General features: G+C 42.9%; 1 long non-coding RNA gene across 1 annotated transcript; it reads left to right on the forward strand.

Moving 5' to 3' along the window:
• Window positions 1–23,687: 23,687 nt before the first annotated feature.
• Window positions 23,688–30,862, forward strand: LOC141584976 (uncharacterized). Its single transcript, XR_012518259.1, has 4 exons — window positions 23,688–23,725; window positions 28,119–28,214; window positions 30,443–30,531; window positions 30,643–30,862. It is a non-coding gene; the product is annotated as an uncharacterized LOC141584976 (long non-coding RNA).
• Window positions 30,863–72,089: the final 41,227 nt, after the last annotated feature.

Consider the following 72,089-nt stretch of genomic DNA (forward strand, 5'->3'; position numbering starts at 1 on the left):
TATGACTCCACTGAATCCTCTGGGGATCAGCAGGAAAGGAGAGGGTCTCCTGTGTTGGCAGGAGCATCTGCGGATCAGTGACATTGGCCAGGAAGTGACACAGGGCTGCATTTACGCAGGGGCAGGGAGGCATGAACGTGGAGCTGGGGCGACCTGCCTGGGTACCTCCTGATGCTGCCCCACCCCGCTGTTCCTAAAGCTCTGTTCGGACTGCAGTGATACACCAAGATCTGCCCAAGACACAGCTGAGGGTGACAGAATTCAGAGTGGATTGTGCAGCAGGGAGAGGACACAGTGGCAGCTCTGAGATCAACTGCCGCTATTGGGGCTGTAACTCCTGCCACAAACGCCCCCTCTTCTTAGCTTCCTCCCACGAAGGAAGACCCTGTGGGGACCACGGAGGAGATGCTCCCAAGATGTATGGGAAGCAAAGACCTGTGTGGTGGGGGGTGGATTGTGGTAGGCGTGAGAGGAGCTTCGGCTGTCCGAGTGTGGACAGTGATGAACCAGTGACCCGTGCGTTTGCCCTCTGGACTTCACCACCAGGTGCGCGCTGAGACCACACCACCTGAGGTAGCCCTCGGCCACGACGCCCCCCGGGCTCACTGAGGCAGATTACCCCAGGAGACTGGGCCTTCTTCGATGGAGACTTTGGTTTGGAGCTTCCATGCTGACCTTTCTAAATATTCCAAACGCCACAGCCATCTGAGACCCTCTCACCCACCATGCCTCCCTCCTCCTTTCGCAGGCACCTGGACCTGCTTTGTGGTTGGATGGCTCCGCATCTCCCCTGGCTCCCTGCCTATTTTCTCTCAAGACTGTTTCTCTTGATCCATCTCCTGCATGGCCTAATCCCAGCTTGGTTTCTGTTCTCTAAAGACCGACACTAACACATTAATGATGATTTTAAGAAGAAAATATGAATACCATTGAAGCCACCTGCATACTCTTCCCAAACTCTCCAAACTATCCCTCTCCACTTAGAGGTGACCACTCTTCTTAGCCTAGTTTATTACAATTAGTAGCTCTTTTAGTTGGGAATTTGAGGTGGTTTGCAGCATGAAAATTTAAACCGCCATCTAAAATTCAGGGCGAGAATGTCCATAACAAGGATAATTTGCATTAAGATTAGAGTCACCAGACCTAATGGGTACCATTATTTCATTAAAAAAACTTAATCTATTTCATTATATTTCACATTACTTAGCCTAATAAATTCTCTGCCACCAGCAGGGCTAAAACATTTAACAGACTTCATATACAATTGGTCAATATTAATTCATTTATACATTTATTCTAACTTTGGAAGGAGGCCTAGTAGCCATTTTTTTATGCCTTCTTGCAAATAATCCATCATTTATAATTATCATTGATTTCACATGTGACAAGATACTTAGTTCCATCAAATGGCAAGGTTTGCCAAGCACATAAAAATGAATTTGCCTCTAATTACTGGTTTTGATAATCCTGACTTCATTTACTGTTCTCCTGTGACAGTGCATTGCCAGCAGTGCTTGCAATATGATCAAAGAATTAAAGCTGTTACAGAGAAATGAGCAGGGTTCACAGAAACAGATAGGAAGCGTCCTGGAGTCACAGAAAGTTGCAAGTGGAATTTACCGTGCTTAATTCAGCAAAAAGAGATTCACTGTAGGTCTTTAACTTCTGGAGGTGTAAGTCTCATGCAATAAGTAATATTGCAATAAGTCTCATGCAATAAGTGTAAGTCTCATGCAATAAGTGCACAACTTGACTTCAGTTCCTGTGCGGGAAAGTGAATAGGAAAACTGTGGATATTTGACTTTTCGTACTCTAAGAGGTGTGTGTGCCTGTGTGTGTGTGTGTTCCTGTGTGTGTGCGTGCACCTGCGTGTGTGTGTGCACACGTGCATGAGGGCATCTTTGGAGTATTCTAAGGGGTGTGTGTGTGCATGGGTGCGTGTGTGTGTGTGCCTGTGTGTGTGCCTATGTGTGTGTGCATGCGGGCATCTTTGGAGTATTCTAAGGGGTGTGTGTGCATGTGTGTGTGTGTGCATGTGTGCGTGTGTGCATGTGTGTGTGTATGGCTTTGTGTGTGTGTGCACGCGTGCATGCGGGCATCTTTGGAGTATTCTAAGAGGTGTGTGTGTGTGCATGTGTGCATGTTTGCGTGTGTGCATGTGCGTGTGTGTGTGTGTGTATGCGTGTGTGTGTGTATGTGTGTGCATCTTTGGGGTTAAAGGGCTATGACAGCCTCTGACCCTTCCTGGCATCTGCAGGAGGTCTTCTCCCAGCTGCTGGGCCTGCAGTAACACCACGGACGCCTTCCGTGCTGGAGGAGATTGCCGCGGTGTCCACGAGAGGGCACTGCACTTCTTTGGATTCAGGCGTAAATATCTAAACTATTTGGCTGTCATATCTGCTCAGAGGGAAACATTCATTTAATCCTCAGAGAATGTTAGAAACATTTCCTTTGAAAAAACATTTGAAAATAAAGCTAATATCCCTCTTTAGAAAACAATGTGGACTGCTAGGATATTTCTTTTGGAGAAACAACTGTTTTTCAGTAATTGAGAGATGGAAAAGGCTTTATCTTGGCATTATCTGAATCAAAGAACACTAAAGTCTGAAAATATGTTTTCATCCTTTGTCAGATACTTTACCACATTCAGACCTAGGGAAGGCTATCCTTTTAAAGCACACAAAAGCAAAACCACCACTTAATAGCTAATTGTTCAAGCATCTCTCCTCGGAGCCTGCTAGACGCTCACCGAAAGTGCAGGCTGCTGTGCTCAGTAATTTATGTGGAAATGGTGGAGGGCATCGTCAAGGCAAAGAGTCAGGCCTCTCTTTCACTAAAATGGAGCTTGCAATGGACAGATAGCACAGGAGGCAGTGCAAATACGGGTTGGGGTCTTTGTCAAGGGTGAGGGTGATGTGTCTGTGGCAGATGCCCAGCAACTGTTTCTGACCTTGACAGCCCTCAGCATACGGTAGGTCTAATTTCACCTACCCTGGAAAGGCAGGCTCTTTAGTTCAATCATGCCGCAGGCTCAGTGAGTGGACACCTGCTAGCTGCTTCCTGGGCCTCGTCCTGTGCTGCTGCCTTCTTGGCTGTAGACAGCCACCTGCTCCCTGGATCCTCACATGCAGGAGAAAGCACTCTCCAGTTTATTTTCCCTTCTTACTGTTAGGACACAAATTCAATCATGGGGGCTCTACTCTTTGGACATCTAGATCTGTCACCTCCCAAAGGCTCCACTGCCTACTACCATCCCATCGGGTGGTGTTGTAAGTCTCATGCAATTACATTTTGGTGACCAATTGACAGGAACGTTAAGGTTTCAATAGACGAACGTGAAGGAAAGGTAAGCAGGCAGTCTATAACCATACAGAGTCTATATATGGCTCCATGTGTGTCACCTTCATATCGATATTTACATCTATCTAGACTTATACCTAAATCTTATGTCTGTATCTATGGCTATATCTATGAGAAATGCCAGCATAAGCTAAAGAAACCATTTTAAAGGACTCAGACATTTTGAATATTTATATTTTTGATTCTACACAATCAAAATAATAGTGTAATCAACAATAATAGGATTAAATCCAATACTATTCAGTATTTGCCAAAATTATACTGTGTAGAATGTACGTACTGCCTTGTTATCCAAAGGTAGTTGCATTATTTATAAAAATATGAATTCACAGCAGATCACTTTTTTGCTCCGGTAAAGGAAAACGGGTTTGACAGTTCCTTCGTAGGCACTGCTCACCTTCCTCCGGTCGCGGGCTGTGGTTCTGTGACGGTGTTCACAGCTGCTTTGGCAGAGTTGAGTGACGGTGACGCAGACCATCTGGCCTGCAAGTCTAAAATACTGCTACCCAGTCCTTTGCAGAGAAGCGTGCCAAGCCCTGTCCCAGACCATCTCTCCCAGATGGAGAGAGGGAAGCCTCAGTGTTCTTCACCACCTGCCTAGATCCTATGAAAGGGTTTGAGATTGGAGAGGCCAAGGCAGAGGACTTCCTTATGTCAGCTTGTCACGCATGTTTCTATTTCCCTGTTCCTCGTAGGCAGGCCTGGTGAGGAGCTCATCCTCACCCCAGGACAACAGAGGAATTTGAAGACAACCACTCAGAGACTTGGATAGGTGCTAAGCAGAGCTTGTGAAAAGCAAGGATGGGCCTCTAACCCTTACTTGGAAAAACTGAACAGTGAGAGACAGTGTTTGAGGCTCCTCACTGGGAGGTCGGAGGGAGAGATGGCTGCCTTGGGAGTCATCTGCGTACCTGCCATGGTGGAAGCCACGGCACCGTGTTCTGAGAACCAAATACTCCCCCACCCCGCTGTTACTGCGAGTGGTTAAGCAGCAACCCCAGGCTAAAGGCTCTGCTCAGACTGCAGTGAGACACCCAGGCCTGCCCAAACCTAGCGGAGGGTGATAGAATTCAGAATGGATTGTGCGGGAGTGGGGGATGCAGGTGCAGCTCTGAGATCAGCTACGGAGACTGGGGCTGTAATTCCTGCCACAAACGTCCCTTTCAGTGTAGAGCAGGCCAGCCTGGGACGACTTCACAGAGGAGTCTACCACCAACACATTCCTGGGGAACGAGGAGAACCCAGCAGATGGAGTCTGTGTGGGGTTGGCCATGAGGAGCCTGGGCATTTAGGGAAGGGGTGAGTGGGCAGAGAAACGGGGTCCACACCATGGGAGCTGGGTTGGGGGACTCTGGTTGGGAGGATCTGAGGAGACCACCACCCACCATGAAAGAAAGGACCCATAACTGAGCATCTATGCCCCAGGGCAGATTCTGTGACTGCCCAGCCACATGGAACTCTGCCCTTTTCCCTTATGCCCGCCTCCTCCCAACGCTGACCCTGTAAAGGTGGAAACAGAAAGTAACACATGAGAAAGGCTGGAAGGAACCCAGCGAGGCGAAGGCGTTTTCGGGAGGCGGCCTGTCTCCCTCTCTTGTCTAGACTTCCACAGGCCGCCAAGCAGAGGTGCCAGATGCCTAAAGATCGATCAGCCAGATTTGTTTTCCTATTCTGCACTGGGTATTGGAAATGAGATTTTAAAAATATGAATACAAAGGAACAGAACGCCATGGGACCCAAGACTTTATCCTGAAGGAGTAAAACCCACTCCCAGCTGGAGCCTGTTTGAAGGGCAGGGGGGAGACACCTGGCGGCCACGAACACCACGTGGGCTGCAGCGGGAGGCTCACCTCCTTGCCTGCGTCTCCCATGCAGGGCTGTGTCCTTCTGAAGCAGGGGGTGCCTTTCCTTCAGAGGTGGATTCCCTGGGAGCAGGAATCTGTTCAAATACCAACAAGCCACAGTCAGCACTCACGGGGCCTCCAATGAGAGAGAAGACCATTTCTTTTGGATTTCACCCTATTCAGATCACTCACAAAAATTTAATATTTTGTCCACAATTTCAGGCATACCTTGGATCCATCCATGGCACCAGATGATGAAATCCCGGCAGTAGCGTCCCTTACCCTCATCTGTACATTAAGGGAACAGATCCCACGATTCTCTGGGCACTTTTTGGTCCTAAATTCTCTAGAAGCAAGGGCATGTTATCAGTCTGCTTCACAGGAAGCTGCAGAGAATTCAGCACAAAATTACAAAAGCTGGAGACTTGCCCAGGGAGTGGGTATGGCCAGGTCCCTCCAGTGTCACAGCACCCACGGAGCACTTGGAAATGTGCGTGGCCTTCTCTGCTCGGGAGACACAAAAATCCAAAGATGAGGGACACTCGGAACTCAACTCCAGGTAAAAGCCCATTCCCCAGTGGGAAGGTGAAGAAAGGAAGGAGGGAATCGAGATGCCTTTCGCTTGGTTTTCAGCGAAATGCCGCGTCTCATTCTTTTCACACTCACTCTTTCTATTTGCCTAACGTGTAATTATTTATGCAATGAAATAACAAAGAAGAATCCAAAAGATGTCTACCACATGGAGGGGAATTAATTTGGTGGCCAGTATAAGATGAGCTGCAGCAAATAAATAAATGTGAAAAGTGCAGTGAGTAGCTATGATAGCTTGGACCCTATTCCAGATCCTGATAACACATCATCAAAAGATGGGAAGGAGCAGGACGCAGTTAGATTCTGGAACGAGATCAGGCGAGGAGGCAAGTGGCTGTACACTGAAGTGCAGGAGAGGTGGGAGGAGACCTCTGGGGAAGGATGGAGAGCTTCTAAAAACCTGCCAGTTCAATTTGCAAGAGAAGCAAACTCTGTGTGTGTGTGTGTGTGTGTGTGTGTGCATGTGTCTGTCTGTACACACATGTATGCATGTGAATATACACACACACATACCTATATATGTTGGGTGTCTGTACATTTATACATATATATTGCATACATATATAACTATATGTGTGTGTATTATATATTATGTAATATATAATATATATCTAATACAATATATATTATATTGTATATAATATAATCAATGTAGTACATTACAATATTTACTATACATAGCATAATATTACATATACTACTATAGTATATTATATATACTACTAGATATGATAGCATATGGACTATATAGAATATATATAGAATATAATATACTACTATATTGATTGTATTATATACATATATAATATTGTATATGTTAAAATTATATTAAACATATAAATCACATATTATAGATTATATAAATATAAATTATAGATTATATAAATATAAATTTTATATATTAAACATATACAATATAGTATATATTATATAATAATAATGTATAATATATAATATAAAAATAATTTATGTATAAGATATATGTATAATATATAGGATCTATTCTACATAGCACAATATTATATACACTACAATACATGCTATTATAAGATACATATATAATACAATACAGGTGTTGATCGACTTACGACCTGTGCAACTTACGACCATTCGACTTTACGACCACAATCGCTAGCCACGACTGCTCCACGCCTGGCAGCACAAACTTTGCCCAGCTGGGCGTAGACAGTGTAGACCAGCTTCCGGCAGCACTACCATCTCCGCGTGCACCATTTCAACTGTACATACAGCCGACTCAACTTACGACCAAATCGTGTTACGACCGTTCCGCGGTCCCGACCATGGTCGTAAGTAGAGCACTACCTGTATATAAATACAATACATATTACATAATATACATATATCATATAATAATACATTATATAATTGTATTATACAATATAATACATAAATACAAGATGTTATCTAATACAATATATAAAAATATCTTTATACATCAATATGGAATACACATATTACTTCTTTTAAAAATATATTTTAATCAAATTTCTCAAGAACTTCAATTCCCAAATATTATTTAAAATGACTATACACTCTTATTTTTTAGAAAATTATTTTCATGCTAAATACTAAAAATGTTACAAATCATAACAAAACCAACTGCTTGTTGTGAGTATTCTGTATACTCAGAAACGAAATTGTATATATAATACACACATGCACACACATAAATACATATTTTTTTCAAGTGGACAGTTGGGAATTTAGCTTATTACCTGGGCAGGAAAGTGGATACAGTTAAATTAATACTAACACAGAAAAGCAAAGTGCAAAAACTTCCCAGGCTTTTGCCCTTTATTACATAGAACCCGTTGAATAAAATCACATACATTTTCCATCTCATATTCTCAGCTAAACGAGCCCAAAAACACTGGCAGATTTAAGTCTGAAACTTCTGTGTCTCTAGGGTCTGGTGTGCAGCAGAAGATATTTATATTAAAACTTTAATTTCTCAAGGAATGAAAAACAAAAGCTTAACCTAGATTTGGATTTTAAAATTAAGTTTAACTTTATTATATTTTATAATACATGAAACTGATACCTTTAGCTCTTACCAGTAATTGCCTTTCTAATTGCTTTCTGCTTTAATTCATGAAGAATTAAACAATTGGGCTCCCAATCAATAGTGCTGGCAAATGACTGCTGTTTTCCTTGTTTGAACTAACATTATGATGTTGGGAGTTTTGTTTCCGTAATGAGGAGCAATGCCAATCTTCAATCACACATTAGCAAAGAGAGGCAGGGTTCCTTTGGCTTGAACCAGGTGTGGTTGACAGGAGTCTTTTTCTGTAGATAGGGATCATCTCTGAAGGGCCTCTGCTTTGAGTTGAGAATAGAAAAATATAAAACCATAAGGAGTTTCCTGCTTTGTTTTCCTTGTGACTTATTTATCATTACTCTTTTCTAGATGCTCCTTAATTTCTTACACCGGAACTAACAATGGGTATTAAGAGTGCAACTTTGAAATGCTAACACTCTTCCGTGCTTGGTGGGAGGGCCCGGGACCCAGTAAGATGTCCTTTAGGGGCCCAAAGACAAAGAAACTGAACTTCACTCCACTCCATTCGGTGCACAGGGATGTGTTTTCCTAGATGGCTTCCAGAATGGGATCTCTGTGGAGGTTCCAGCTTCTAGGGAAGGCAGGATCTGCATACAGCTCAGACAGCAGCCCTGACCTCCTCTCCACTCAGTAAATCCCTGTGTCGGTGCACCACCACCAAAAATCCTAACCAATATTATGCATTTCACAGTGTGTCTGTTGCAGTTTAATAAACTTAGCTCTTGAGTACCAGTTAGTGGCCTGACTTTTTTTTTTTTTTTTTTTTTTTTAATTTTTTTGAGGCAGGACCTCACTCCTCAAGACTGGAGTGTAGTGGTGTGATCACGGCTCACTATAGCCTTGACCTCTTGGGCTCAAGCAATCCTCCCACCTCAGCCTCCTAGTACCTAGGACCTCCAGTACCTAGGACCACAGGCATGTATGGCTACAACCAGCTAATTAAAACACATTTTTAAAGATGGGGTCTTGCTGTGTTGCCCAGGCTAGTCTTGAGTACCTGGACCCAAGCAGTCTGCCTGCTTTGGCCCCCCAAAATGCTAGGATAATAGGCTTGGGCCATCATGCCCAGTCTTGGCTTGGGACCTGTCTGAATATTCTTAAAAATATATTTTTATTAATATCAAAATCCTCAAGCACATCAATCCCTCAATATTATTTGAAATGACTATGAGGTAGGATTCTTTTAGTGCTGCTTTGCCAGGTGGAGATCTCTGCAGCTGGAGGTGCCTCTCCTGGGCTTTGCTTCACTCTGGGATTGCTCTGCCCACTCAGCTTCTGTTACCAGCCTGGATTTCACACCCACCACGGCCCTGTGCTCAGCCTGTGGTTGGGCCAGGCGTGCTGAGACCTGCCTCCACCTGGGGTGCTGGTGTCTGGAGGAGGGGAACATGGTGGCACCCCAAAACTCAGAGATGCCAGCAACCATGGCGCTCCAAGTCTGAGTTGGGGGGTCCTAAAGTCTGAGCCCCCAAGGATTGTTACTGCTGCCTCCCTTTCCCACCACCCACAGCAACAAACTGGTGGGCATGTTACGGCTCATTTGTGTTAAGGCTCGGTCGTGTTATAACTCGTTGCCGCCACCCACAGCATGGGTGAATGTCGGGGGAGTGTGTGTGGCAGGAGGGAGGGTCACTGTCTTACTGCTCCTTTCACACCCGCCTTTCAGTGGGTTCCAGGTTCTCATCCCACGTCCAAGAGGAAAGAGGTACGCAGACACCGGAGAGTGAGCAGAGTGGAGAAAAAATTGACTGAGCGGCAGGAGAAAAGCTCTCAGCATAAAGGGGACCTGGGAGCAGGTAGGCCTCTGTGTGAGAGGGGTCCTAAAAGCAAGTAGCCCAATGTGCGGCTGAGTTAGAGGCTTTTGTGGGCTCAGAATTTGGATGTGCAAGCTGATTGGTCCACGGGTGGCCCAGAAAATGTACCATTCTAAAAGGCATAGAGAAAGTTCTGACTATGGTAGTGGGCACTACCTGGACCTAGAAGTTCAGTTTTTCAGGCTTTAAACTGCCTTTGGCTTGAAGGTTGGGTTTCACCGGGGACCTGCCCCTGTCGACCCAGGAAATTGTCTGTCTCCTGCCACTATCAACTATATACTCTAAGTTTTGAAAAGATCGTTTTTATGATAAATACTAAAATGTTACAAATCATAACACAACCAGCTGCTTAATGGGAGAGTCTGTATATTCAGAAATGGCTGAGATGGAAGTAGACTGTGAAAGTTTGAGGGAAGAAAAAGAAATAAAGAATTTACACTGTACTTTAGAAAGGAAACGGCTCATTGTATTCCATTGTGCTTGCAACACCAGGGATTTGATTGTAGTATACACACACACATACACAATGGACATTTCTGTATTCTGTAGGACTAGGAATGTCTGATGATCTATTTCTCTCTCTCTCTCTCTCTTTACACATATTTCCTTTTGTTCATATTAGTCAATTCAATATTTATTTAATATTTTTTAGAAGTTATAGGATCCAAAGATGAGCTTTGGGAAAAGTCAGATCTAATCTCAGTCATAGTACTCCCTTCCATTGATATAACACTTTAATATGTTAATTCATTTTTATTAACTATTAGTATTACTATTATGAACTATTACTATTGGTGTCATCTACTAACTCATTGGATTTCCACAACTTTTCTGTAAGGTTCTTGAGGTTGCAGTTATTGTGATCCCATTTCTAGGTGTGCAACCTGACCTCCAACAACTTGTCATTAGTCACACAGCCAGAAATGGCTAAATCAGGACCAAAACCAACAACAGCATTAAGAGCAGAAATCCCATGTCCTCTCTCTGCTGCCCTGCCTGCTGGATTCTGTATTTTTCTAACCCCCAATAGATACTATATGCCCACACATGACTACATGTCCTTATACCAGACTACAGTTATATCAGAGACGATGTAGCAGCAAGAGTAATTCCATAATAAAACCACAGGCAATAAACAATCACATTATTTCTCTTCTTTTTCCCATACTCTAAATAAAAACCATGATTTCCCTTCCTAATCTTTTACAGGGCTGGCCCGCAGCCTTGCAGTATCTGAGGATTCCCTGAAGTTGACCACTATTTCTAGCCTTGTCTCTTTCTTCCCCTGAGCCCCCCGCCCCCAGCACCTCCTCCTAGCTGCAGGTGCACCCCTGCCTCCGATCCCGTGAAGTGATGAACAGCATCTGCATATTCATTCGTTTTTTACTGTATGCTTTTCTTAGTTCTTAGAGATGTCAATCTACATCGAAGAGCCGCAAGGAGAAGATATTTTGAACAACAGCCTCTCCTGAGTGCCGTCCACCACCTTTAATCTTAAAGAAAAATGAATCAAACATGAATCTTATGCATAATCCACACTGCAATGTAAAATCACACTTGAGATATTTAATAAATGTCAGTTTTGGAAATCAGAATTTATCAGGAGGTTTTTTTTTTTTTTTTTTTTTTTTTTTTTTTTTTACATTTTTTTTTTAACAAAAGAAAAACCCCAAGTCCTAGGAAGGGTTTTATATTAGGTTGGTGCAAAAATAACTGTGGCTTTTGCCATCACCTTCAATGGCAAAACAAGCAATTACTTTTGCACCAACTTAATATATTTTATTTTATCTTATTTGACAGAGTCTCATTCTGTTGCCCAGGCTGGAGTGCAGTGGTGCAATTCCAGCTTATTGCAACCTCCGCCTCCCGAGTTCCAGTGACCCTCAGCCTCCCGAGTAGCCAGGACTATAGGCATGTGTCACCACTCCCGGCTAATTTTTGTATTTTTAGTAGAGACGGGGTTTTCCCATGTTGGCCAGACTGGTCTTGAATTCCTGGCCTCAAGTGATGCTCCCACCTCAGCCTCCCAAAGTGCTGGGATTACAGGTGTGAGCCACCATGCCCGGCCCCAACTTAATATTTTCAAATGTTTCAAGTGAATGTCTGATAGGATATAAAGGAAGTAGCATCCTTTTGAGGAACTAAGGTGATCAGAAACACACGAAATTGACTCCTTTTCCAGTGAAAGCTATTAAGATGATAACTACATTCTATAGACAAATAACATGGCCGTGTTTTGGGTATCCTCAGTATAACTTTAAGAATTTTGAAAGTGAGAAAAATTAAATAGAAAATAACCATTTGAATTTTATTAGACAAAAATATTTTAAAATGAGCTTTCTTTGAGCAAGGCACATTGTTATTGGGCTTTGTCGCTGTATTCTGTGTAGATTCCTGGGTTGAGTTTTCTACAGGACAATTAGTCCCATGCAAGTGTGATTTTCTAATAAATTGAAAGTAGAGAAAACAACCTGTCGACTGTTTTCTCATGATAAGAAACTTTTATTTCTGGAAGAAATGATGCCTGGGGCATAGAAGATGAGGTGGCATCTGTTGATTTAGAGGGAAACAAATGAACACATAGGCTGCAGATGAGGCCCACGCATGAAGTCTCAGGAAGAGGAAAGAAACCGAAAGTATGCTACAGAACAAAATCTGTGAGAAATGAGGGTGGTCAGAAGACTTGCGGGGTTGCTCAGCTTCGTGACCACACAGCAAACCCTGAGTGACTCTCTGGACTAGAGATTTTCCAAAGGTTGAACAGCAAAGTTCTGTCTAGAAGCAGAAAAAGGCTGGAGAGTCTCCCAGAAGAAATGGATGAAGATTCTTCAGCAAACAAAGTAGATATCTATAGTATGCAGGAACGCATTTGCAAATCACACTGCCAACAATTAGGAGGGTTCCTTTAAGAGCTTCTTAGAAGGCCTGGTAGACACACTGAGTCTCTGCATTTATATTCATGAATCTAGGCAAGGGGAAGGTTGTTGGATTCCAGGAATAATTTTCTCCTGCTTTGCACTAGCTTCAGTTATTCATGAAACAAATATTGAATGGGTATGTACTACAGCACAGCCCTGTGCTGGATATAGGGTGACCGCGACAAACCAGTTCTCATCCTTCCTTAAATAACTTCTTAAATAATGTGCCATGTGTTCCCAGGCAAGAACAAATTCGATGGCATGGTATCTACCAAAGGATCGTGCGGAGAGCAGTGGAAAGAGACAGCACGTTGTGGAAAGGATGGTCAGGGAAAGATGTAGAAACTAAAAGGTTGTGAAAAGCATCTCAGCAAGAAGTATATGGAAGAGAACTGACAGGTCGGAGAAGCTCCACAGACCAACACTTGCTTAAAAAGCATTAAAATAAATATAACCCACGCTCTCCATGACATTCTCTCTCTCTGTTGCTCTTTCTAACTGACACACACACACACACACACACACACACACGTGCTCGTGTATCCACTGTACTCTGCTTCAGACATCAAAATTGCAAATACAGAACTCTTTTTGGAAGGATACCATACAAAATAGCTAAAATAAAATTGTGATGTTTCAAGATAACACACCTTTGAATGTATAAAACAATCACTCATTTTTCAGCAGTGAAGAAAGCAGACACTTTTTTTTTTTTTTTTTTTTTTTTTTTTTTTTTTTGAGACAGGGTCTTGCTCTGTTACCCAGGCTAGAGTGCAATGGCATAATCATGGTTTATTGCAGCCTCTGACTCTTGGGCTCAAGTGATCTTTCACCTCTGTCTCCTGAGTAGCCAAGACTACAGGCACACACAACTGGGTCCAGCTAATTTTTTCTTAATTTTTATTTGTAGAGATGTACTTGCACCATGTTGCCCAGGCTGGTCTTGAACTTCTGACCTCAAGTGATCTTCCTATCAACGTGCTAGCCCCACAACGTGCTAGGATCACACATCAGCCACTGCACCTAGTGGCATATGTTTTTAAAACATCATCTGACAACTATTCAGCTTGTTTTTCTTTCATTCACTCACTCAACAAATGTTTACTGGGCTCCTACCTTGTGTCACATGCTAAGCCAGGAGCTTGAGATATGGCAGATAAAAAGCAGACATGCTCCCAGCTCCCCAAGGAGAAACAGCTGCTGCCTGGAGAATGCCAGGCAAGGGCTGGTGAGGAGGGATGTTCCAGGCAGAAGAAGAAGTGCAAATGAAATGTCAGAGGCATCGGGAGAATGGCGGGACCATTGGAGGCAGGTGGGAGAGCACAGGGAAAGACGTCACGTCATTCTACAGACTGCTGTTCTGTTTTTATTTTGCTTTGCTGTGCTGTTAGGCCAAAAGTGACTTTCTTCCCCATCCATCCTGGCCAGTGGCCCTGGCGTGTAACAATACCCAGCTGGATTCTCTGGTGCATTCAAACTCTGGCTGGAAAATCAGAAATCAGGTGCGTTGTGGAAGGTAACAGAGAAACTGTCAAGGAAACACTGCTTAGTTCCTGAGTGGAGGGTTAATGAGATAAAGCAAAAATCCAAGACCCATCCACATTCTGAGAAACGAAAACTGGTGGTTGTGTGATCAAGTGGACCCATCTAGCCTCAATGCTAATCACCCCTCACTTCAGTACCCATCTCCTTACACCCCAGAAACCAGAGGAAGAGGTGTTCAGACAGATTTTCTCTCTTAGATACCCATGACTCAGTATCGGATGACAATTCAGAGCATTTTTAAATGGAAAACACTTTCCGGAAACAGACGGGACTGTTTTCAGGAATAGATTTCTAATGGACAAGAAATTAAGAGTCCAGAGCATAGTGACCCCGTCCAGAACTTAATCCTGGAATTCTCCAGGCAGGAGTCTCAAAAGAAAAAAAAAAAAATGTGGCTTGGCATGGTGGCGCATGCCTGTAATTCCAGCTTCTCAGGAGGATGAGGCAGGAGAATCGCTTGAACCCGGGAGGTGGAGGTTGCAGTGAGCCAAGATTGCGCCACTGCATTCCAGCCGGAGTGACAGAGTAAGACTCCAAAAAAGGAATTCAGAACTGGGCTTTTACTTAGCAGAATACCCTGGCTAAGAAAGGCACTCCCTAGAGTTGGCTCTCTTTCAGCTATCTGATTCAACAGTGAGGACCTGCTTCTTATTCTCACTTTCTATGCAGAACTTTGCAATTAAAAGTAAAACAATTGTTTCTTGGATGGCTCCTGAAGGCACTCTGGCATTTCTCCCAGTGTTAATTAACATTTTGCCCATACCAAGGTCAATGTACACCAAATTATTTCCTTTTAGTGTTGGGAAAATAGACAATCTAAAGAAATAAAAAATTGTTCCATTGTACGAGAGAAAAAAAAGGCATGCAAGAATTAAGAATAAGAATTGGAATCTTGCATACAAAAACCCATTCCGGGAGCTCTGTGGGGGAAGGGAAGGGAGGGAAATTCACAATACAATAAATAGAGACTCCAACAGAAAAGCTATTATTTATTATTTCTATAATGATGCCTTGGATTTAGGAGCTGTGATTAATTACCAGCAATGACAAATGGTCAAGGAAAAGCCAGTGGCAATGGCACTGGTAGCTGACAATCTACTGTGATTTGAGAAAACCTTGTCACATCCAGGCTGGCTAATTTATTAGGCATTCAGTCCTACTCAACAGAAGCTCCAAAGAGCAAGTCCTGTAAATATAGAACAGCTTCAGAGAAATTCATACTAGCAAAATGAAAAGCCAGTGACTGTCCCAGACAGTGTGGTTCTGCAAGCTTGCGGGTCTTCCCTGTCCGCATGGCCATCTCTTCCCTGAACTGTGAGCACACTGTGGGCCGATTTGGGGCTTAAATTAATCCCTGTGTGGTGTCCCGAGAACACAAAGCCAGCCACAGAATACAGGCTGTTTGATTACTTTAAAACATTTTTTGAATTGAAGGGAGCCAAATAGGGTGTAATAAACCACAGGAAACAAGAAGAAAAGCGAAGGTCTCCAGTTCTCAGGTGGAAAGAAACAATCTCAGCTGGTCTGTGTACACTTATTTAACCCAGATGCTTCCATGAGGGGCAGGAATTGGGCAGGTGTGACGCCACCCAAGGGACAGATGGTCTAAGGGACCGTGTCTGCCAAAGCATGACTTCATTCTCGCCCCACATCAGGGAAGCGTGAGTAGGAAAGGATTCTTCTTCATTAAGTTTTGAAGCAGAAAATAAAAATCCATCTGACAGGATGCGACTTCTCTCTGAAAGTTGAAGGAAGCTTCCCAAGAAATTTTCTTAGTTACTTGGAACATTTAAAGACGGAATTATTATGAGGTGAATTGGGGAAGGTGGCATGTGTACTCACTCTCTCAGACCACCCCAAAGCCCAGGAAATAGTCTCTGTTCCTTGAACTGGGTCTGTTTACTCAGTGCAAATAGGCTTGTCCTAAAGTCAAATGCAGAGATGGTGTCTCGGTGCTGCAAGAATCCACCTGGTGAAACTCTGTGAAAGGCCACTCCCAAGGGCTAGAGCCCAACTGCACCTTTTTGGCATTAGGAGGGGGAATCACATTTAAAGTCTGAATATTCAATACAAGTCTTCACTACAGCTTGGCTTAGCTGCAGACTTCAGCAGGAGGAGACTGATAAGTGAGTGATTAATCCAGGAGGACTCCAGAGGGAAGCTGGCTGGCTGGGAGGGGCTGCCTCGCACAGAGCAAGAACCCTCCAGACCCGCCCCTTCTCCTCTGTTCTGGAATAAAGAACAGAAGCAAGGAAGGAATACAGAGCCTGCCACACCAGCTTCCCCAAAAGTGACAGAGTTGGAAATGGTAGTGGATAAGGGGGAATTTTAAGCCACTGGTAAAAATGCCACTTTGGTTTCTGATATTACGTAGCACGGAGACAGTGGTGCAAACTGAAGCATCCTGTGTGTACTATGAAAAACAAGCTCAAAAATAGCACACATGGTTATAACTGTGTGGTAAAAAATACCCAGCAAGAGTAAAACATGATTTCTCCTCAACCATTATTGGTGGTTTCCTCTATGTTAGGTGCTGAAATTGTTGAGGGAGAAGGGAGGGGTTAAGGTTAGGGTTAGGATCTTAAGGAGATTCAGTCACACATTAAAAGTTAATTTTACATTAAATTATTTAAGTAGCTCTGATGCAATTAAATATTAATTTAAACAGCTTTTGTGATAATGATTATAAGAATAGTAAAAGGGCAATTTTTACTCAGGTGCAGTGAAATATATTTAAATTGTTTACAAAGTCATTTGCAGGTGGTTCAAAAAATCCGTTTCCATGTCAAACTCTAAACCAACAATGGTCATTAATTATTTTGCAAATTCTGTAAAGCTACATTAATTTAGAGTCCATTACTTATGCAGAATACATGAACAATTCATCTAATTTGGAATAATCAGGACCTCTGTCATGTCTAAGATGAAAGGGTTTGCTGGGCCAAGAAATAAAGAAGATTGAGGATACTTAAAGGAAATTAAGATAAAAGCATTTTTAAAATAGCATATTATGGTCAGGGGCGAAGTTGTTCACGCCTGTAATCCCAGCACTTCAGGAGGCTGAGGTGGTCAAATCATCTGAGGTCAGGAGTTCAAGACCAGCCTGGCCAACATGGCGAAAACCCATCTCTGCCAAAAAATACAAAAATTAGCTAGGCATAGTGGCATGCACCTGTAACCCAAGCCACTCGGGAGCCTGGGGCATGAGAATTGCTTGAACCCGGGAGGCAGAGTTTGCAGGGAGCTGAGATTATACCACCGCCCTCCAGCCTGGATGACAGAGTAAGACTCCGCCTCAAAAACAAAACAAATAAATTAAAAATAGCATAGTGTATATATATACACATGTAATAATAATAACTACAAAAGCAAACAGTTCTGCTAATACTTCTCTCAAAGGCCATTTTAAATTCCTTGTAAATCAGAGTACAAAAATCTTGTAAATTCAGAGTACATATTTGCAAGTCCTCAATGTGGATTTTTTTTAATGTAATTCCTCTAATTAAGAAATTATAAGCTGGGAGAATCACTTGGTGAAATTCTGTAAAAGGGCACTTTTGACTCTATGAGTCCAAATCTTGTATTCAAAATGTAGTCTTCCAGAAGAGGCAGTTCAGGGCAGTGATTAGGGTCCTGGCATCTGGGGCCAGACAACCTGAGTCAGACCCCATTTCTCTCTCCTGCCAGCTGGGTGACCTGGAGCCACATGCACCACATCTCTGGGCCTCCGTTTCTCCATTTTCCATTAGGAATGCTCCAAACACCTGCCTCACAGGTTTGTTGTGAAACTAAATGAGCCAGTATTATCAATGTCTTCCCTACTAAGAAGCCCCATGTGAAGGTTAGCTTCACTGTTACTGTGTCAACCGTGACTGTGAGTATAAAGTGTCTAAAAAGAAAGCCCAGATTTGCCAACAGCAGGTGCGATATCTGGGGTTCACCATCCAGCAAGGAGAGTGCAGCCTAGGAGCAGAGAGGAAACAAGTCATTTGCAACCTGCCAGAACCCGGGGCTGGAAGGCAGGGGAGGGAGTTCCTAGGAGCCCTGGGTTTCTGCAGATTGTGGATCCCAAACTTCGTGTTACTGGCCAAACCCCTTTATGAAGTTACTGAGGGAGGAGACAGAGAACCTGTGAATGGGGGAGGGGGTCTCAGCAGTGGCCGGCCTTTCAGGAACCTAAAGAGGAATTTATGTCAGCCCTGGGTTTGGGGTTACCTGATTTAACAAAGCCCTTCACGTTGTATGTGTCAGAACAAGAACAAATTGCAGCTGAAGTTCTAACACAGTGGCCCAGACCTGTAGCTTATCCCTCCAAGCAGCTGGACAGTTTCCAAGGGACGGCCGCCATGTTTAAGGTGGAGCCGATCAACCAGGCTATTAAGAATAGCTTAGGGAAAATGTGTCAGGAAACAGAATTAAAGCGGGTACAGGCACTTCCCTTGGTGTTATTCAAAATTAGATGTACTCCCTCTCAGAAAACAGGATATTACTCCTTTGAAATCTTATATCATAGCCCCCCCTCCCATATTGTGGGCACTCCCAGGAACTTCTTGGGAGTGGGGAGAGATTGATCTAGGATGTCAGTTGCAAGCTCTAGGAACAATCACTCGGGACATTTCAACCTGGGTGAATGAAAGAGGCCCTGTAAGCTTATTCTCCCCATTTCACCCCTTCCCACCTGGTCATCTAAGGGACTGGAATGTAGTCCCTCTGAAGTCATGAGGGAGAGGACCCCAGACCGTGATCCTGGCCACTCCCACAGCTGTAAAGGTAGAGGAAATCCCAGCCTGGATCTACCACAGCTGTGTGAAACCTGCAGCTGCTGAAACCTGGGAAGCTAGACCAGACCCAGACAACGACAGCAGAATCACCTTGAGAAGGACAAGCCCTGCTCCAGCCACCTCCCGGAAGCTGGCTGGTCCACACAAGGCTGAAGCCTGAGGAAACTCATCGTGGGATTTATTCTTCTTAAAATGTGGACTTATCACTAGGAATGCTAACTGATCTTGGAGAATGCTCTCGGTGTGCGCACCAGGTTACTGAGGTCGGACAGAAAGTTACTGCCATTCTTTTGTTCAACAGTTAGTAGGAATGTAGAGGGACACAGAAGGGAACCCGTTTAGATAATGGTACTCAGCATATGGTGTGTAACCCAGGGGATGGACAATCTGATGTCTGCTACGATCCATCAGAAACCCTATGCATACAACTTTTTTAATTAAATTCATAACAGGGCGATGGAACAGCCCTCCTAAGTTAATAGCTAAAACAGAAGAAAAGGGAAGCCCAAAGCAGGTCACCCTAAGGTTTGATGCCTGTGCAGCCATCAGTACCTGTCATTCCAGTTGGGGGGGAGCTGTGGTTCCCTTGGATGGAAACGAAGTTATACAAAAGAGCATAAGTGTATCTGGCAGAAAACCTACCGTGGAATAACTGCCTTTATCGGTCATGGGTCACCTGGGCCACTTGGAAAAATGATAAAATTGATCCCATTTGCCTTGTAAAAGGGAGGGACACCATTCCGTAAGGTAATGTCCCCTGTGTCTCAGGACATTGTAACCCAGAATTAATAATCACAAACCCCAAAGACCCCAAATGGGAAAAAGGGGCGAGTGTAATGCTAGGAATTGACGGAAAAGGACGTGACCCTGGAGTCAACATCCCGATTCAGGGAAAAATCCAAAAACGCTCAGTCCAGCCGGTGAAACAGCCCTTCCATGGTACATTAAATGAGCCAATGCCGGAACTTCTGAAAAAGACGAAGAACTTCTTCCTCCAACTTGCTGAAAACGTGGCCCAGTTCCTTAATACACCTTCTTGCTATGTATGTGCAGGAACTATTGTGGGTGATTGGTGGCCGTGGGAAGCCCGTGAGTTAGTAACCTCTGACCCTGTCCCTGACCTAACCTCAGTTCAAAGAATTCAAACCAACAGTTTCTGGGTTTTAAAGGTTTCAATGACTGGACAATACTGTTTGGCCAGAGAAGGAGAAAGACTTCACTGTTCCAGTGGGAAAGCTGACCTGCCTAGGGCAACAACTGTATAATGGAACAGTGGACGCCGTAAGCTGGTGGGGCTCAAATCACACAGAAAAGAACCCCCTCCTAAAATTTCCAGAATTACAGGATGCTTGGAATCATCCTGGGTATCGGAGAGGCTGGACGGCCCTGGCTGGGTTGTGCTGGATATGTGGACATACAGCATATGTACGGTACAATGGCCTGAAAGACGGACAGGTAGCTGTGTCATAGACAGCTTCAAACCTTCTTTTTTTCTCTTATCTGTTAAGACAGATGAGCTGTTAGGATATCTGATCTACTCCACCCAGGAAAAAAGAAGTCTAAAGATAGGCAAATGAAAAGATGATGAGTGGCCACCAAAGAGAATTATTAAGTATTATGGGCCGGCCACATGGGTGGAGGATGGCTCACGGGGATACTGGACTCCTTTTTACAGGCCCAATCGGACCATCCCGTTGCAGGCTGTTTTAGAAATGCTCATTTGTGAAACGGGAAAAGCGCTGTCCACTTTGGCCTGACAAAAAACTCAGAGGAGAAATGTGATTTATCAGAACCATTTGGCCTTAGATTATTTGCTGGCAGCTGAAGGAGGAGTCTGTGGAATATTTAATCTAACCAATTGCTGCCTACACATAGGCGACCTCAAACAATGGAGGATATTGTAAAGCATGACCAAACTGTCACACGTGCTGTGCGGGCATGGCACGGATTTAATCCTGAGCCCTGGTTTGGGGCTTGGTTCTCATCCTTGGGAGGATCTGAGACTTTCATCATCTGTGTTGTGATAATAATCGGTGTTTGCTTGTTACTCCCTTGTGCGTTCCCCCTGTTCCTTCAGATGATTAGAAGATTCATCACTGCTGTGGTCAACCAGAGAACCACATCACAAGTATATCATATGCATCATTATCAATCTGTTTCTTCAGAGGATCAGGAGAGTGAGAATGAGAGTAAGAACTCTCACTAATGTTATAAGTGAGATTCTCAAAGGGCAGAGTAAGGAAGGAGATCCTCAATCCTCTTCAGCTCCTAAGGCCATTTCCCCTTCAGCCTTCTACACTGCATCTCAAAAGGAGAAGTTAGAAGTCAACCAAAGGAGGGACTGGTTGGTGCTGCTGGCCGGGTTAAGGATAAGAACCCTACTGCTAACCACAATCCCATCTCTAGATCACAGATAGAGTATACAGGAATCTTTCTGGAAGGCATTGTTTTTACTTAAACATGATCAGACTCCCACCTAAGTCATGTAGCCCATGCCTACTTCATGGATCGTGACCCTTTCACATGTGATTTCTAGAACTGTAAGCCTTTAAAAGGACAAGGATTTTCTTTGCTGGGGAGCTCAGTTGTTAGGCATCTATGCCACCACAGTTCCCAGCTGAATAAAACACCACTTCCTTCCCAGTTTGGTGCTCGAGAGTTTTGTTTGCGAATGCTCCTGCTTCACCACGATCCAATCACCTCACACAAGGCCTCACCTCCAACACTGGGAATTACACCCAATCCCACCAGGTCCCACCCCCAACACTGGGAATGACACCCAATCCCACCAGGTCCCACCCCTGACACTGGGAATTACACCCAATCCCACCAGGTCCCACCCCAGACACTGGGAATTACACCCAATCCCACCAGGTCCCACCTCCAACACTGGGAATTACACCCAATCCCACCAGGTCCCACCCCCAATACTGGGAATTACACCCAATCCCACAAGGTCCCACCCCCAACACTGGGAATTACACCCAATCCCACCTGAGAATTACAATTTGATGTGAGATTTGGGTGGGAACAGATCTAAATCATGTCAGTGTCATGGATCATCCAGAAGCATCTCCCCCATAGCAAAACCCTTTTCTTAAGCACATCTGTGAAGTCTCATTTCCCACATACAGTTACACATTTGCAGGTTCTGGGGATTTGGTCATGAACATCTTCTGGGAACCATTAGTCCACCTAGCACAGGGACATGCCTTCTCAAGCTCTTTATTTCACCCCTTCCCTAAACCTGCTCCTCCCTCTCCCAGCCTTTCTCATCCCAGTAAACACCAGCAGCCTTACTAAATGCATCCTTAACTACCAAGATAAAAAAGAAAATGGCCATGACTCTGATAAATTTCCCAGAGTCATGAGAGCCTCAACTGATATTTAAATAAAAACTTGCCTCTTAAGCAAATGCACATTAAAGAAAAAGAGGAATAAACAGATGTCTCTCATTAACAAAAGAAGGGCTTTTATTTTTAAGCAACTTTACTTTTATTGCCCTCCTAAATGCACATCCATAAATGGAATAAAATGAAGGATTCAGCTAAATAATACATTTTTTCAAGTTTCAAGATGTGGGAAACTCAGTGAAGTTGAGACAAAGGACACAGCAGCTTGGCCAGAGGCTGGCCAAGGAGACAGCTGCCACATCCAACTTGTTCTGGGATCATATGACTCTCAACACCTTATTCAAATAAAACGATTTCCCTGAAGCAGACTGCATGGATTCAGCCAGGGTCTGAAGAGCAGGCAAGGCACAGCATTGACCTTGACCTGACCTTGCGGCCACCACCTTATCTGTACCTGGCCCAGTGCTCAGGAATTTGCAATGACCCCTGTCATCTCACAGGGCTGGGGGCTGTCTCCAGGTCCTACAGGGCGCTGGGTAGGTAGTAAACGTGAAGCACACTGTGGAATTTCCTCAGACCCATAATTTTATTTGCATTTTTAAAACTTTCCAAAACAACTATGGACGTCTCCCCCTTCCCTAGAAATAACTGGTTCTCTTAGTTTCTCTTCTGCTTACCCTTAAAGACCATGGCTTACAAAAAAATGTTTAATTTCCCTTTTACCCCTACTACAAGAAATAATCCAACATGAACACTCTATTGACTGTAACTTCCATTCACCCTCAATGCTCCTGATAAACAGCGAGTGGCTGGGGCTTCAAGAAACTGGAAGGAGAGACCCCATGGCGACTCCTCACCCCCTGGGCTGGCTACCAGGTAGGAAGAGGAGTCCAGTTATCAGAGCTCCCATCTTTACAAGAAAAGACAGAAGAGCTATATTTTTACTCGTGGCCTTCCAGTATTACGTGTTGTCAAATAATTCAATCTTTCTAAACTGACTGAAGCGTTTGGCACCTGAGGTATGCATGGGAAAGACATCCTTAATTTGCCTCTCTGGGAAGTAGATGCTGACATAGGGTTAGGAGTACAGGCAACACCCATTGTATTAGTCAGGGTTTTCAAGGGGGACAGGACTAATAGGATAGATGTATGCATGAAGGGGAGATTATTAAGGATTATCAACTAACACGGCTACAAGGTGAAGTCCTACAGCAAGCTGTCTGGAAGCTGAGGAGCAGGAAAGCCAAGCTGAGAACCAAGGAAGCCAAACCTTAAAAGTAGGGAAGCCGACAGTATAGCCTTCCGTCCATGGCCACGGGCCCGAGAGCCCGTGGCAAACCTAAGTCCAAGAGTCCAAAAGCTGAAGAACCTGGAGTCTGATGTTCAAGGGCAGGAAGCCTCCAGCACAGGAAAAAGAGGAAGACCAGAAGACTCAGCAAGTGGGCTCCTTCCGGCTTCTTCTGCCAGCCTTGCTGGCAGCTGATTGGATGGTGCCCACCTGGATTGAGGGTGGGACTGCCTCTCCTAGTGTACAGACTCAAATATGAATATCCTTTGGCAACACCCTCACAGACATACCCAGGAATAATACTTTGCATCCTTCAATCCAATCAAGTTGACACTCAGTATGAACTATCACACCCGAGGGAGGAAGTGGGGCTGGACAGGGAGGGTTTGGGAAAGGGATCTGACAAAGCGCCAGACAGCGCAGATGGGGCCTTCAGAGGTGCGTGGTCACCCATTAGAGGAGTCCTGCATTCGAGGGAATGGGTCAGACCCTAACATCCCTGCAGTGCTCAGCTCTGTCACTGACTGGCTCCCCCAGAGGAGTGTGGCCTCAGCTCAACAACAGAGGCAGACCTGGAAGGCCTTAGCAGGTAGGGCCTATCAGCTACTGAAGCCTTGGAGCTAAATGGCAAGGCTAGAAATCTAGGCAGTGGCCAGCGGCTCATGCCTGTAATCCCAGGACTTTAGGAGGCCCAGGTGGGTGAATCATGAGGTCAAGAGATCGAGACCATCCTGGCCAACATGGTGGAACCCCGTCTTTACCAAAAATACAAAAAATTAGCTGTATATGGTGGTGCGTGCCTGTAGTCCCAGCTACTTGGGAGGCTGAGGCAGGAAAATCTCTTGAACCCAGGAGACGGAGGTTGCAGTGAGCCAAGATTGCACCACTGCATTCCAGCCTGGTGACAGAATGAGGCTTTGTCTCAAACAAAAAAAAAAAAAAAAAAAAAGGAAAAAAAAAGAAAAAAGAAATCTAGGTGGCATTGGTCCACAGCAGCCACAAAATGTTTTGCAGTGGACCCACTTCCACTCCTGAGCAGGATGTGTTGATTTGATGAGTCTTTCATCCTCAGAGAAGTAGATTTCATCCACACATTATTCTACTCATTGATTCATTTAGCAGATATTTACAGGGAGACAGCATTCACCAGGTTCTGTGCCAGGGAGGTCATCGCACCTTTCAAGAATGCACTCTCTGGGGGCAGCATCCCCCCTCCCCAGGCCTCTGTGCTGCATGTGGTCAGGATTCTGCACGGCACAGAACAGGACCACTCAGCCAGTCTCAGGGCTGGCCTTCTGAGCACATTCAAAATGAATCCATCCATCTGACTTCTCTGGTGGCTGCAATCCTGCCTTACTGGAAATTCATAGTGTTACCATGACCTGTCTACACATATTTATCTAAAATATATAACTGACCGGCAAGATGAGTCGCATTTCAGTTTCAGGGTTGGGTGGTTGGCAGGCAGTGGAAATGGAAAGGAGAAAATACCTTGTTGGTATCGTATCTTGACTTGCAGAGAGATCAGATCACAGGGTATTTAAATTTAATGTCACTTTTGGAGCAAGTGAAGGGAAAGGAGGAATAGGAATCTTAGCTAAGAAAAGACAGCGATGCCAGCTTATCCATTCAATGTTTAAAAAAATGAGAGCCCCTCTATGTACTCTTCGACAGCAGCAGCACTCTCCTGTTTCATGGTGCTTGTGGCCTAGTGAGAAAAATAACACAATAAACTGGTGAAAAGTAAATACATAAGATAATATTTGACAACGAGGAATGCTTTGAAGGATATAAAACAGGTTGGTTTGTGAGATGGACTAGAACTATTGAGAATAAGCTGAATGAGCCCACAGGAAGAGGGTTCTATGGAAAGGGAATGGCTCAAATGGAAATACCCAGAGGTAGGTACAGCCTGGCTCACAGTAGAACTGGCACATGGTCGTGTGGTTTGTGGGCAATGGGAGGGTGGAGAGAAGGTCATGGAGGAAGGTGGGCCAGGCACACAGGGTCTCGGGGCCTCTGAGCACTGAGATTCTGAGCAGATAGTGACATGAAACCCTGGCTCTTCGGGTGTTAAAAAAAAGAGGAGCAAGTCCTGGTGTTCAAATACTGTCTCATGATACTGAAGAACAGAGATGAGGAATGCCCACCTTCTCCTCCTCAACAAGTCTCCTAAACAACCTGCTCAACTCACCTGTCTGGAAGGAACCTCCTTTCTCCCTCCTGGTGTCCTCATCTCTGGAGCCACAGCTATGAGAGCAGGTGTGCACACTGGACCTAGGCACGTACCCTCTCTGATATGGTTTGGCTGTGTCCCCACAATCTCATCCCGAGTTGTAATCCCCATAGTCCCCACACATCAAAGGTGAGACCAGATGGAGGTGGAGGCAGTGGGATCATGGGGGTGGTTTTCCCCATACTGTTCCCGTGATAGTGAGTGAGTTCTCACGATATCTGACGATGTAATGAACATCTGGCATTTCCTCTGCTTGCACTCACTCCATCCTGCCGGCCTGTGAAGAAGGTGCCTGCCTCTCCGCCATGACTGTAAGTTTCCTGAGGCCTTCCTAGCCATGCAAAACTGTGAGTCAATTAAACTTCTTTCCTTTATAAATCATCCATTCTCGAGTATTTCTTTATAGCAGTGTGAAAATGGATGAATGCACTCTCCTTTGGAACCCCTGGGTCAGTCAGTGGTACGGAGCTAAGGTCTAACACCAAGTGGACTTGAGGTTCTAAGGTATTCTTGGGACCCCCCAAACCTGGGAAGGACCTGAACCAGAGCAGATGGAGGAAACGGTCAACAGAGAGGGTGGATAGAAATAAATCATCATAATAACAGACTAGGCTACTCAACACCTCATTATAAACCAGACCCCGAATCTAAGCACCAGGCATTAAGACGATTAATTTTGGAAGCGAATTACAGCAGATACTACTGTTATCTTTAGTTTACTGATGTGGAAACTGGGTTAATTTGATAAAGAAGCAGAAATAAAGGCAAGATACCAATGTGTTCTGCTCCAGGGACAGCGACTGAGAGACTAGCTAACCCCCGCGGCAGTAAAATAAACCCTTGTGCAGGACAAGACACTTCTGGGGTCCCACAGGTGGTCTCCATGGCAGCTCCCCATGAGGGAGAGAAGGTCACCCCCTATCCAGCCTATGACAGCTCTGGCTGATTGACAGGCACAACCATGACCTCTCCATTCCACAGCTGGGTATAAAGCGTGGTGGTACCCACTTACCAGTCATTTCTCAGCTATCATTCTCATTATGCTTGTCAAGTCTTCTCACTGAGTCTGTAATGGGCATACAGTTTATTTCTCTAATGCTTTGAATCACCAACTAGTTGTCCAGAAATCTCCTCCTAAGCCAACATTTTTAAAGCTATTGCCTGCATTGACCATGATCACGCAGTACCTAACAAGGAGAGATCCTGCTGTAGATGGGAATGTGGGGGACATTTTAATACAGCACTTCCAAAGAGAAGACAGCATGATGAATAGCTTGAGATAAAATGGTCACCTTGCAGGTGGCTGGATGTAATAAAGTGATGTGTAATGGCCCACCAGGGAGCTTTTCCAAGAGGGAGAATGGATTTCCTGGGAGGGCCAAGGCTCTGTCAAAAGCCTCATTTCTTCTTAGCATTGAGGGGTTGTCTGCCCTGAAGTGGACTGCTAACCACATTGATTAAAACGACACCAGCTCTTCACGGAGCACCTGCTATTTGTCCTGTACCACCTCGGGCTGGCATATAAAGCATGGGATCTAAAGGTAGATGAAAACCTCCACTCATGAGGCTGTTATTTTAATGGGGGAAGACCGATAATAAATAAGTAAATAAATTAAATACATAGTGTATCAGATGACTATAAGTGCAGCTGACAAGAGTAAGGCCAGGAAGAGGAAGAGAGAACTTGATAAGTGGGGGTACAAGTTTGAAGAAAAGAGTTAGGAATTCCTCACTGAGAAAGTGACCCCACTGGAACGACTCAGTGTAGCAACCGAAAGGCAGAAAAGTAAAGTAATTATCATAATGACAATTTTAAGTCATTACTCTGTACTGGGTATTGTCCTAACAATTTAACTCACTGATGCTTTATTTTACAAGGATGAAAATTGAGATAAACACTTTAAAAAACCTTTCCCAAGGTCATACAGGCAATAAGCTGTAAAGACAGGCCAGGTGCTGACCCAGGTAGTCTGACTTCAGCAAGTGTGACTTGAAGCCCATACCCCCACTGTCTTCCTGGACTACAGTAGAGACTACCTAAGGCCATGAGCCTGCTGCTATGTAGACAAGGTTCAAGAGTCTTGCCCTCCTGCCTGTTGGTCATGTGACCTGGGGACTCATTTGACTTCTCTTTGCTTTTTCATTAGTATTCTGGGGATACTCATATTTCCTGAATCTCAAGGTGCTTGTGACGTCAAAATGATTTAATAAGTGCAAAGCTCTAAGAACAGTTCCCGACATATGTTAAGTGCCCAATCAAGAATGTTATTGTTGCCAATATCACCATGCAGTCCTTATTACCTTTTAGGTCATGTGTAGGGTGTAGGGAAAGGTATCAACGTCGTCCTTGGCAGAGAGAAGGTCAGAGATCGCCCACCTGTGGTGCCTGTGGAGTGTCTCAGGAGCATCTACACCGCCGTGTTCCTGACTTAGCCTCTTAGTCAAACACTGCCTGGAGAGGTTGCCCCCACTGGTCTTCCTATTCCTGGCTATCAACTGGGATTGAAGGGTTGATGGGATGTGCAAACAGGAGAAAAGTGAGTGCTAGGGTCTGGATGTCTGTGACTCCCCCAAACTCCTGTATTGAAATCCTCACTCCCAAGGTGGTGGTATTTGGGGTGTAGCCTTTAAGAGGTGATTAAGTCGTGGGAGTGGAGCTGTTGTGAATGAATTAGTGCTGTTATAAAAGAGGACCCAGAGAGGACCCTGCTGCCCTGTGAGGTTACAGGGAGAAGACAGCAGGCGATTTATGAGGCTTGAAACCGAATCTGCTGGTTCCTTTTTTTTTTTTTTTTTTTTTTTTTGAGACGGAGTTTCGCTCTTGTTACCCAGGCTGGAGAGTGCAATGGCGCGATCTCGGCTCACTGCGACCTCCGCCTCCTGGGTTCAGGCAATTCTCCTGCCTCAGCCTCCCGAGTAGCTGGGATTACAGGCACGCACCACCATGCCCAGCTAATTTTTTGTATTTTTAGTAGAGACAGGGTTTCACCATGTTGACCAGGATGGTCTCGATCTCTTGACCTTGTGATCCACCCGCCTCAGCCTCACCAAGTGTTGGGATTACAGGCTTGAGCCACTGCACCCGGCCTGGTTCCTTAATCTTGGACTTTCCAACCTCCAGACATCTGAGAATAGATTCCTGTGGTTTCACCCACCTGGTTTATGGTGTGAGACTTAGCCCAAACAGACTCAGGCAGTGAATGAGACTGAGACCCACTGATAACACCCAGTGAGTCCCATGGGAAAAAGCAAGTATCCCTGTAACCCTATCCTATAAGTTTTGTGGTTTTACACCTTGTGGTTTTACATAGGACTCAGTTAATGTTTTAGATTTCTATCTAGGTGTCTAGAATTTGTAAAGTTCAACCTGTACACATTTTCTGCATCTATGTACAAAAAAATTAAAGGAAAGAAATAATTACAAAATAATTGAGAAAAAAATCCCAGAAGAGGGTGTTTGTGGATGTGTCTGAAGCAGTGTGAGCTGTGCAGTGATGGGAGCGCTGGCTGCATTGGCTGGTGCAGTTGGGAGGTGCTGGAGCCTACAGGACAACCTGAGCTCCTGGTCACCGGGCCAGCAATACGGTGTCCGTCGGGATTCCTGTCCTCTCAGCCTGGCTAGAGCAAGGTGGCACAATTTCCTGTTTCCAGGCTCTGCTTGGTTCTCATTCTACCAGTCATAATGGCTATCTATCCAATCACCATCGTGTGTGTCACTTGTTACTTGTGTTAAAAGAAAAACTTCAGCCACATTAATTTAAAGGAGTTTAACTGAACAATGGACAATTTATGAATCGGGAAGCCCCCAGAATCCCAGCAGATTCAGAGAAATGCCTCCAAGAATACCCTGTGATCAGAACAAATTTATAGACCAAAAAAGTAAAATGAAGTACAGATATCAGAAGTGAGGTCTGGAAACAGCTGGATTGGTTACAGCTCAGCATGTGCTTTATTTGAACACAGTTTGAACACAGCAGTTTGAACACTCCGCTGGGACTGGCCGAGACTCAGTAGCGTTGCTGGTATGCATGCTGGTGCATACTGGCATGTTAGGTTTTCAGTCTTGTCTACCGACTAATCTAGATTGCAGTTCATCCACAGGGACTTAATTATAGAAGTACGGAGTCTTTCTTACGCCATATTTAGTTTGCTTTAACACATGAAAACCCTTTATAGCTCCCAGGATCCACTGAATAAAGACTGATAGCTTAGCTGGAGCCCAGAGGCCCTCCTCAGTCAGGCTCTCACCTCCAGCCATGTCACCCATCCTTCCTCCCAAGCAGCCTATTCCCACACCCAGGATGACCCGGGATTTCCAGAATACACAGTGTTCTTTTTCTGCCTTTCCCAATAATGATAAATGAAACAAGATACGGATTTATCACCCATGCAGGATTTTATGATGAGGATTTCCAGTGTGCTGTTGCACATGACTCTCCCAGTAACTGTATATGGTGGGCACCTAACATTGCTTCCCTTTCATTTAGAAGGAACTTCAGATTTGGGGCTGTTTCAGTAAGATTGGATTTTGCTAAGGTAACAACCCCTAATTTTTCAAGAGCTAAAACCACAGATCTGGCATTGTCACAATGTGAGAAGTCGCAGAATCTGTTTCCCACGGCTTTGTCTCAGGAACTCAGGCTGAAGGAAGCGGCTTCATCCGAAGACTCAGACTGCTCAACCAGAGGTTGCAGGTTCTGCCACAGCAGGAGACAGAGTGGGCTGTGACTTTTCTTTTTGGCCCCAAAGATCATGAGACCTTGTATTATTCCACTTAGAAAAATAGGATCTATTTTACTTTTCCATATACCCTGAATGTACTCTTTTCTTAGAAGCAAAAAACGAACACAAATCCCAAGCCCCTGCAGCTGTGTAGAGTGGGTTCAAGATTCCTGCCCTACTGGACATCAGAGAACACAGAAAGAGCCTGGGGCCTGAAGCGGAGAGGGGTATGGCTGCCCTGATGACGGGGAGGAGGGGTCCTCTCTGGGTTTTGAATGTAGTTCACATGACCTGTTTTCTGCTTTAACATAGGAAAACTAAAAGTCCCAATGTCTATTGTTTGTTCCTTCTAGATTCATGGTATGTTAGTTGAGTCAATTACTTGTGTGCATTTTTCTCTTCATCTCTCTTAGGCAAAGTGCTGATTTAAGTTCAATCCATAGTTACCTGGTTATGTCTGAAGGCCTTTGGCCCATAGCATTTGAGTGAATGTGGTTAGACAGATGTCTGACGGCTCAATCCCACACACCTCCACTTAATGCTATTGTCGGTATGGAGAGACACAATACTGGAAATATTTGTCAATCTCAGCAAATGTCCTTAACATGCCCCCCAGGAACACATATGGATTCACTAGTTTCCCAACCACACAGACTAAGAGACTGAAATTCCATCTTCAGTTATAAATTAACTTGGGGAATTCGGAAATATCCCGTGCTATCTGTGAGCTGGAGATCTATGAATTTCAATCTGTCAATATCCACAAATAATTCCAAGACATTTAAAACACACAGACTCGAGAGCTAGGGACATCTGGTTTACCAGGCATTCTCCCTCCAGCTTAGCGGCTGCACATGTCCCTGCTGGCTGCTGGAAGAGATGATGGTGTCACACAGGTAGCGTGTCTTTCTGCTTGAGGTAAACACATTTAAGTCAATCAATGGAGTTACTGTTCTGAGGCCAGAACGTCTCCATCTCATATCTTCACTTTTGTTTCTCATATGAGTGTGATATTAATTTCTAACTCTGAGTGACAGATTCCTCCCAGAGCTATAAAAATGATGGCAGAAGGAAGGGGAACATTTGCTGAGGACTCCCCGGATGCATCTTTTCATTTCACTAGTCACACCACAGCAGCAGAGCAAATATTGCAGGGCTCATGTACAGCTCCACAAGTAATCCAATAAATGACAGGGGCCTCCCACTCTTAGCTATTCTCATTTAGAGTGTGATTCCCCTCTAAAATGTTTATTCCCCGATTCGTGGTGTCATGAATTTATTTACGCAAAAGCCTCCTGGAACCTGAAATTCATTAGGGCCTACCCTCCACTTACAGCTCAGGAATTGCTGGCTTTCGTCATCATCTCCTCCGTATCAGTTTAATCTTAAATACATGTATTTGCTGCAGGAATGACTAATGTGAAATTATAAAATTGTCAAAGTGAAGTCAGAATTCCTGACGGAGAACTCTGTTCCATTTCTTTCTCATGCAGGATTGCCCAAGTCTGGTTCCTAACTTTCTTCTTGAAAGAAAGGGGAAACCCAGTGCCTTCTGAACTCAGGATATAGATCAGAGGACACACCCCTGAGGACTTCAGCTGGAAGCAGCTGAAAAGTGGCAGCTCAGAGACACGTGATCACCCGCGTTGGGCTTGTGGAAAGCTCTGTGAGGCAGACATGGCCTTCCAGAGATCATGGCTTTTCACTTTATTTTCATCTTACACGTGTTACTTGTTTTCCTCTCATTAGAAGGGAGTTCTGGAAAACAGCACTAAAACTCAGGGCACGCAAGTCTTCATCAACAACCATCAAGCCTAAAATCTGGGCTGCCTCAACGTGACCAGCTCATTGCCAGAGGTCACTGATTCCGTAAAGAAGTAGAAAATAATTGAACAGGAGGTGATAACTGAAAATTCCATTCACACTCAGCTCATAAACATTGACGTTGTCACTAACCACCATGCACACTTTTTTTTTTTTTTTTTTTAGATGGAGTTTCACTCTTGTCACCCAGGCTGGAGTGCAATGGCGCAATCTTGACTCACTGCAACCTCCGCCTCCAGGGTTCAAGCAATTCTCCTGCCTCAGCCTCCTGAGCAGCTGGGATTACAAGTGCCTGCCACCACACCCATCTATTTTTTGTATTTTTAGTAAAGATCTGGTTTCACCATGTTGGCCAGGCTGGTCTCTAACTCCTGACCACAGGTGATCCTCTGGTCTCCGTCTTCTGAAGTGACCTATGGAGAGGTTATTTCCTGTCATAGCTGATAAGTAAATTGGCCTTACGTTCCCTGCCTCCAGACCCTAATTTCCTGCCACAAAGGTATTTCCTAATACCTGACTAAGTAAAATTGGGTTACATGGTCTATCCCTGAACCAGTCATTGACAGATGAATGGGATTACCTCCATTGGATTAGGCAAATCATAAGGCATCCCTTGAGATAGGGGGAGGGTCTACAGCTGACTACCATGGTGGATTTCCAACCTGGTCAGTCACAACAGGGAAGACTGTTACCATAGGATGTGATTCTAGATGACGCAAAATCTGTCATTTAAATTACACTAAATTATATGGTGACTAAGGGATTCCCTTTCCACAAGCATTGAGTTCTTCTGGCTGTTGAGCTTTGAAGGGAAGGTGAGGGTTAAAGAAAGACAGAGAGGCCGGGCACGGTGGCTCAAGCCTGTAATCCCAGCACTTTGGGAGGCCGAGGCGGGTGGATCACGAGGTCGAGAGATCGAGACCATCCTGGTCAACATGGTGAAACCCTGTCTCTACTAAAAATACAAAAAATTAGCTGGGCATGGTGGTGCGTGCCTGTAATCCCAGCTACTCAGGAGGCTGAAGCAGGAGAATTGCCTGAACCCAGGAGGCGGAGGTTGTGGTGAGCCGAGATCATGCCATTGTACTCCAGCCTGGGTAACAAGAGCGAAACTCCGTCTCAAAAAAAAAAAAAAAAAAAAAAAAAGACAGAGAGAGAGAGAGAGAGAGAGAGAGAGTTGGCAACTCTACAGCAAAGCCGAACTTGATGTCCAGCGCAAGACCTGCAGAGGTGGGAGACCAGTTTAAAACCAGAGCCCACTGCTGCTTTACAGCCTGGGGTAATTTATATGTTTGGGCCAGGGGTCCGGCCAGTATAGCTTGCTGCCCAGCACGATATTGATAACATGTTCCTATGATCAGGTGTTTGGCCCTTTCTCCTGTGGGATGTGCTAGGATGGTTCCTGGGGCTTTGACCAGCAGCATATGGTGGGGAGGCTCCTTCAGCCGAGCCTTTGCCCAGCAAGGTATGATGAGGATGTTCCTGTGCCTTATGGTCAGGTGGTTAGGCAGGATGATTCTCACGGCCTGAACACCTGTGCAATGTTTCATTCTGATCAGGGTCTGTGAAATGGCGGGGGGCTTACGAAATGGTGCAGTTTGGACTAATGTTGGCTACATCAAGAATTCCGTTTGATGCTTATAGATCCAAAAATCCTCCTGATACTACCGAATCTTCTTTTCTGACACACACACACACACACAAAATGGAATTCAGGCAATAAACCTGAAGCACATGGTGGTATCTAGGTAATAATATTTTATGTTTATCTATTATATTTACTTCCATAATTACCTTTGATTTTTGACAAGTGGTAATGGTTTTCCGTTTATGATGTTGGTATAGTTTCCTTTTAGAATGCCTTTTTCAAATACATTTATTAAAGTGAGATAAGACTTTTAAAATAAATGTTAAGTACATAACAGTACCATCATTATGGTAATTATAGGAAATTTTATAAGAATATTTGAGGCAGGAGACAGTGGCTCATGCCTGTAATCCCTGCACTTTGAGAGGCCAAGGTGGGTGGATCACTTGAGGTCAGGAGTTTGAGACCAGCCTGGCCAACATGATGAAACTCTGTCTTTACTAAAAATACAAAAAATTAGACAGGAGTGGTGGAAGCTACTAGGGAGGCTGAGGCAGAAGAATCACTTGAACCCAGGAGGTGGAGTTTGCAGCGAGCTGAGATTACCCTTGGGCAACAAAGCGAGACTCCATGTCAAAAAAAGAAACAATGTTTCAGAAAGGACTGAAAATCGGAAATTGCCCTTTAAAGCAAAGTTGGAGAGAAGGTTGAGGAGAGACACGGTCTGACAATGCAGCTAGACCAATATGGGAAACCAGAAAGCTGCCTCCAGATTAATTTATAGGCAAATTACGTAAACATAAGCCCTGAGCCAGGTCTTTCTTCCCTCTGATCACATTTCACCACTCCACTATCAATCCCAAACACCCAAATTGTTACAATTTTAATCATCAAAATATTGCGTTGTTGCGAAGTTCATTTGAGCCAACAATGGTGTTTGTTATTAACTACTGCCACAATCACTGTTATTTCTGAAAGCATCCTGATTCCGTTCAGTCATTATTAATCATCTATTGATTTCTCATTTTCATATTTGAGACTACAATGGCTGAAGAATGAATAGGCTGATATTTTTGTGTACGTAACACACACACACACACACACCGCTTTGTGTATCTTAATCTCCAACGCTTACAAACAAAAAGCATTTTAAATAACACAGGGGGCTGTTATCAATATTTCGCACTCAGGGAAATCTGCTTCACTCTGTGTATTTAAAATAGGCTCAGAGGAATAAAGTCTTGATTCTGGACAGCACACAGTGTAATGATGTTTTTCAAAGGGTGCCTGCTTCACTGATACTGTACAACATGACTTTAGGTGACACCCGGAGAGTGTTAAACAACACGGAGTCACATGGAGGACATTTCATTTCATTTTCCATCTTCATTTCAATTCTCCCTCAACCCTTCACATTATGTTGAAGCGAAAGACTCCTTTGGGGGATGAAATATCTCTAACACCTCCAGCCCTCACTGGTTTTGCTTTCAATCAAAGGCAGCATGAAGATCAAGCCCAGACCCTTTGGAAAGCATCAGAATCTAATAGCAACAGGCCTTTTTTATTTTCATCAGTCAGCTTGTCTAAATACAGTTAACAGGTGAATGACGCGGATGACGAAGTAGCGCTCACAACCAGCAGCTTGGAGACACGCCTTTCTCAGGGATCTAAGGCGCTGTCCATGCAATTCAGTCTTCCTTGGACGGAAATTGCTTCCTGGGTGCCAAACGTCAAATCTATCACCCTTCCAAGCAAGAAGAAAGTGGGACAAGGGAAAAAAAAACTCAGCTTAGTCTGTTTTTTTTTTTTTGAAAGCTCTATCTTGATTTTCTTATAAATTATTTTCTTTAGTTGTTTATGTTGGCTTGTCTTTTTATTCTTTTTTTTTAAAATTTTTGTTTATTTTTATTTTATTTACTTTTTATTTGTTTTATTTTATTTACTCTATTTATTGTTCTTTGGCTTTTGTTGTCATTGCTGTTGTTAGTTTGTTTGTCCCCACCCCCAAAGCACCACCTCTGACTTCCCCTTTTGCCTCATTGGCCACGATCAGGTCACATGTCCATCTTCAGGCCAATCACTGGTAATGGGGTGTGGTAACACATGTCTGACTCAGACCAATCAGGCTTCATGCCTTGGGACTGGAATTGGGATACCCAGCTACTCTAGGCACGTAATTGACATTGTTTGGCAGGAAAAGGGAAAAATGCCTTTTTCTTGGGAAATGAATTACAGTCGAACACAATTATTTACACGCACTATTTTTCAGTTTAAATTCCACGTATGACAATGATATAAAACAGAAGAACTGTAATATCATTAAAAGAGACACTACTTTGCTCAAAGGTGGTGTGCGGCATTGCCCGGTACTGAGTTGATTTGGCTAAAGTCTTGGATAGGATTCTTGGATGTCTGACACTAGCTGTGTTTACTGTATTTCATGGATGATTTGTGCAGAGTTAGAGTTTGTCAAAGAATAGCTCCAGGACCTAGGAGAGATGGTAGAGTAACACTTAACGCAGTTCTTAGTTTTTGTTCCTGTCTCCGCCAGAAAGGCATTCAATGCGTGCCAGATAGAGAAGAATCTCTGTGTCTCAGGTGTAATTGGATGTATGGGAACTGGCAATTAGCATTCAAGGTGCAGCAAAGTTAAGCTGACTCCCAGGACAAATCAAGCACAGATGCTCATTCTTATAGTGAGGAGATGCGAGGGCACTCTGTACCTCTCAATTCAGTTCTTATTTTTCTCAGCTTAGAACTAAGATTTCATGCAAAAGGCTGAGGATCTGTTGTTCCAGAAGAATGAGCACCCTCTGGATAAGGAAGAGTATGATCAATTGCCCATCCGTCACAACAAAGATGTCTTGTTTCATCCTTTATTTTTCTTTTCAAATAAGACTGTTAAGAATTCAGAACAGAAGTGCTGCAAAATTGTATACCCTTCTAATTGAAAAACATTGATTCTCTATTAGTTAAAATTTGAATTATTAAAATATTGAAATCAAATGTAGTAACTGTCAAATATAGTACCTACAATTCAAATAAAATTTCAAAACTAACCACACTCTTTTTCCCTAAGCACCTTTTAAATCATTTGATACCTCAGCACTTTGGGAGGCCAAGGAGGGTGGATTATTTGAGGTCAAGAGTTCCAGAACAGCTTGGCCAACATGGTGACACCCCGAATCTACTACAAATACAAAAATTAGCTAGGTGTGATGGTGCACACGTGTAGTCCCAGCTACTCAAGAGGCTGAGGCAGGAAAATTGCTTGAACCTGGGAGGCAGACATTGCAGTGAGCTGAGATCACGCTACTGCATTCCAGCCTGGGCAACAGTGACCCTTAGTCTCGGAAAAATAAAAATAAAAAATAAATTAAATAAATGAATCACTTGATAAGACTAAATTGTCACGATCTTATCAGCTTAGTAAATAAACTGATGTGGACCTATTTCTCCCTTGCTATACTTGTGTACTTCTGTCATTTGATATATTAATCTTGAAGTATTTTATTTGCTTAACAGATATTTTCTTAATTTATACCTTGATCTTGCTCAAATTATGATAAATTTCTAATTAAGGGCATTTCAGTTAATGAGATTTATGAACCACAAAGGGGTTTTAGAGATCAAAGGATGGTTTCATTGGATCTAGGTGTATGTAGAAAGCTCTTTCTTTGCATATTCTCAGATGTTTTCCTTTTCTTTTTCTTTTCTTTTTTTTTTCTTATAGAACTCATGAGCTTGAGAGGATTTCCAAATTCCTTTGTCAAAGACATGTAACTAAATGCTGGTCAAAGATACCTGCGGTGAAATCTCACTGGGCACATCTGTAGGAGTAGTCCTCCATGATCAATGAGATGCACATGTAGAAACTTGACTTTGTCCTTCTTTTGAGCATGGTTGTGTGAATATGCTTGTATTATTGTACAATAATAGGAGCTCTGGTAGCTGTTTCAGGGTATAAGGTGACAAACACAAGGACCAAGTCAATAGGCAGAAGAAACTGAAACAGAGAGATGGAAAAAGCCTGGGTGCTGGAAGACACTGGAGAGTTTCTGAACTAAATGTGTGGATGTGCGGCGTTAGATATCTTACTGTAGGAAAAAAAATATAACTCAGTTTTGGAAATCCTCTACTTGAGTATTTGTTAGTTAGCACCAATGCAAGGTCACATTGGAAGAGGGTTTCCAGTGAAGCTGAATTTCTGAAGGTGAAGTTCCAGAACCTGCAATACAGAGACAGAATGTATTCTGGGTTCCCATGTAGGATTTCTAGAGGCCCTAAAACTTTTTTTTTAATTAATAAAATATAGAATATTTCTTATTGTTTTAGCACAAAATTGACCATAGCATAACTAGTAGTTCTTTGCCACTGCAAATATCAGACACTTTCTCACGCATGTGTGAGTATTGATTTATTTCATGGCACAGATTTCAGCAAAGAGCACAGACCTCTCTTTTGCTTCTATTCAGCATTTTAGAGCTCTGGCCTAGACATGCGAGACAGACAGTTTCAATAAAGAAGGATTGATAAGTGCAATCAGAACCATTGGGATTTGGAATTGATTTATGGAGGTGAGGCATCTGACTTATTTCTTTCTGTTTCCAGTGAAAAGCTCAACATTCCAATGCCATAGTGTTCTGGAATATCTCATAAGAAAAATATAAAAGTACTTTTTTTGTTAAGTGGCCTTAGAAAAATCTCCAAACTATACTAGCTAACTGAACATATAAAAATTATTTTCTAGTTCGATATATCAGTTCTTTTCCCCAAAAGAAAAACAAAAACCAAATCAAGCTGAAACTGAGCTTTCTCCATATTTTCCATGATTTTATTGGGCTTGTAAAAAGTAGAGATTTTGTTAAACTGTAAGAGCATGGCAGACAGAGAAAGTATAATTTAGGGAGATTAAATGAGCTGGATTTTATATGCCTCCAGTATTTAAGGCATTGAAAAATATCTAAATAATTGGAAAATGATGCATTGTAGACACCAGGCTATTTCTCAGCTCAGCAGCTAATAATCACTCCTCACAGTCTTCCAGATGTGAGTGTTTCCTCTAATAATGAGGAGTTAAAAATAACGCTTCTGATTCTTCCTCCAAATGTTGATGGGCAGGTCCCTTGCCACCAGGCATTCCACAAGAGGGAGGCTTGCAGGGACCTCAAAAACATCCCCACAGTGAAACAAATGTGCCAGTTCATCACATTATTCAAATGCAATCTTAATTATTTCAGAACTTGCTCCAAATGTTTCCAAGCCCGGCTCATGGTAATGAGCTCCGGGCCTTTTGTCTTAGAGCTCACTGTTAACGTCATGCTAAATGGATTGCAACTGGACATGCTGCTTGGATGAATACTTATGTGCTGGAATGTTGTTCGATTCGGGGTCTCAGGGCCTGATGGCATAGCTCATTTCACTTCTCCCCTCCCCAACTCAGCACCTCCTTTCTCATGCACTTTTGTGGGGTAAAATGCATGGTGCTGACATAAGCTTCTGGGGCTGCAGTGAACATTTCTTAGCTCAAGGGGCTGATTTTAGGGTTTCCTCTACTTCAAATACATGGAATGAGTCTAATACTCCAGCCACCGCACTTTGTGGATGACCCAAGGAAAGGGACAGAATGGTCTCTGGCACTACATTTTATGGCTGTAGCAGCAGGCTCATTCCCGTGACCCAAGGGCAGCGGTGGACTTCCATGTGGGGTTATCGGAGTGGGCCATGGAATGGGAGGAAGGCTTGGATCTTAAATATAGCTCTTCCCTCAGCTCACTGAGGGTTTATGTGCTTGTTCTAACGGCCAGGGTTCTTATCTGCAAAATGAAACACTAATATTCTGACCTACCTGTCTCCAAGGCTCTTGAAAAGATAAAATAACAGGAGTATGGAAAGTTATTTCCCAAGATAAGTAACACCTGCGAGTTTAAGTCAACATCTATCCCTGCTCAATTGTGATGTCACACCAGGAAGACAGAGGTCAAACTCAGCATCACACTTTGACCTCCCTGGGAAAAACACTGGGTAAGAGAAGAAGACATGGAGATTTATTTTACAGCTGTGATGTCAACGGTACAGTATCTAGTCCAGTTTCCTCCCATCTTTGAGGCGACTGGTAAGAATGCCTCATGTGTCACACAGGATTATAATACAAACTTTCTTCTGTTTCCTGATGCCTTTCTCAAACTTCCTCAATAGGGGCAACTTCACCTTTCTATATAAATTGGCTCTTCTGCTCACGTTTAAACAATAGGTCATTGTGTGTCAAACAACCCGGCTCCTGGGAAGTAACCACTAAAGTCTTGAAACGTCTTGAGGGATTGGAGGACCTCTATTTCTCTCTTGGGTTCCTTGGATCACACACCTGATATCCTTTTTTTTTTTTAATTGCATTTTAGGTTTTGGGGTATATGTGAAGAACATGCAGGATTGTTGCATAGGTACGCACATGGCAGCGTGATTTGCTGCCTTCCTCTCCCTCACCTATATCTGGCATTTCTCCCCATGGCATCCCCCCCGACTCCCCAGCCCCTGCTGTCCCTCCCCTGTTTCCCCCCAACAGACCCCAGTGTGTAGTGCTCCCCTCCCTGTGTCCATGTGTTCTCATTGTTCAACACCCGCCCATGAGTGAGAACATGCAGCATACACTTGATATCTTACGCTGATGAGATGAGTCAGGAGGGGATGGGCAGGCCAGAAAGACCATCACGGTGGCGGGAGGTTTGAGTTTCTGAGCCAGGTGACATCATCCCAACCTCCAGGGAAGGAAAGGGGCTGGAACCTGAGTTTAACCATCTGATCCATGGTTCAATAAATTATACCCATGCAGTTCAGCTCCAATGCACATTCTGGACATTGCAGCTCAGGTGAGCCTCCTGGCTGGCTCCATTCTGTGTGTACTGTCACACATCACAGCCTGAAGAAGGTAACACCGTCAGAGCCCTCAGGAGGAGCAGACAACAGGAGGTTTACCTTGGACCCCCCCATAGGTCTCATCCCTTTCTTGGTTCTACATTTGCATCCTTTGACTAAAACAAAACTCTACTCCTAAGGACAGCACTTTTCTGAGATCTGAGCATCATCCTAGTAAAGTGTTCCCACAGAGGGTGGTTTACAGACACCTCCAGGCTTGCAGCTGGTGTCAGAAAAATCGTGTGGGATGAGTCCCTCAACCCATGCAGCTTGCTTACCTCTTTACATCCACCCACGGCCAGTGAGTGAACACAATCTCACTGTCCCAGATACACATCAAAATTATGTTCTTGATTTAACTGCAGACTTTGTCCCCTTCCCTGGTTTGGCTGACCTCTGCCTGGGAGCTTCTGGTGGGAAAGGGATGGAGGGCAGGCAAGGGATTAGGGAAGGTCGTACTTAAGCTGTTAATTTAGTAGAAGAGCATCATGCTCTCCAACCCAGCGCATAGTCATGCTGCCTCTTTGGTCCTGTCAGAAGATGTCTGTTGGGCTAAGCTCATCTCTTGCTGTTTTCTTGACCTGTGTGAACACGTCACTGGTTCAGCAGCCTGCTAGCTCCTCATTTGCTAACCCATAGAAATCTCTACCTCATTCTCCTTGCAAGCGTTGCTGCATGCATGCAGACACCTTATCAGACAGTCTCCTGGAGACCTCACTCAATTCTCTCTCAAACTTATTCTAGAAGCCCAGAACTAATTCACTGCTCTGAGACAATAGTCTTTAGCTGAGGACTAATGACTGGTATGCAAACTAATTTTTGAGAGGACAGCAGGCTATTTAGACACATATTATAGACAAACAATGCTGTCAACATTAATTTCCCATTGATATCACATAAAAGCCATTTCTCCCCAAAAGTCCAGGTCTCCTGTATAATTAGGTAAAGTGAGAATGTGTGTCTTTTACAGGATGTCATAACCATTTCTTTGTTCCTGGTTTTGATCTTTTTTATTATTTAATCTTCACTTCCAGTGCTTGCCTTGCCCATGTGTAGAAGTTTCCCCAAATCTCCAAAGATGTGTGAGGCTTGCCTAGAACATCAGCATCAGGAATGCTGGTCCTTCAATTTGTTTTTGAAGTCGAAGATGTGGTTTACGGTGACAAAGCTGAACATAAGGCTCCACATGAAAGCTAACTATTAAAAGGGTGTGGGTAGAGAAGCAACCAACACAGACCCCACAGTAATCTCAAGGTCGTACTAAGAGGGAGCACCTCCATGCTTCCATCTGGCCACCCCACAACCTTCAGTGCATCATTGGCCCCTGGAGTTCTGCACAGTCTGATGGCTTAATGCAGCTGCGAGGTGGGAAGCCCCACGCCATTGCACAGCTGTGCTGGTGGAGTCTCCAACAGCAGAGAGATGAAACCAAAGTGCTGAGTGGTGGGTGGTATGTGCTCACAGAAGCCAGCTGCGCTTGCCCCATTCCCACTCAAAATGTTTACCTGCATGGGAAATGCCTGCACTGCATAGGAGTACCCAAGGAACCCAGGATATAAGGAAAATTCTAAAATGGAACTGAAAGGGGGAAGACCGCTTCCCTGTAAGGAAGTGAGAGAGGCAGGAATTCAGTGCCTTATACAGACCATGCCTACACTTGCATGTATTTGCTATTTCATTTGGTGGCTGAGATTTCATCATAAAAGTAAGGAGGTGTTTAACTCTAAATGTGCAATAAAATATAAAAGTTATGAGTGTTGTGACTCTAAATTTGCCATAAAATGTAAAAGTTATGAGTGTCTCCCTATTTTTTACATGACATTAGGCCAAAAAAATAGAGGGAACGGTGTCAGGCCAATGGTGACTTAAGTCATCCTAAAAACAGTAAAATACTCTTAAATGGGTAGAGGAGGCAGTCTCTCACAGACCCTACATTTCAAAAGGTTCAACTCATCATATAGTACTTAATCCCAGTGATAAAAAAGCTGCCTCTACTCTCAGCCTCTGCTGTGTCCACGGAGATAATCTTCAACCTGAAATAAAATTAAAATATTCATCTAAGCAAATAAGCCAAAGCAACGGTTAAAGCCAGAGATATTGTCAAGCCCTCCTAGAACACCAAGATTGGCTTGTTTTGTCTATGGATAACATTCCAGCCTCCTTAGGATATGAGAAGAATGTCCCTGGTGGGTTCAAAAATCCCTTGGGTGGCTAATTCCCATCAAGAAAGTATTAGTGCCCCACTGGTTTCCAGCTAGAGGAGGAGTTTACATTAATCTATTTTCTGCACTTTTCTATATATTTTAATTTTTCTAAAAAACAAACACCCCCCACCACAATCCATATAAATTATCTAAATACATAAAGACATTTTCAGTAACTGTTAAGAACTAATATCAAAATATTTTCAATGCAGTGTTTGCATTTTGCAAATTAACTCCAAAGCGCAAAGTACTTTTCTTTTCTGAATTTTATTTCAAGATGTCTCTGTTCCTTCTTTTTTGAACCCGATTATATGAAAAACGATACATACACACTGAAATCTGGGAAAAACTCGGTGGCCAGTAGCTTGCTCTCCTGTTTTCCGGTAGAAAAAGAACAAGATGAAGCTATTAGCGAAAACAGTGTTTTTTTATCTTTTCTTTTTTTTTTTTTTTTTTTTTTGTAGTTGTGGGAAGTAATGCTGATGGGGAAGAATGGGCTGGTAGATATGGGAGAGCATTGTGACTCATATTCTATCAACTTTTTGAAGCATGCAAGCCTGCTGCTCATAGGCTTTGCTTCATAGAATGCACGATGCCCATTTACTTATGGGCTGCCTCTGGGGCTTGGAGAAGGAGCAGAGCTGGCTTAGGGGAATTACTGAGACACATCCAGCTCTTCAATCTCTAGGTTACCAAGACTTCTCTTTTCATTCTGAGAGCATAGAATGACATTTGCTAACATGTCAAAGGTGATGCTGGCAGTTTTGGGAAATGCAGAGATGGCTTAGAGTCTGCAGGGGCTTGGCAAGTACACCCACCAGTCTCCCAGCTGACGTGCCTACAGAAACTTCAGAGAGCAAAAGAGAATCTCAGGCCATTCTGCACTTTCCTTATGTCTGGGGAGGTCTTCCTGTTCTACAGCATTAGCATCCCAGGGAACTTGGACCCATATAAATCCCTCCCCCTGATATGCACACACGCAACACTTAAACAGACAAACACATGCACATGCAAACATGCATGCACAAACATACAAATGCATGCACATACACACATAAATACATAATACACATACACACCTAAAGACAATCATCCAAGCGCACATGCACATCCTGTACATAATGCATAAATGCACACACACACAACCACACACAATATGCACACAATACACATACACACAATCACACACGATACCCATATACACAGCCACACACACAAACACACACAATATACATACACACAATCACATACAATACACACACAATACACATACCCACAATCACACAGATAAACACACACAATACACACACACAACCACACACATAAGCACACACAATACACACACCCACTCACATACAATACACATACCCACAACCACATTCATAAACACACACAATACACATACACACAACCACACACAGAAGCACACACGATACATATACAACCACACACAAACACACACAATACACATACACACGGCCACACACATTAACGCACACAATACACATACAGTTACCATATGCCCACATCTAAGCCATACACACACATACATAGACACCTACATAAAACACATACAAACACACATGCATACACACATCCAAGCCATGAACAAATACAGCCCAATAGTGGAACCAAAATAACCATCAAGTAGACATGGAATATTCACCTTGCCTCTTGCGCGTCAGTCTGGTTTGGCCCCTGAGCTGGGGTGTAAGATATACTCTATCTCTTCCTTCCTTTAACATTATGGAACGTGCATTTGCAAATAACATTTGCCTGGATACCGTGAGAATAAATAAAATGTCTCTTGAAGATAAAACCTCTAAGTGCTTTTAAGACTTTTCTTTTAACTTCATATTTATCTTTTCAGATTTGTTAAAAATCAACAACTTCAGATTATTTGGATGGAAACATTGCCAAATCATAGACATGTTTGCTACCACCCCCACACCAAGAAGCTGGGTAACTGGTGCAGGATCAGCTTATTGGCCTCTGATGGCCTGCATGCAACCACTGAGGTCACCTCTATTTTTTACAGACGTCTACTTAGTGAGTATAACCCTACAGAGAAACCTGGAAGAACGCATGAAACCTAGTAAGGCAACTAGCACACGCAACAGAATGAACCATTTCTTTCCACCTGAATGCCTAAATGTGGACTCTGATCCCTTCTACCAAGTCCTGAGCTTGGGAATAGAGGGCAGGGACAGGGGCTCTGTCCTTTATCATAATGTGCTTGTGAATAGCTAAAATTTCAATGCTAAAGTGAGCGTGCATAATAAAATAATTGCACCAAATTGAGAATGTTTCACTGTTTATTTTCATGTTTCAATATATGACACCCTGTGGTGAAAGGATGTCTTTACGCTGGAATATAAAGTCTTTTCATTGCTGAAGTAAGTCCAGGAAAAATAAAATAGCAAGAAAAAAGGAGAAAAACTAAAATGTGCCAGTGATATCAGCAACCATCCCAAATGTGGGCCAGATATTTAAACTCAGTGCATTTTACCTGTTCTCTCAAAATGCCGCCTCCCCTTTTATTTAAATATTTCAGAGTTCGACGGCTGTGCATTTACAATCTACACCTTTGCATGCTTTTACTTTAAAGCGTCTTTGTTCCAATATACATTTTACTGTTACAATATGCAGTTTCCATGACATAAATGGAACTCTATAGTCAATGATTTAGCATAACGTTCTGCTATCCTTTTAAATTAGTACTCTTTGTAAAGCAGAGAATATGTGTTATATTAGTCAAGTGTGGTCTTAACTGGGGAAATGGCTGTTTAGATTGGAAGGCACATATGCTATGCTTACACAGACAGAGGAGGGGAGAACTGAGGTGATTAAGTGAAGAGAAAAGGGTGGTTTGAATGCTGTATCGGGATGAAATGCAATTATTCTCCCTACTGCTAATGGACTTGGTCAACCCTAATGGGCCCAGGCTGCATTTTTTATTTGCTTCCTCTAATTTGATATATTATATTGCACTGTATTTTATTCCCAGCTTTATAGAAGTATAATCAACAAAGCTTCTTTACATGGGTCCGGGCAATGATTTTTTGGATAGGACTCTAAACGTACGGACAACCGAAGCAAAACAGACAGATGGAAATGCATCAAATCCCCAAATCCCCCCCGTCCGTGGAAAAGTTGTCTTCCACACAACCAGTTGCTCATTCCAAAAAGTTTGGGGACAGCTGATCTAGAGCAAGGAATTAACGTCTCATGTACTCAAATCTTTTCAGCCGCATGGTCTTATTGAAGCATTTGAACTCGTGCACCTGAAGTGTTTTGTAAACATTTGGACTTCTGGACCTGAAGCATTTGCAAAACGAAAAAAAAATACTGAGATGATGTCAGGAGTTCTAGCACCTGCCTCAAGATCTGAACCATGCCATCCTGGAGAAAAGGAAGAGACTTTATGCCAGATTTGGGATGAAATTGTTTTGTTTTGTTTTGTTTTTTTCAGATAAAAAATTTGTATATCTCATCCACTCAGATCCTACTTGATTCAGGCAAATATCTTAGGACGTGCCAAAAAGCTGCATCTCAGAATCTAATAATACATGTTCGTTTTTCCATATTGGCTTATGTTCTTCAGGGTACAATACCTATTCTGTATGTGGGAAACAGGGTAAATATAGCCCATGGTTTCTAATTAGCAAGAAACATTTAGAGATGAAAAAACATTAATACAATTACATTAACCTGATGAAAGTCAATGGCAAACCTGAGAAAAAAGTAGGAATCACAATCCAAGGAACTGCAGCTCTTTGCTTAGTTTTTGACTAGGAGCTGGATAAGTTCTGGCAGAAGGAAAATCGTGACGTCATGGAATACACATATCTCAATGAGCAATTCTGTCGTCTCTAGATGTTCTCTTGACAGAGGTCTCTTTGAGAAAGCGATGCAGTTTCCAGCTCGGATGAGAACTTCTGCCACACTGTCGTACTCTGAATTTGCTTCCTGTACCACACCGAGCCCTCTGGCCCGAGGAACTGTTAGGCTTCGGGCTGCTTAAATCAGGTTACTCATCACTAAGGTGCTACCCATTGCCTCTCCCACCCACCAGGCAAGCTCTCCCCAACTAACCCCCACATTCTATCAAGTTCCCCTTTCCAGAAGGACTTGTCCTGGCTGACTGTTATGACTCATCCTGTTCAGTTTTCAGGCTCCGGTTTCAGAAATGAATTCTCATTATGCCTGGGTCAAATGTCAAGCATTAGAAAGGAGAGACCATGGAGAGTAACTCTGAGAAGCAGCAGGTTTCATTTGAAGAATTACGTCTAAATTAGCATGTACTTCTCTCCGCCTCCTGGGGTCGTCTCCCCAGGGAATGCTGCAGAAACCATGGAGCTATGTCCTGGCTAGGAGAGGAGATCTGACTATATGCGCTAGTGGTCTTTTTAAATAATCTGCTTACAGCAAATGTCTTGGGTCTCCTGGCTTCATTGGAATTGTAAGAACAAAAACTCAAGTGTTACCAACTCAACTTCACTTTTCAACTGCAGTTTTAACATCTGCGGGACTCATCGAACACCTGCTCATGGTGACACACCCACACCACCCATGATTTGCACTCTGCCCCTAGACACACTATGGACGCGTGGACTAGAGATACAGGAAGAACTTCTCGGCTACTAATGTGATGACATCATCAAGGAAGCTAGCCTGGGATGCTTCCATCCATGGACATCTATAATCGGAGGATGGCTGCACTCTATTTTGAATAAGCTGAGTCATCAGCCTCTTGAGTCCTGGAGCTACCTCAGATGACTCCTGCACGTCTTTGCAATGCCCGCTCCTTAAACCTCTATTGCTTAGGGAAGAAACAGCTCAGCAGAGATGCTCGTAAGACATTCTAGATCAATATCAGTCTCAGCGGCTAGTCCATCTTTATAGAAATATTTTTTATTAAGTCTTCCTGCTCTTGCAGTCTTGCTTTGTGTAGAATCATTTCTGTGGTTAATTCAGGAACATTTTATATTTCAAAAGTAATGCAGAAAGTATGCATTTTTTCTTTGTCACTTTGATTTACAGTACCTGTGTTTTCCCTGACAATTGCTTCTCAATTTTTAGAGCATCCATTCACTTCTATGATTTTTTTTTCACTACCCACTACCTTCTCCCTCAGTGAGCATACTGTGAAAGCTTTCCCTCTACCAGAAAACAATTGTGACTATTTTCTGGTCACCCTACAGGTGGATATCTACATACTGGTAAATAGAAATATTCTTCTATTTATTTATTTTTGTTGTTGTTCAAGCAAATGGAAAGGCTCCCCTGCAGATGTTTCCCAGGAAGCTTCATTTTTGTGCATAACAACACTATGTTTAGATTTCTTATTGGATACTGAGATAGGATACTCTCAAAATGCTGGCATGTATAGAACTCACAGTATTTTAATAGAGACATTTTAACCCCTCCCAAAATGTTAGCTCCCCATGAAGTTACAACTACCAGAGAGGAATATGTATATAGTTCTCAGTGTTGCCCCAAACTCTACAAGTTTTATATAAAAGTCATTTATAAACTAGTACATTGTTATCGTACACTCACGATGCTTTTAAATCAATAAAACTTCTTGTCCAATTCATATACAAAAGATTTCTGGAGGCCATCATCCTTAGCAAACTAACACAAGAACAGAGAACTGAATACTGTGTGCCCTCACTTGTAAGTGGGAGCTAAATGATAAGCACTTATGAACGCAAAGAAGAAAACAACAGACACTGAGGTCTACTTGATGGGGAGGAGCAGAAAAGGTAACTATTGGGTACTGAGCTGAATATCTGGGTAATGTAACAATCTGTACAGCAACCCCCACTGACACATGTTCAGCTATGTAAGAAACCTTCACATGTACCCCAGGCCTAAAAGAGCAATCAAAGCAAACAAACAAAATCAAGAGTTCAAAAAAGGAAACAGGAAAAGATAAAGTCGGGGATGAGAATTTAGATACCGCCCCTGAACGTTGAAGTGAGGAAAAGAGGAAAAAAACTGACAGCCAACATAGACGCAAATGACACAACATGAAAAATCTTCAGGAAGTAGAACATATATGTCAATCAAACAGATCTTGAAATAAACATTGATTTTATTCTTCCTATTCCTGTTTCCAGAAAAATTTCCGAGGCCAAGGAAGTCAGCTGCTAATGCATGTGAAGGAAGAGTATAAGAAGAGATGAATGAGAGGCTCACTCTGAGTTATGTAGGGCACTCTGCAGCACCCTCTAGCACCCTCCAGCACCATCCAGCACCCTCTAGGACCCTGCATCACCCTGCAGCACCCTCCACCACCCTCAAGCACTCTCTAGCATCCTGCGGTAAACTGTAGCACCCTGCAGCATCCTCCAGCACCCTAGAGCACCCTGCAGCACCCTATAGCACCCTCCAGCACCCTCACCACCCTGCAGCACCCTCCAGCACCCTCCAGCAGCCTACAGCACCCTCCAGCATCATGCAGCACCCTCTAGCACCCTGCAGCACCCTCCAGCACCCTGAAGCACCCCACAGCACCCTCTAGCACCCTGCAGCACCCTCCAGCAACCTGCAGCACCCTTCCCCACCCTTTAGCACCCTCCAACACCCATCAGCACCCTGCAGCACCCTCCACCGCCCTCCACGACCCGCCACCACCCTCTGGCAGCCGCACCTTAGTCCCAGCTTTTTGCCTAAGTGTTCAAAACAAAAGCAATGCTCATTCCAAATAATGGTGGTAACATTCCGTTATCTTTTATATACACCTACTCTCAGGCCAAGGACAAGTAGTGGCCACTATGCTTTGTAAGAGACTAAGAATAGAAAAATCAATCCCCAAATCGTTTCTAATTTCAAGTGGCTGTTTATCCTCGGATGACTAACAACATCCATGCGTCGTAGATTTATTGTACAGCACTGGCTCCAGGAAGTGTGTGGAAATGTTGTCCTATGCTGTTTCCAGCATCTCCTTGTCATTGTCTGGGGCACACCCTCATTAAAGCCTTCTGCTTCAGTTCTCTGTTACCTGCCTAGAAAGGGACCCTACAAGACTTCCACAAATTTAGCTTTGCTATATCATTCTCTATTGATCATAAAACTCACCACTTTGCTATTTAAGAAACCAAAAGATACACAGACGAATACAAACATAAGAAAAGAGTTTACATCTGGTCTTGCAGTTTTGCCATATAAAATAGTCCCTTGGTATCCACAGGGCATTGGTTTTAGGACCCCTGTGGATAGTAAAATCCAAGGATGTTCAAATTCCTCATATAAAATGGTGCAATATTTGCAAGTAACCTACTCATATCTTCCCCTATACTTTAAATCATCTCCAGATTACTTATAATACTAATTTTCTATGTAAATATCTGTTATGCTGCATTATTTTTAAATTTCCATTATTTTTATTGTTGTATTGTGACTTTTCATTGTTCTGGGGGGGATGTTTTCAATTTGAGTTTCCTCAAATCCACAGATTTGGAACCACAAATGCAGTGGGGCAACTGTAGTCTCTAAAGTCCTGGACTCCCCCGGCGCATACCTTGGCAGACCCACTTGATGTAAACATCACTGTCAAACAGGACAGAGTTGGTGTATGGGCCACTGTCCCCTCAAAGGATGCTGGTGTAGGAAGTAAACTTCACTCTGTTCTTCATTTCAAATTGAAACAAGGGCACCTGTCCTTCACCTTCTAAAACCACTAACTATTTGGACTCAAGGCTTGCCTGGACAGACACCACCATTTCATCCAATGATGAGACAGTAGCTGAGAAACCCTCAAGTTAATAAATCTCTAAAGAGATCACTGGACAAAATCAACTGAGCAAACCATCACTGAACAGCATCCGAGGACTGAAACTGACACAGTTCTTTCAAATTAGTGACCATGCACACAAATGTCGTCTCCTATAAAATATGTTTTCTGCATACCAAGGAAAATAAGCTTCGGTGTTTTAGAATCCTGCACAGTGGCTGTCATTCATTCAACTGATGTCGATAATGTTTTATAGCCCCAGAGGTGTGAGGAACAAATGATATACTTTAATGAATGCAGTCATGTGTGTATTAACTGATTGCATGTCATATAACAGAATTTGACTTTGACGTTTCCAAAAAGAGTTGGAAAGATCACGTGATGCATTTGAATCAATTTCAGGTGCAACTAATCAGGCTCCAGATAAGACCCCGTCAAGCGTTTTTTATTAGGAAGCCATGCTGAAAGTAACTGAGGAAAGATGCATTATGGGAGATTGGCGTGCTTGAAGGTACAATGACCTTGGGATGACGGAAACAGATTTGCTTCAAATTCAAAAATGGAGCCGCTGTGGTTTAAGAGTTGTTAATAATTAATATGAACCAACAGGAATTGGTGCCTTTCAGCTTGCAAACCAAAAAATAAAATATGAGAGCCTGCCTACTCACTGCCCCAGCATCTAAGTGAACTTCCTCCTCGCCAGGGCACTGTAAAATGTAAGCTGAAAGGCTGTCATGACAGGAGGTGGGGGTCCGACCTGCCTCATTATGCCCCTCCAGCATTAACATCCACACAAAGGTTAAGTCTGTTAAGAAACATTTACAATTTATTCTCTGGAAAGCCTGCAGCCTGGAGGCTTCATCTGCATGATAAAACCTAAATCTCCACAACCTCCTATCCTAACCCAGACATTCCTTTCTACTGATAATAATTCAACAACTCGCTGAGCGAGGTGGCTCAAGCCTGTAATCCCAGCACTTTGGGAAGCCGAGGTGGGTGGATCACGAGGTCAAGAGATCAAGACCATCCTGGTCAACATGGTGAAACCCCGTCTCTACTAAAAATACAAAAAAAAAAAAAAAAAAAAAATTAGCTGGGCATGGTGGAGCGTGCCTGTAATCCCAGCTACTCAGGAGGCTGAGGCAGGAGAATTGCCTGAACCCAGGAGGTGGAGGTTGTGGTGAGCCGAGATCGCGCCATTGCACTCGAGCCTGGGCAACAAGAGCGAAACTCCGTCTCAATAATAATAATAATAATAATAATAATTAATAATAATAATAACTCAACAACTCTTTCAACTAATCGCCAATCAGAATATGTATAAATCTCCCTATGATCTGGGAGCACCCCACCACCCAGCAATGTCCTGCCCTTCCAGAGGGAACCACGGTACATCTTACGTGTATTGAGGGATGTCTCGTGTCTTCCTGAAATGCATAAAAACAAGCTGTACCCCGACTATCTTGGGCACATGTTGTCAGGACTCCCTGAGGCTGTGTCACAGGTGCGTCCCTAACCTTGGCAAAATGAACTTTCTAAGTTGAGACCTGTCTGAGCTATTTTGGGTTTACAAGCTCTAATTGTTTAAATCGCTGAAATAGAATTTTCAGGTATCAAATATAATTTGTTCTAGAAAAGTGAACACATGCGATCCTTTGGTCATGGTCTAGCAGCAGGCTGTGCCTGGCACTGATAAGCCCAGCGGAAAGCAAATGGCGTATGTGGATGTGGTCGGTGTGGCAAAGCACATAAGAGGAAATGTGTCTAAGTCACTGGATACTTTTCTCAGGGACAGGACAGCCTGGGTAAGAAGCAAGCTGCTTCAAGAATCTCCAGTCCCAGGCGGGGGACCTCTCCTGCTCTACTTCACAGGATGTGCTAACTGAGAGAGAAGTCGTGTCTACTGACCAGGGACGCAGGTCCCTGGGACACTCACCTGCTATGGGGACTGAAGAACGTCCAGGGCAGTGATTGTGGAGACAATGGCCCCTTTGTCTGCTCGATGTGGCTGCAGGGAGAGAGACATGCCAGCCACGAGCTGCACCCCCAGCTCCGCGATGGTGACTCGGTTGTCCAGGACAATCACTGCCTTCTCAGCCAGGATGGAGTCCGAGAGCGGTGAGAGGACCTGAAAAGTAGTCGAGGAGGCTCACGTATCTCTGCTCCTCATAAGCACCGTGAATCCCTTACCTGAGGCTCCCAACAGCAGAACACTTTCCTACCCGATTCCCGCAGTGCATGCAGCTTAATGCTCTTGTTCAATCACTCTTGACAATTACAGGAGTTTTATAAACATCATCTTGGTTTATTTACTTTCCTCTGATTTATGTCATGATAACAGCCGCGTATTATTCATGAGTTTTCCAGGAAAGGCATGGACAATTCCCAGTACCGAAGGTTCCTCCACTTTTTAGACCATATAGGGAAACTTCCTGATGTAAACATGGCGTTTGTAAATTGTCATGATGCTGGTAGGAGTGTCTTTTAGCATGCTGATGTATTATAATTGGTGCATAATGAGCAGTAAGGACAAACGGGGGTCACCTCATTGCCGTCTTGGTTTTGGTGGGATTTAACCGGCATCGTTAACGCAGACTGTTTTATCAGCAAGGTCTTCATAACCTGTACCTTGTGCCAACTTCCTGTCTCATCCTGTGACTTAGAATGCCTCACTCCCTGAGAATGCAACCCAGCCAGTCTCGGCCTCATTTTACCCACCTCCTGTTCAAGAGGGAGTCGTTCTATTCAAGAGGGAATCGTTCTGGTTCGAATGCCTCTGACACATCCACCTATTCAGTCACCAATCTTTCTATTCGCCAGGCACGAGGCTGCTGTTTACCGTGCGCTAGAACCGCTCAGAACCCAGAAGGCAAAGACATTGTCTCTTCCCTTCACCCTGCTTTCCCTCAAGCAGAAGCCACAAACTCCCAACAGGCTGCTGTAAGATGAAGAGTCTGCGCCAGTGGTCCCCAGCTGTGCTACAGACTAGAGTCACCTGGGAGAGCTTCTAAATTACCCAAGACCAGGTTCAGCCCCTAGCAATGAAGCCAGAATATCAGAGGGTCAGAGACAGGAATAGACATGTTTTAAGAGCTCTTGATAATTCCATTGTGCAAAAACAGCTTGGGAACCGCAGATTTGAACTAAAGATCAAAACAAACCTAGTTCATTGTGTAACCGAGAACCCCTACTTTTCTAGGAGATAGTTTTTTTTTTATTATTTTGTCTTCTTTTTTCCTCTTTCCCTTTTCCCAGCTTCCTACTTAGCCTTTTAGAAATGCAAATATAGTCTTTTACCTCCCCCTCATCAGACAATTCTTACAAGGTAAGTTCATTTAACTGTGTGTTCTAAGAGAGATTTTTCTTCATGTATTCCCTGACCTCTCCTCACTCCAAGTCCAGCAAAAAGACAACAACTTCAGAAAAAGTTGAGGAAAGGTGATATATTTAAGCTTCTGTTTCTAGTTTAAGAATTAAGGTCAAAGACACAGCAGTGGACAGAGAAACATATAGGACAAGTTCTTGAGGCCCAGGACCCCATAATTACAGCCACTTTTCCTGGAATGACATGTTCCTGAGAGGCAGAACAGAGTAGGTTCAGAAGAGGTGTCAGCAAGGTAATGTTCACAGACTAGCTCCTGGCTCACTAGTTTTTACAAATAAAGTTTTATTAGAACACATCCACATCCATGTCTTTACACATTGTCTGTGGCTGCTTCTATTCTATAACCACAGAGGTGATAGTTGTGAGAGAGACCATCTGGTCATTAATACTCTAGAATTACTTTCTGGCCCTCCACTAAAAAATTATGCCAAGCGTAAGCATTGATACCAAACTGCTTGGGTCCAGATCTCCTTAAACTCATGGCCTAAACTTTGTGTTCCTTGAATTCTTTGTCTAGAGCATGTGATTATAACAAAATTCACTTTGTATTGATGGAGGCAGAAGGCAGAGAAATCCTAGGCAGAGAGGGGTGGGTCCTCAGTGCAACCCCACCTTCAAGCCAAAGACAGTTTAAAGCCTGAAGGCCAAGCTGCAAGTCAAATCCATGGACTGGATTGAGAACCTATCTTCCTGTTTGGCGTGCTTTCCTTGATTGATCCCCACCCTTCACCTACTTTACATATACCTACTCTGCCCTAATTGTCTTTACACTCTGTCCACCTTTGACTGGTGCCTTTGTTTTAACCTTTTTTGTATACTTGCAAAGCAATCGGCACACATTCCCCTATCCTGTGCCTATGAAAGCCCTGGACTCAGACACACTGAGAGAGAGAACTGACTTCAGAAGAGATGACCCAAACTTCCTGTTCGCAACTCTGCTGAGAGCTGTTTCATTACTCAATAAAATTCTCCGCCTTCACTACTCTTCAGTTGTCAGTGTGACTTCATTTTTCTTGGACACGGGACAAGAGTTTGGGACCCAGTGAACATGGATACTTAGAAAGCCTGTAACATTGGCCCTTTGCCCTTGCCAGTGGACAGCAGCCACCCATGCAACAGAAGCAACAGTGGGAGGACCTATCCAGCCCCAGAGCCACACGAGTCCCAGGACGCAGGCCAGAGCAGGGCAAGAGGCTGACTGAGCCGCTAACATGCCACTATTTGTCAAGCCACAGGCAGTGGAACTAAAAGTGCTATATTAGCGCACTGTAACCCCCTCTGGGGCTTTGGGGTTGTGAGCACCCCTGCCTGAGCTCTGCAGCTTCCCCTGGGGGTGACATGCCCTGTCTGGCCATGGGCTCCACATGGAGCTTGCTCCTGTGTCAGCACTCAGAGTGGCCAGCTGGACCCCGCAGATGCTCATTGGTTCATGTGCTCCCTCCCACCAGGGGCTGAGCATGGTGGGCTGAGCAGATGGGGTGCCCCCTGCTGAGGGTCCAGCAAAGGGGCCAAGAAAAACCCGGCATCAGTAGGACTGCTGTAAAAATGAAGTTAGTTGATTCTTGCAAAAGGTTGTTTGGCGAAGTCCCTGGTATGTCAACAGTTTTTGGGGAAACATTAGCTACTATCATCGATTCCTGTGTATTCCATTTCTAACCATGGCTATTCCTGATCACCCACTGTCTCTCACAGAGCATCAGAATCACCCCCACTCTCAGTCGCTCTCTAAGCAGGACTCTGTTCTTTCATACTTTTTAAAATCTAAGCAGCTGCCAAGCTGGGAGATGAGCAGAGTGGCCATTAGCAGCAAACTCTGTCTTCTCCAGTAATGCCATCCACTTAAGTGGCTGGTAGACTTTATAGGTTATGAGCACACTCCTCTCTAATTCACTTTCTGTTTACACAGCAGAATAGGCATTTTATCCCCTCATTTCAGCTTTTCGTCTCCCTGAAAAATCAGATACTCAGCCCCAGGCAGTTATCTGTTCTCTCATTAGCCCCCATGCTGAGAGATTCATTGTCTCAAAAATGCTTGATTTTGGGAGCTGATAACTATTTCTAAAGTCAAAGCAAAACAACAACAAAAATCACTTATTTATGATAGTGTTTGAAAAGCATTTTTTCTTTTCTTCTTCATCTATCTCTTCCACGGCCCTAGGGTATTTATACCCTGTCTCTCGTTATAGATTGTGCAATACCAGTTATGGAAGTGCTATCATCAAAGCAAATTTTTGTTGCTGTGATTTGTTTTGCGACACTGTTAGCAAGCACAAAGCTGCAAGCACATGGTCCCCATCTGGGCCACCTTGCTTCCTGATGGAGTGTTTGGACAAAGTAAACACATGAGAGAAGTTTCTAAAAGGAGCAATGTAGAAAACAAGCCCTGAGCCCCACAGTCTTCCCACCTCGGATTTCATCACCAGCCTCGCCTTGGGGCTAACAAGTCTAACAACCAGAATGCCAGCTCTCCTGATTTGTCAACAGAAATCTAGCCTTTTATGTGAAATCTTAAAAGGAAATAAACAGCTGAATTTTCTTTCTTAAAAATGTTTTTCAGGCCAAACTAAATATATTTAAGGGTCAGCTTTGGCCAAAGGACCAATATGTTTAGGAATTTGGCCTTATAATTTCAAGCTATGCCTTTGAGCTTTGGACCCACCAACCACAAGGCATTTATCCAAACTGGATGGGTCACAGCTTTCTAGTCTGAAATGTGCCTATTACACCGGCTTTCCATCTACCCAATTCTTTCACAGGGAAGATGGAGGCATTGCTCGCTAACTCAGCAGCGAGGAGACAAAGGAGCTTACTTTCGAAGCCTCTTCTGTGCCACAATTTTGCAAATGCAAAAGACAGTTGGGAGAGTGAGAGTCACCCACCTTTCTGCCAGGGATTGAAGAAGTATTTAGCAATTGATTATTAAATCACTGTTGATGATTTAAAAGGCAAAACAGCCAGGTGCAGTGGCTCACACATCTAATCCCAGCACTTTGGGAGGCAGAGGTGGGCAAATCATCTGAGGTCAGGAGTTTGAGACTGGCCTGGCCAACATAGCAAAACCCCATTTCTACTAAAAATACAAAAACATTAGCCAGGCGCAGTGGCACACACCTGTAGTCCCAGCTACCCAGGAGGCAGAGGTTGCAATGAGCCAAGATCACATCACTGCACTCCAGCCTGGGCAACAGAGCAAGACCCTGTCAAAAAAAAAAAAAAAAATCTGAAAATAAAAATCACTATCTATTAGCTTGAAATGGTTCCAGATTCCAACATCTTCATTCTCTGGGGCCATTTACAGCTCTACAGAAACATTTTCTCTGAGTTTATGATGCTAACGGTTGACAAAATACACCTCCCTTATCACCATCCTACCCCAGTTAAAAAATTCCTGCTGGGCTGAGTTATCTCAATCCACTGTTCACAGTCACAGATCAAACTCGTTGTTCTACTGTTTTCCCTATTCTCTCTGCTGCACTTGACTAGTCTAAAAATAAATAAATAAACATAAACTGTTGCTGGAGGAGCAAAGTCAGATACAAACACTAAAAATGCTCAAGATGTATCTTTGGAACTTATTCACATTCTTCCCTTATTCTCTGTCTTGACTTCTTTCTTCTTTTCTTTAATTCCAATCTCCTCCTGCCCCATGTGACAACTCAGATTCTGGCCCTCACTAGTTTTTATAAATAAAGTTTTATTAGAACACGTAAACACCCCATTCTTTTTTCTTAACTTTTAAGTTCAGGGTTACGTGTGCAGGATTGTAACATAAGTAAACATGTGTCATTGGGGTTTTTATATAGATTATTTTATCACCTAGGTACTAAGCCTACTACCAATTAGTTATTTTTCCTGATTCTCTCCCTGCTCTTACTCTCTACCCTCCAATAGGCCCCAGTGTGTGCTGTTTCCCTTAATGTGTCCACATGTTTTCATCATTTAGCTCCCATGTATAAGTGAAAAACACACAATATTTGGTTTTCTGTTCTTGTGTTCACTTGCTAAGGATAATGACCTCCAGCTGCAGCTATGGTCCTGCAAAGGATATGACCTCATTCTTTTTCATGGCTGTATCGTATGCCATGGTGTATATATACCACATTGTCTTTACCCAATCTATCACTGATGGGTATTTAAGCTTACACCTATTCTTTTACATATTGTCTCTGGCTGCTTTTATGTTACAACAGTAGAGGCACTAGTTGTGACACAGACTATTTGAACGCTAATATTCTAAAATATTTATCATCTGGATCTCTATCAAAAAATTACGCCAAGCATAAGCTTTGACACGAAACCACCTGGGCCCAAATCTCTTATGACTCATGAACTAAACTCTGGGTGCCTTGCATTCTTTATCTAGAAAGTGGAATTATAACAGAACTCACCTTACAGGATTGTGGTAAGAATTAGGTTATTTGACTCCTGCAAAACGGGACCCTATCTGCCTCTGCTGTTCTGGATTCTATGCTCTCTTGCTCTTTTGTTGAAAATGTACATGTTTCATGTTAACTATTCTGATACTACCAACATGTATTCTCACATAGAATAATTAAACTAAGCACATGGCTGAGAGTGGGACTTTAGAGATAAGCAGAGGAAGTGGTGAAACAATCCACATGTGGACTGATTACAGTTGGAGACAGCCTGAGAAACTTAGTATAGCTGCAGATGGTGACACGCAGAGTTATTTATAGTTACGTGATGTAGGGCTAGTTTACATACGTATATTTCCTTGCCATCAGCTACAAAAGCCTCAAAGAAACAACATCCGGCCACAAAGCACAAACCCAGTTCCCAGATACTTGTTTCTAATATTCACCAGTAGAAGAAACCAGAGCTCCTAGGAGAAATGGGCCATCCTAGGATGGGTTAGGAAATACTCAAGCGGAACATTCCGCTTGAGTAGTACTATAAAGTCAGAATGTGTTCAAAAAAACACATCGATGGAAATATGTGAAAGGGAGACAGGCTAAGTGAAAGAGCTCCCTATGGCCAAAGCTGCAACCATTTAAGAAAAGAAATATTGACCAACAAAATAAAAGCATCTTGTATTATAACTCAAAGCATATGCTAGATATTGATGGGTCTATATTGATATAAATGAATGATTGAATAAACAATTGAATGTTGGAAAAGAGACAAAATATACCTAGTAAGGAATTTCAAATAATTTATGCATATATTCTGGCCTTGAAGAAGGAGTTCATACCACCTAACCCCTCCCCACCAAAAAATGTGGGCTGTGCACAGTGAGTTCCTTTCACAGAGTGTAGTATGCAAAGGGGAAAAAAGTCACTTTCGAGTGGGGACACTTGAGAAACACCATCTCAGCCAGCGAGGGGGTTACTGCCAACATCAACAGTGATAAATCATGTACCCCCAGTATGATGCCATGAAAATGACACTTTGCTTTTGAGGAACTCTCCTGAAAGCCCACAACCCTAGTGAAACAGGAGAGCACACACATGCATGTATACACATATGCACACAGACTGGCACACCTACACGGCAAATTCCAATAGAAAGACCTTGTAGAAAATGCTTGGTCAGTGCCACGCAAAACTGTGAAGTCATCAAAGAGGCAAGTTAAAAATGACCGCAGACAGGAAGAACCCAAGGCGATGTAGCCACTAAACTTAATGCGAGAATCAGAGCAGTTCTGGTTTCACAAAATCTCACTGTGGGCTAATCTCTTAAGCAGGTTAATAAGTAAGTCTGTGTCTATTATTTATATGCATCATTTCGTGTAATGTTAACAATCACACTCTCCGGTCAGTAGTAAGATTATTTCTATTTTTCAATAAAAAATCTGAGGCTCGGAGAATTTTGCCTCTGTGTTGTTTCTGCGGTTGCATCTCGAGATCTCATTATTTCCCCAAACGTTTCCAACAACCATGAATTTGCTGTTGTGAGTAGGAAGGAAATGAAGAGCAAAGTGGACAGGATTGTGGACTTCACCTCCTGTACTCCCCGCTCTCTTTAGCTTTATGTAACTCTTCCTCTGCTTTTCAGTTTTATTTCACCTCCTCATCTGCTTATCTCTGAAGTCCCACTCTCAGGCATGCGTTTAGTTTAATTGTTCCTCTCAGTTTTAAAACTACATTTTGTTTTGCCTAATGTAAAAAGTACATAAGGTAATGAAAAAATCCTCGATAATATATCAACATGGGCTCATTAATTGTGTATATGAATTTATGAATTCTTAGAATAGAAACATGAAGAGCTACTTTTATTCCCAATTTGTAAATGTGGAGTTGGAGTTCTCATCTAGGCTCATGGAACTGCAAATGGAATTTCCAAAATAAAGCCCCAGACGGGCCAACCCCAGCGTCCACTTCCCACCTTGGAAGGCACTCAGGAAACTTGTTGCCTTTTGCAAGTAGTAAACAAACGCCTAATCTAAGAGAAACACAGTTGGGAAATGGGGAATGAAAGGTAGCCATCAAGCACTTCCTCAATGCCAGGCCTGTGCTCCAGGTCTCCGAGGGAGCAGCCTAATTAGCAGGTTAAGAATTAGATAAGTTTATGTCCCTTATTTATATGCATCATTTTGTGTAACGTTAACAACACTCTCAGGTCAGTAACAAGATTACTCCTATTTTTCAATAAGAAATCTGAGGCTCGGAGATTTCAGTAATTTTTCTCAAGTCAAATTTTGAGTGATGGGTAGAGTCTGACTCCCCAGCCCCTGTCCTCACCAACATTCTCTGGCCTCTCTCACCGCTAGAGGGTGGCAGAATTGAATCCATCTGACCCCCAAGCCCAGACCATTGTCATGCGTGGTGAGTTGCTTCCCTGGGGCCTAGACTCTGAGGGTTGGTTTTACCACCTTTACAAAGATTTCCAGGCTCCACTAGCATCAGAGCTACAGTCCTCTCTCCGTTTCCTCACCTCGTGCTGAAGGCCACAGAGATCCTGCAGCCCTTGATCCGGCTCAGCTCCCTGTCCCTCAATCTGCAGAGGGAGTCTGTGCACCCCAGTGGTGACCTTGAACTGAGAAGACGGGTGGTGCTGGGTGTGATGTCCACAATCCTGTCCACTTTGCTCTTCATTTTCTTCCCACTCACAAAAACAAATTCATGGGTGTTGGAAACTTTTGGGAAAGGAATGAGATCTTGAGATGCATCCACAGAAACAACACATAGGCCAAAACCCACAGTCAGATTTTATGAAACCTGAACTGCTCTGATTCACTAGACACCAAGCAACCAGACCAACATGACTTTTATCTAACATGAATTTTTAAAGCATGTAGTACTAATCTATTATGACTAGCAAAACTGTAAGCGTAATTTTATGGAATCACATAATCCTGTGTGTGTGTGTGTGTGTGAATGTGTGTGTGTGTGTGAATGTGTGTGTGTTCCTTACCAGATGTATTCAATCCTCCATGAATCAAATCTCGGATGCATCAAACTTGATGCTTGAGCCATTTTTCACAATACATAAATGTTGGCCATATGGTACTAAAAAATAGTTTTATGTCAGCCATAAACAGGATGCTCGAAAACCACTAAACAGTAGGATTTCCCGGCAGATTAAAATTCTAAAAGGCAACGTGTTCAACAAAGGCTTTGAAGACGAGAGAGTATTTTTTTTTTTTTTTTTATCTCATTGAAACTGCAATTTGCAGAATAAAAGTGATGAAGAACATTTTCCTTGTGGTCTTTGTCTTCAGGCCTCTGAGGGAGCTGCCTAATAAGCAGATTAAGAATTAGATAAGGTAAGACCCAATTGTATCTCACATGTTCCTGTTGAGAAAATAAGAAATTTTATAACCTTCTCTCCTAAGCCTTCAGAAAATGTAACATCTATGTACATGGGAGAAGGAAAATGAACAAATCTAACTTCCTAAGACAAAAGTGCATGTCTCATACTGCCCAAAACAATTTACAGATTCAATGCTATTCCTGCCTACCAATGACATTCTTTACAGAACTAGAAAAAACTCTTTTAAGATTCACATGGAACCAACCAAAAATAAAAATAAAAAAAAAGCCAGAATAGCCAAGGAAATTGTAAGCAAAAAGAACAAAGCTGGAGGCATTATGTTACCTGACTTTAAACTATACTATAAGACTACGGTAACAAAACAGCATGGTACTGGCACAAAAACAAACACATAGACCAATAGAACAGAAAAGAGAGCCCAGAAATAAGGTCTCACACCTACAACCACCTGATCTTTGACAAAGTCAACAAAAATAAGCAATGGGGAAAGCCCTCCCTTTTCAATAAATGGTGCCACGATAATTAGCTAGCTATATGCAGAAGATTGAAACTGGACCCTTTCCTTACACCACATAAAAAATCCACTCATGATAGATTAAGGACTTAAATCTAAAACTCAAAACTGTAAAAATCCTGGAAGCCTAAGCAATGCCATTCCAGACACAGGAACTGGCAAAGATATCATAAAAAAGACAGGTAAGCAATTGTGACAAAAACAGAAATTGACAAATGGGACCTAATTAAACTGAAGAGCTTCTGCACAGCAAAAGAAACTACCAACAGAGTAAACAGACAACATAAACAACGGGAGAAAATATTTGCAAATGATGCATCTGACAAAGATTTAATATCCAGCATCTATAAGACACTTAAACAAATTTACAAGAAAAAAATCATTTAAAAAGTGGGCCAAGGACATGAACAGGTAGTGTTCAGAAGACATACATGCAGCCAACAACCACATGCAAAAAAGCTCAACATCACTGGTCACTAGAGAAATGCAAATCAAAACCACTATAGATACCATCTCACACCAGTCAGAATGGTTAATGACTATTACCGAAAAGTCAAAAACAACAGATGCTGGCGAGGTTGCAGGGAAAAGGGAAAGCTTATACACTGCTCTTGGGAGCATAAATTAGTTCAACCATTGTGGAAAGCCATGTGGCTATTCCTCAAAGAGCTAAAAACAGAACTACCATTTGACCCAGCAATTCCATTACTAGGTATATACTCAAAGGGATATAAATCATTCTACCACAAAGATACATAAGTTTATTGCAGCACTATTCATAATAGCAAAGACATAGAGTCAACCTAAATTCCCATGAATAGCAGACTGGGTAAGGAAAACGTACACATACACATCATGGAATACTATGCAGCCATTAAAAAAGAAAATAATTTCCTTTGAAGGAACATGGGTGGAGCTGGAGACCATTATTCTTAGAAAACTAATGCAGGGCCGGGCGCGGTGGCTCAAGCCTGTAATCCCAGCACTTTGGGAGGCCGAGGCGGGTGGATCACGAGGTCGAGAGATCGAGACCATCCTGGTCAACATGGTGAAACCCCGTCTCTACTAAAAGTGCAAAAAATTAGCTGGGCATGGTGGCGCGTGCCTGTAATCCCAGCTACTCGGGAGGCTGAGGCAGGAGAATTGCCTGAACCCAGGAGGCGGAGGTTGCGGTGAGCCGAGATTGCACCATTGCACTCCAGCCTGGGTAACAAGGGCGAAACTCCGTCTCAAAAAAAAAAAAAAAAAACAAAAAAAAACAAAAACTAATGCAGGAACAGAAAATCAAATACCATATGTTCTTACTTATAAATGGAAACTAAATAATAAGAATGTGTGGAGAAAGAGTGGGGAACAACAGACACTGGGGCCTACTGAGGGTGGGAGGAGGGAGAGGAGCAGAAAAAATAACTATTGGGTACTAGGCTTAGTATCTGGGTGATGAAATAATCTGTACGACAAACTCCCATGACATGAGTTTACCTATATAACAAACCTGCACATGTACCCCTGAAAACTAAGTTATTTAAGTTGCCATGTCTAAGCTGTTATTTCCAGAGTCATGAACCAAAATGGATCCCGTATTATCATTCTCCAGATGAAGAAGATACTGCCAAGAGACATGACTAACATGGCTCAGGATTACCCATCCACTGATAGAGCCCACATCCTGTGTGGGCCGCCCAGAGGGCCCTGATGGCCACAGACATACAGTTATTCCAGAGCTCTCTGTCACATACACAGGTTTCTGTGCTCAGCTCTGATTTCTCTGCTGAGCCGTGGATCTACTGACCGCCCTGACATTATTAGGAGACTGTCTCAAAAAAGTAGCAAACCCCAAACTTCCCACACAAATTAATGATGCCTAATTCCCATCCCACTGATGTTTCCTCGCTCAGTGACTGTCATTTTCATATGTCCCACTGTACAAGCCAGAAAGCTGGAGGTTGTCCCTAATGCCTTTATTTTCCCCACGGTTTACATCCAATCTAGCACCAATATCCTTGATTTTGCCTCCCAAATAGCTCTTCCACCTGTCAGTAAAGTGTTGCTTTGGGACAGCATATTAGTTGGAAACAACCAACTGCCTAGTTGAAACCTTATTGCAGTTATCTAACTGCCATAGTAAAAAAAAAATTAATGCAGAATTAGATTAGCGTTTTTCCTCCTGAATTATCACCTTGCAATTAATCTGTGTCCAATCTGAGTAAACAACTCTTTTGAAGATCACTTTAGGAAGGAGAATTATTAAATTGATATATGATTTTTATGTTTAAATAACATAGATATGTTGTATTCAATTAACAAAGTAAATATTGTCAGTAGATATTTGACTATTCAGCATAAATCTCTAAAAGTTTAATGAGGTTAGTTACTAACGTATTGAGGAATCTTTTAATTGAGAAAATGAAAATTATTTTATTTTCAACATCAGTCTGTTCAACTAATAATGATGGCTTCTTTTTAAAGCCTGGGTAAAAAAACCAAAAAATTTCTAAAATACAACACCCTAAAGTGGTAGAGAACCTGTATAATGATATAGATTCATTCTGCTGAACACATTAGTTACCAAGAGCAAACATATTAACTACCCACCCTCAAACAAACGAACAAACAAACAAATACAAATCTTAAACGTCTTTTATTTCCAAATGTAAAACTGGACTTAGTCTGTTCGAGCTGCTGTAACAAAAGTATCGTAGGCTGGGTGGTTTATAAACAGCATAAACATTTCTCCCAGGTCTGAAGGCTGGAATGTCTGAGATCAAGGTTCAAGCACATCTCACGTCAGTGAGGGCCTGCTGCCCCATTCACAGATGGCGCCTTCTCTCCGTGGCCTCAAATGACAGAGGGGAAATGAGCTCTCTGGGGCCTCCCTTATGAGGGCATGAATCTCATTCATGAGGGCTCCACCCTCATGATCTAACTGCCTCCCAATGACCCCACCTCCTCATACCACCAGCTTGGGGCTTAAGATTTCAGCATATGAAGTTTGGGGAACACAAATACTCATTCAGCCTACGGCAGGTATCTATTACTCATACACACCCCAAAGTGCTTTGCTTCAGATTTGAATACCTTGTAGGAGGTGCTGTCTGTAAACCTTAAATTTATTATCACAGTGTGAGCCTGGTTTTCTTCCTCTTATGGGAGGAAAGTATGTCATCAACCTAAGTGGATGATAAACTTAGAAAGCAGAGGTTGGTGGGATGAACATTCCTAGTCACTATAGTTGATCTCAAGGTTAAAGCAGATATTCTACCTCTTCCGCTATCCGTTCTAAATCTCCATTGTTCCCACTGTCACCTTTTAAATATGCTCTTCAACCAGCTTATCATCAAAGTAATGGATCAAAACGATGTTCTTTGATATGCCTACATAGTCCAATTATCTTATGAAGATATTATGACAAAGGGCAGAAAAGATGACAGAGCCTCAAGGGAAAACCATAAATGAATATTATTCTCTCTTCCACATGATTGCAATCTGTCTCTGAACCTCTTTCCTGATTAGGTCCGTAAATAATGTATTAAACAGATTAGTTCCCCATACAATGCCCCATATATCTGAGGCAGCGCTCATCTGTTCCAGCAAATATACCACACCTGGAACTGCAGCTGTGATTGGTGCTACAATTTGACTGACCTTGCCTGGTCACTGGCCGTTATCTGTGTCCATCTATTTTTCCTGGGGACCGTATTGGAGAATGAAATGGAAGTATGACAGGGTTCTGCAATGGCTGCTCTCTGCTTGGGACAATCTTCTTCCAGGCCTTCCTCTAACTGGGAGTCTCACCATTTGCATTAGAAGTGGATATTAACACTGGCTCATTCCATGACTGCTTTTATATGCCCCAACACACACATATATACTTTACTATTTTCTAAAATAACTGATTTTTTTTCCAGATAATCTATCTCCACAGGAGGGTCGCAGCCTAACTTCAGTAGACACCTAGTCCAAGCTGCAAACTATCCGTAATAGGAAAAATTTATTTTGCCTTTAGATAAAGGCAATCAGAAAATATAGGAGGCTACATGAATTACTAGGTGAATTTAGGATGAACTATATGTGACTAGAGATTCTGTTAAATCTTAATTGAGGACGAATTATTATTTATCTTGACAAAATGTGTGCAATAGGCTGTATCTGCTTGACTGTACAAAGGGGTGAGATTTCTTGCTGTATTTGCCGTCTCTTAGCAGATTATCTGTGATGAGCATCACAGTCTGGTTTAATGCTTATTGATAATAAAAGTATTTTCTTTCTCTTCCAACTCTGTGGATGGGTTTTCTGGGTTAGCAGGAGATTTCGTTTTTAATTATATTTTCCCAACAGTTCTCTCGGGGATCTGGAAGACAAACATATTACTGGCTGCTTTCATCTTAGAACTACAAAAAGTGACTGCTGCTCACTTTAATTTGGGATATGCAAAAAGCTTCACAACGGGGGGCTTCCCTGACACCCTGCCCTCATCCGAACTGCCACGCCCCCACTAGAGGGCAAGAGGGCAGAGCACAGTATTTTTGGATTCCGTTTGATGACTGCCTCTATGAGAAACCAGAAAGGATCAATCTTCTTTCCTAGGGAAACACCCCTGCCCAAAATGTATCCAAGAATGCCTTACTCTATAGACAAATATATTCCACAAAATTTATTTCTTTTTGTATTAGTCCATTTTCACACTGCTGATAAAGACATACTAGAGACTGGGAAGAAAAATAAGTTTTATTGGATTCACAGTTCCACATGGCCGAGGAGGCCTCAGAATCATGACGGGAGGCAAAAGTCACCTCTTACATGGCAGCGGCAAGAAAAAATGAGGACGATGCAAAAGCGGAACCCCCTGATAAAGCAATCAGATCTCAGGAGACTTATTCACTACCATGAGAACAGTACGGGGGAAACTGCCCCCATGATTCAAATGATCTCCCGCCAGGCCCCTCCCACAATACGTGGGAATTATGGGAGTACAATTCAACCTGAGATTTGGGTGGGGACACAGCCAAAACACATCACTTTTCAAAATTCCAGGCGTCCTAGTCCCAGGATGATTGGTACCAAGTTTAGCATCTGCTTATTTGAATGATGTCTTCATTTCACCATTTTATCCCTTGACTTGGGAGATTTGAGAAGTACCACCAACCTTTGTTAGCTGAGGAAAACATCCAAGCATTTCATATTCATCAAATGGTGCCCCAGAAGGGATTGGAGCTGATTAGCTGGTGAAAGCCCAGCATATGGTGCTGCCCAGCTTCTGGCTCCAGCTCTATCTGCACTCCCGCAACCTGCTGGAGAGAAGTTCAGTTTGTCAGGTGCCGTTAGCACAGACGCTAGGGCCATGAATTTAGATGCTTGGGTTTACATGCAAATTAATCACATAAAAGAAAAACATTTTAGCAGGATAAACAGATTTTCAAGGGGGAAATAAGAAAAAGATAGTGAGTGTAAAGTCGTATTTCATTGCAGTTTTGACTTGCATTTTCCTAATGGCTAGTGACATTGAACATCTTTCTATGTACTTCTGGACCATTTGTGTATCTTCTCTGGAGAAAATTCTGTGCAGGCCCTGTGCTTGTTTAACTGTATTGTTTGACTTTTTGTTGTTGGGTTATAGGAGTTCTTTATATAATTTGCAAATGTTTTCTCCCAGTCTATGAATTATCTCTTTACTCTGTTGATAGTATACTTTGATGTTTGATGAAGTCTAATTTATCTGTTTTTTATTGCTTGCAGAAAGGCACCCAAGTTGATTATGATTTTTATGATCATTATTATAGCACTTAAACAACCAGTCTTGCATTGACGGTATTACCAACACCCTACTTGTTGAGGATAGTACATTCCTAATAGCTAGATTTGCTTTAGGTGTATATATCTAAGAGAGTCAAATATTATGCCCATTTCATTTACCTGTGTGTTTTTTTCAATTAAAAGATATTTTTTATTAGCATAAGTATTTCACCTTTAATTTTGATTATAAAAAAATTTCATGCCTTTTGTAGAAGGGTTAAAACAAAATTTAAAAAAAAAACTGCTAAGTAAAAAGTAGCTATCAAAAAAAAAAAAAAAAAAAAAAAAAAAAGAGAGAGAGAGAGAGGTCTGCAGAGTCTTCCAAACTTCTTTGGAAATTATTTAGGGAAGTTTCTATCAGGAATAAAGAATCTTGCAAACATATTGTTTAAAAATAGGTGGCATAAACTCAAGGCACAAAGCGCCAAACACAAAAAGTTTATTTCTGTGGTTTCAGGGAAAGGGGAACAAGGTAAAACAAATGGTGGCCTCTAAACCAGCTACCCACAGACAGAAAATGGAACATAGGGGTTTTGAATGACCTAAGCTCACCAGATCTGGCAAATAAAAATATGTTTCCTGCTGCCAAAAGAAAACTGGACTTGCAAACTCACACTCGTAGCATGTGATTCTCAAGGCACCCAAGATCTAGCCAAGCCACGTGTTTGATGAGAAAATGCTTGGTGCACAAGTGATGTGTTTAGCTTTATAAAGGGGTTGTTGGACTCCGACTTGGGTCCACTAAGGTTAGTGGTAAATGGAATCTCTGCCTATTCCAGCGTTTCTCTGAGCTGCTTAAAAATTCTAACTGCAAGCACTGAACCTACCAATAGAAATGATGCTCAATTAAGAACTATCGGTGCATAGGCTGTATACACAATTCCTGCTCCCCGCACTCACGCTGCCCTGGTGAAATTACACCAGTTGCTTACAAGTATGTATATCATTATCCTCTTATCTTGTGCATTCGTAATATAATTCTATCTACAAACAGATGATTTATTCACAAAGGCTTATGACTCCTGGACAGAAGTGGCACCTTATCATGTACTGTTATGACTAGGTAAGCAAGGAAAAAAAATTCTTAAATGGCCCAGAGAAGTGATGTGGCATCGCATCTGGTGTAATATACCTGGGGAGGCTGAGAGCCAGGAAAACTGGAATGAGCATTTTTAACTCAAAAGAGGCAGCCACCACTACCTTAGACCTGATTATGCCCTGTGGGAATGCTGGTTTTGTCCTCCTACAGCATTTGATATGTCAAGAAAAGCAGGAAATCAAGGTATTAGGTGAAATCTATCCATTTTCTTTCTTTTTTTATTTTACTTTAAGTTCCGGAATATATGTGCAGCGTGTGCAGGTTTGTTACATAGATAACATGTGCCATGGTAGTTTGCTGCACCCATCAAACCGACATTTAGGTTTTTAAACCCCGCATGCATTAGATATTTGTCCTAATGCTCAACATTACCCACTAGCAGGGAATCCATGAAGTAGTGTGCTATTCAAATGAGGCCAGTGTTAGAACTGTATTTGTCTCAAGAGCTGGCATTTTATGGTCTCTGGCATAATGCTGTCCTTGACAGTGGAATTCTGATGCTAGGAAAAAGAAACTGAGGTGGGTTTATGTATTTTGTGTTTGTTTGTTTGCTTGTATGTTTGTTTTCAATGTGTAAAACCATCTGCTACAAATTTATGACTCATTGTCCACCATGGTCTAGCTGTTACTACCTTTTGGTCTCCCTACAGACTCTCATGTAAATAAGATGTAGGTTTCACCATATTCATCAGTGAAAAAAATCAATTCATAGGGGCTTCGGAAGAGCTAGATCCTGAGAAAGAATCTGGGCTCAGGTGAGAGGTGTGCCGGGATTGATTAGTAATGTCTTCCTCAGGCAGGTGCAAGGGCTCTTTGCCAGGCATGTCTATCTCTGCCATTCTGGGCTATAAACCCAAGTCAAAAGCCCTCAGAAGGTTCTGAAGGTTTCTGTATCCGACTCTGCACACTGTGTTCCAATCACCAATGATACATGTAACATATTTAGAAAACACTGACTTAGAGGATTTGTTTCTGGAAAACTCTGCATGGCCAGTTAAAATGGCTCTGCTGTAATCCTATGTAGATTATTCATAAATGCCATTTGACAATGCCACTGAAGGTGTCCATGTATGGCGTGTCATGACTGAATCGGAACCCAGAACAGCAGTGATGTCTACTCACCGGATATTTTTACTATAACCTGACAGAGAGCTAAAGACAGAATTATTGGCCCTAAACACCAGCAAGTAACTCTCAAAATGCAACAGGCTTGTTTTAACCACCATCAGCGGCAGAAGCTTCTTTTTTTTTCTTTTGTAAACTGAGTTGTCTGACCCTTCTCTCACAGTGAGATATAATGCAAAATTACTGTAATCATTTTCAATATACAGTCACATATTCCTAGCAGTTTCCAGAGGAGCTTATCAAAGTAGGCTAAAAAACCCTGACTTCCACAAAAGAGTTCCATGTTCAATGAAATGCCGCACAATGAGGAGATACGGTTACCATCCAAGGGCCTGGAATAGCCCGCAGAAAATATAAAGGTAGACATTTCCTCAGAAAGTGGAGTCAAGGCTTTTTGGTTTTGAGGTTGATACTTGGGGACTCTGTAGGCCAATCTGCTCACACAGCATGGACACAATCACCTCCTTTGCAGGCCTCCCAGAATTAGACTGTGGCCATCTGCTTGCTGCCTGGTGCTGAAGCCACACCTGCTTGATTCTTAACATCTCTCACATATCACAATAATCATTAAAATTTAAACAAAAGGAAAAGCAAACACTGAGATAATCTGACATTCTTAATGTAATTTTCTACATCTTATCTTGGTGCTTTTCAAACTTCAGGCATTTTATGTATCATACCCAAGACTTTTGCCATGTTGATACATCATCTATAAATTACAGATTTAATTCTAAAATCTAATGGTTCTTCTTTTCTTTTTTTCAGACAAAGTCACCTGGGCTGGAGTGCAGTGGCACAATTTCAGCTTACTGCAACCTCTGCCTCCTGGGTTCAAGCAATTCTCCTGCCTCAGCCTCCCAAGTAGCTGGGGTTACAGGCACCTGCAACCATGCCCAGCTAATTTTTGTATTTTTAGTAGAGATGGGGTTTCACCATGTTGGCCAGGCTGGTCTTGAACTCCTGATTTCACGTGATCCGCCCACATCAGCCTCCCGAAGTGCTGGGATTTAGGCATGAACCACTGTACCCAGCTGGCTTTCTTATTTAACTCATTTCATGCTATTGACCTTTTCATTCTGACATTTTTTATCAATGAAATCATGCAGTATTGATATTTGGCTGGCTTCCTGTGCTCTGCATCCTGTTCTCAAGGTTTTTCTACCACTATTTTGTTCTTTGGGGCTGAATCACATTCCCTCCTATGGCCATACCACATCTTGTTTATCCACTCACCATTTGGGTTGTCTCTCCCTTTTAGATACTATGAATAAAGCTGCTTTTAATATTCATGTACAAATTTGTGTGTGGACAATCTATTTTTATTTCTCTTAGGTGCATACCTAGGAGTAGAATTACTGGGCTCTATATGAGAACCCTACATTTGACATTTTGAGGAACAGTCAAATTGTATTCCAAGTTAGCTACATCATTGTACTTTCCCACCCACCAGCTGTCATGAGAGTTCTCATTTCTACACTCTTGACAGCCGTGATTTTAGGAACAAATCTCTACATCAAGTACCAGCTGTTGCAATCCAGAGTTCTCTACCCATCCACAAACAAACTTTTCAAAGAGAATTTTATTTAAGTTGTCTGTCCAGAGGAAGAATTCTGCATTGGGGATGATGCCCTGCACATC

This window comes from Saimiri boliviensis, chromosome 7 (genome assembly GCF_048565385.1).
Source record: "Saimiri boliviensis isolate mSaiBol1 chromosome 7, mSaiBol1.pri, whole genome shotgun sequence".
In the NCBI taxonomy this organism is placed as follows: Eukaryota; Metazoa; Chordata; class Mammalia; order Primates; family Cebidae; genus Saimiri; species Saimiri boliviensis.